We start from the raw sequence: 72,089 nt of genomic DNA, 5'->3' as shown, positions 1-72,089 counted from the left end.
ACTCATCCTCTGAGCAACTAGTCTATCTCCTCATCTTTGATGGTCCTAGTGGCCTCCCTATCATCCCAAGCTTCTGATGTGGTCTGCTCATGTGTGCCATAAAATTCTTCCTTCTTGTCCATGTCCTTCCACTGCTCCTCCTATTCTGCTTGTTTGAATTCTTGTGCTTTTCCTAGCCTTGAAATACATGGAGGCCTACCTTTTTCTCTTTTCTTTTGGCTTAATTGGTGTGCTCAGGGTAGTGAGACCAGCTGTTGCCTCTCTTTCCAGAGTCTCAGGGGACCCTTTTCTTTGTTTTGCCTCTGCTTCCTCTTTTTCTCCTCCTTCTGTCTCTTTTTCTTTCTCTGTTTGCTCTGTTTCTTCCTATTCTGTCTCTTCATCCTTTTTCTCTTCTATTTTATTTTCTTCCTTCTCCTTTTCTTGTCCTACTGAGTCATCAGTTGCTTCATCTTCTCCCTTGTTCTACTCTTCTTCCTCACTGTCAGAAGGACTGATATCATAGGTGAGGGCTTTTATGTCACCTTCTGATATCATGTTTCTGAAGACTTCCCAATTAGGGAGTGTGAATGTATGGAGGGCTTCTTGGTCTTTAAGATACAATGCATAGGATCTAGCTGGTTGTCTACATTGCAAGGCTTCTATTGCTCAGCTAGCCATGCAGGCCATTTGGGCTTCTTTTTCCTGTAACTGTTGTTTTAAAATCTGCACTTCATCTGCTGCCTGAGACTCTTTTTCTTGTAGCAGTTTCATTAGCATTTCGACATCAGCTTGTGGTTCTCCCTCTTGTTATTTTTTCTTTGTTGCTTCATTGTCTGTTAGGGGACCTTCTTGCTATTGCTGCCCTCCCAATATGGACAACCTATCTCCCTTATGAATTTCCTATTGCTGTAACTGCTTTTTCAACAGTTCATTTTCTTCCTGTAGCTGGGCTCTTTTACTGCTCTATATGTGCCTTACCATGGCCAAATCTCCTCTTAATTCCTTTAGCTTGTCCTCCATGTGCCCTATGTCTTCAACTCCTTTAGATTTAGCAATTTGCATCCATGTGTGGGTTCTGACCCTTTCTTTTTCTAATTCAAAGAATAGAGGCACAGCGAATTTCTGTGGGATGATCTTCCCACCCTCTAGCAGATTATAATAGGGACCTAATTTTCTCGACTCCCTGCCTTAAACTTAATGCTGGAGTCTATGAATCCTTTTGTCATGATGTTTAGTGACTGCTGGAAATTCTCAGGTGAGGAGGAAGTCAACAAACTTTCAAGACCAAAAATAGAGGAACAACTGGGGTTTGTCTTTCTGGAACTAGAGAGGGAACTTTTTCGTGTTTTTTCACAACAGCAATTTGCAGTTTCCCTCCCTTCAAACTGTTTCCAACCTGAATTTGCTTCTCAGTTTTTGAGAAAAATCAATACTTTTGACAGAACAGAGAATATATAACACAGTGTTTTTTCTTCAGAGAGTGGACAGTCTTGCAAATTTGGTTTTATCACAGGTTGGTTTCTATGATTACATCCTTTTTTGAGAAGAATGTGAGGAAGAGAAAGGCAGAATTTGAATGCAAAGAAGAAAATGAAGAACTGTGTAGAACTCAGGGAAAATATGCAGGCGGATTTTTAAGCTTCACTCTCCTTTTTTTCAACCCAATGTTGTGTTTTTAATCCACCCCCTTATATAAATAAGTCATATGTAGAAAGGTTTCCTGAGCCTACCTCATTTCCAACTCGAATTTTGACAAAAATCTTGGGTTTTCCTTCTGCAAAGTTGTTCTCTGCCCTTCCTGTAGAAATCTTCCGGCTCCTGTAGACTGTGTTTGCCATTCCTGTAGAACCCATAAGTATGAGAGTTTTGAAAAATGGCAGAGAACGACTGGTTTGCTACTATGGAGGTGGTATAGAGCTTGCTGCAACTACGGGGACGATGATAAAATGGAAACAAAGGTGGTGAGAATATTTCAAAGAGGAGTTCTTACGGCTATTTATGGACACTTCCAGTGATGGAGAGTGAGTTGGCCAAGTGTACGTTGGCTCCATATAGACCGTTGGTCCCTACTGTAGTGATATTATGAAACTATATGTTTTCTACCCGTAATCACTTTCCATCATTGGCGCTTGAGCTCAAAACAGCTGCCACTACCTAACTGTTAGATTTTTCCATGAGTTGACTAGACATACGTGCAATGTGATCTCCGGATGAGTGCGATTGAACTAGCTAACGGTGTCCAGTTAACTAGCCACCTTTTTGACTTAATCCAACCATTTCATTCATTTATGAAGTTTCAAACCATACAGATGCAAATAGAGGAACTGGTTTAGACACTTACCTGTAAGTCGAAATGTGCGTGCTGCTTGGTTATTTTGCTGTTGCATGCCTATATCCCTTCTGCTATATGCTTTTTGTTGTCTGATATGTGGCTATTTTTCTTGTGCATGTATCCTCTGGCTAGATCTAAGCTGCAGGAGTCTGCTTCAACCTTCAGATTTGCACCCTTATTCTACTGATGCTAGACTTTTGTAGGACACTAATTTGTTTTGTCCATAGCCCCCAAAAGGTAGACTGGATTGACCTGAAACTTTCTGAGCATGTTTCTATCATCATTATGCACCTCCCATAGCAAAATTGTGGTCAATGGATGCACGGATTTTTAGAAAAACTAAAAATCGCTGAAGGTGACAGAGGTCAATTCCTTGGAAACTGTGCACTGGTATTGGTTGAAATTGCTTGGGTAGGTTACTATCACCCATATGCATCTCCCCATGAAATAGGTTTTTAAATGGATGCACGGTTTTCAAGTTAGGGAAAAAAACAAATTTTTTCTCTATGTATTTTTGTATCAGAGCATTCTGCAGTTTTTGCACAATAAGAAAAAATGATCTTGGGTTGTAATGCAGACTTGGAATTGATGGGAGAGAGGTTTAAATATTGCAGGGGGGTTTATAAAACCTTTATGAAGCTTTCTTGTTCCACAAACTTCTTTTGAAGTCCATTTCTAGCTCTTTGTAATTTCTAGAGGATCCTCCTGTAGAAAACATGGTTTTCAGAAAAGAAGCACAGTGAGGTGGAAATGATGTCAAGAATGATGGAGAAGGGTGAGGGAAGGTAGGATAGGTGTTGTTATTGGTGTCAGAGCTTTATTTGCACCTACTGCTGCTTCCTAAAGTTCTCTTGCAAACCTGCAATACAACTGGAAATTCATTTTTCTTTTTCTTTTTCTCTTTTTTTTTAAAACAACTAGGGCGCCTCATGGAGGTTTTCACCCTAATTGTCTACCCTGGGTGCCTCAAAGGAAGGTTTTCACCCAGGGATCTTATTCCTTTTTTCTTTTCTCTTTTTTCTAACCCATTGACTGCCCCATGGAGGTTTTCAATCAATGAGCCAATCTGAGGCGCCTCCAAGGAGTTTTTCACCTTAGACTTTTATTTTTTTCTCTTATTTTTCATTTTTTTTCCTTTTTCTTTTTTTTTTCTACCCTACCCTACTTGAAGAAAAAAATCATTTTCAAGTATAAGAATACTTCCAATGGAGCAATGTGCACATCGAGATGAGACACAAAATGATGTGGAGGCTTGAAATGCATGCTTCGACAGGTACCCAGATTTCAGAGACCAAATTATTTGACTTTGAAGGGATCAAGCATAGTTGAGGAAGAGAATACTACTGCAACTTAGTGACCGTCTGGAACCATATCTCAATATAAATGTGGTTTCCTTGGTCCTTTTTCTGATTTGGATCATTCTTCATGTCTTCCTCTATCATGACCTTCACATCTTCCTCTTTTTGTTGATTTTTATCTTGAATACATGGAGGATTTGATGGTAACCATGAGGGAGCTCTCTCGATCTATAATTCTGATGTCTTCTCTTCATCAAGTGCAGCCCATGGTTCTTTGATTTTATCTTTTGCATGTTCTTTTGCTGGATGTGGTCCTTCAATGCTTTCAATATAATCTCTTTTTTGCAATACTCTTCCTAAGCTATGGTGAATATCATTGAGCTCAAGAGGAGTTTTTTGGAAGTGTTGTACCTTAGCTTTGCAATTGGGTTGAGCTACTCCTATGTGCGGGTTTGGAAATGGTGGTTCCCCACTATATACTTGCTGGGTCTGTCTGTTATTCAGGTTCGGGTTCGGTTGAGCAGGTATTTGGGGTTGAATTAGTGGAGCAGGAGGTAATGGTTGTGGTTGAGCAAGTGGTGGAGGCAAAGGAGCGGGAGGAGAGTTGTACTGGGGCCTTCACCCCTGATGAGGTGCATTCCACTAAGGATGTGGTTGAGCATAAGAGTGAAATGAATGAGCAACTGGAGGAGCATGGTATTGAGGTGGATACGACCAAGGAGAGGGTGTGGACCAGGAAGGATGAGCAAGGGGACCCCAAGAAGGCATGGAAGCGACTTGATAGGGGTTGTAATAGGTCTGGGATGTCCCTTGCATTCCCTGTTGGTAAGGTCTGGGTCCATGTGGCCTCCTTTGGTTCATGAAATAGAGTGGTTCAGTGGTGCCTTTGGCCCTCTGATATGCAGCTTTAATTCCGGGCAAGGAAGGGCACTGATTCATAGGATGGTCTTCTTCACAGACAAAACACACTTCTATGGAGTGCAATGGACATTCGTTCCTAGGATGCTTTCTAGTGCACCTGGGACAAAAGATGGCCAAAGCCCTCTCTACTTCCTCTCGATATCTTTTGATATGCATGGCAAGCATCTGCCTCATCTCGCTCTTGAAATCTTCCCACATGTTTCCAATTTCACCTTCAATGGATGAGTTAGAAGAAAAGGTACTACTCCCAACATTTATGTTTTCAGCCATTGGCTTCAAAGGAATGTTTTCTTCTTCTTCTCCCCTATAGGTTCTTCAAATATGTCTTGTTGTCCACCTAAGGGTTCTTCTTAATCACAGCCATCGAAGAAGAGAGAAGGTTGGTTGTGTGATGTGGTGGGAGTGTTGGGTAGGAATTTTCCCGAATTGTTTCTGTTCCTACGAGACATGAAAGGAAATTTCTTTTTTGGGTGATTTTTTGTTTCTTTTTTCTGCTTGTACCTACAAAAACTGAAATGGATTGAACAACAAATTGCAACTAACTAAAATTAATCTTTCTGAAATGAAAATGCAGAATTGAAATGAAAGCAGGAAAGGACTAATCTATTTTGCTAAAATGAAATTGCAGAATTGAAATGAAAGCAGGAAAGGACTAATCTATTTTGCTGAAATGAAATTGCAAAATTGAAATGAAAGTAGGAAATAGCTAATCTACGCTTGCTGAAATGAAATTGCAGAATTGAAATGAAAGCAGGAAATGTCTAATCTACACTTGCTGAAATGAAATTGTGGAATTGAAATGAAAGTAGGAAATGTCTAATCTACTTTTGCTTAAATGAATTTGTGAAATTGAAATGAAAGCAGGAAATGGTCTAATCTACTTTTGCAGAATTGAAATTGTAGAATTGAAATGAAACAACTACTCTACTCTTGCTGAAATAAACTACTTTAGCAGAAGGTTGCAGTAGAAAATAGAAGAAAAGCAGTAATCACAAAATACTCTGACGCTTCCCCGACAACGACGCCAAAAATATGGTGAGCTCCAGTATTGCAGCAATGATGTTGCAACTCCTGGGACTCCCTACTTTACTTTTATCAACCCGGTAGTTCGTAACAAACTTGGAAGCGACGGTGCTATATGCACAAGTACTAGCTCTTATTGCAGGCTGTCACTTGATCAGCTGGCACAAGTTCGCTAGGAGCTCAAGACAACTTCTATGAGTTCTCAGAAGAATATTTTAACTATGATGGAAGGAAGCTAACTCAAAAGAGGCTAGTCTACTTGCAGAAAGAAGATGAAAGCTGAAAGGAAATGCAAACCCTAGCAAACCCTAGTTTCACCCACTAACCCTACTTGTGCAAGAAAAGAGATGGAAACTACTGAAATGGATGCCATTGACTATTGAAAAGGTGAAATGAATGTATTCAAGCTACTTCTGAAGAAAAATATGGAAAAATCATCTTTTTGTACTTTTGAGCAATTTTACGCAGAATTATTATGCTTGTGTTTAACTATTTGTGACTGTGCAGAGGGTTATTGGCAAAAGGAAATGGAGTGGGAATTTGTAGGAGGTTTGGAAGGTGTGGAGAGAACCTAAGGAGTCCCTAGTACCCTTCTAGATATTTCCACCGTGATCAGACTTCGAAAAATCGCTCGCATTAACTTTTACAGGAGGCTGCATGGGATCTATAAGAAGTTCTACAGGAAGAGGCCGAAAGTGGTTTTTAGAGGGTTGAAGGTGGAAAAATGGTGGGAAAGTGGAAATGAAATATGAGTAGAGGTGTTAAGGGGTCTAGGACCTTGTAAATGAAGCTCAGGAGTGAAGAAGATTTTTGGATTTGTTCAAAGGTCGATGAAGCAATTTTGCACAAGAATGTAGAAATTAGGACAGTTTGGGAAAGTATGGCGGATGACTGAATGAAATATTGAGAGAGAGACTGGATCAGGTTGTATTATGGAGGGAGGATAGGCTGGAGTGTCTTACAGGTGTTCTACACACATATTTTCAAAACTGGCCCAAGCAAAAACTAAGAAAACAGAGTTTTACCTATTTTGACCTAATTCTGGCCTAAAAACCAAAAAAGTGTTGTACAGAACTTTATGAATAGGGAGTTATGCAATAAATCTATGGAAATTGAGCAAGAATAGATCTAAGCATGAAAACACAACTGATATCAACTTTTCCAACTCGAAATCTAACACTAGCAATTGCATTGGAAGGCAAAAACAGTGTTTTTGTGGCAGCAAGAGTGCCTTGGTCTCAATTCATGGTCCCAAGAAGGGAGAAAGGAGATCAAGACCTGCTTGGTAGCCCATTTTGTGGATCTTTTATGTTATCAAACTATCAACTCAACCTGAAGCAAGAATAACTATCTTAAACATCAAAAACAACCTAAGTAACAAAGCAAGATTTAACCTAAATAACAAAAATTATTCTATGAATGCAATAAAAACACATAGAAGTACACAAAGGAGGTATTGGGCACTTGGGTTGGGCCCAACCCCAAGAGCTACAGCCCCCTAGGAAAGATCAGTGCTGGTTCAAAGCTGGATTCATCTTCATTGATCAAAAAAATAATAGTTACATCACAAAACTGTCTGCAAAAAGAGCTCGAAAATGAGCTGAGTACAAGGCTGCACTAAAGTGAAAAAATAGACTATCAAATGGCTAAAATCTAACTAAAATCTGACTAACAAAAATGAGGCCCTAAGCCTTCTTATTTATACAAATGGGGACCTCCAACAGTCCTCCTAAAATCAAGGAACTTGGCTTCCTGGAACTGAAGATAATAGCAGTCCTACTTGACTTTCTTGGCTGCCCCTTGGCTTTGTGCTCCAAGTTTTTGATGGAGAATTTGAGGTAAGGGCTTATAAATGAAGGGGACACCCTCCTACAAATCCTCTCCCTTGTTCTTCCACGAATTTGGCTGCCAAATGCTCATTAAACCTTTGATTTTGTCTCAAAATTGACCAAAAATCTGCATAAAGCACACATTAGACTTTTTGGCATAATGACTAACCCAATTCACTCTATTAGCATAAATATGATCAAAAACATGCAATAAACTAATTAGAATGGTGGATTAAGTCAAATTAAGAGGTAAAATGAGCCCATATAATTACCCATTTTTGGGGCTCATCACACGACAGAAGACTACTCCATATACACCTCAGCAAAATGGAGTTGCAGAAAGAATGAATAAGATGTTGATGGAAAGGGCAAGAAGCATGCTTAGTGGTGCCGGGTTAGGATAGGAATTCTGGGCAGAGACGGTGGATACTGCATGTTACATGGTCAGCACGTCATTTTCATCAGCATTGGAGGATAAGACTCCACAAGAGGTATGGACTAGTAAGAAACCCTCTCTTTCACGTCTGAGGGTATTTGGATGTGATGCATATGTACATGTTCCAATGGAGAAACGAACCAAGTTGGATAGTAAATCTAAAAAGTGCATCTTTGTTAGGTATAAGGATGGTTTAAAGGGTTATAATCTTTGGAATCCAGTCACAAGGAAGGTTGTGTACAACCGAGATGTGGTGTTCAGAGAGGTAAAAGATGTTATTAAACATGAATTCCAACCAAAGGAACCTGAGAAGATAGAGTTTGAGTTTAAGGAGGAAGAATCAGACTCTACAATAGAGGAGGAATCAGAAGATGAAGAGCCACAAACTCTGGGTGTGAGAAGATCAGTTCGAGAAAGAAGGCAGCCAGAAAGGTATAGTACATCTGCTTTCTGTTCAAATTTTGCTTTATCTATCACTGACGATAATCCAAGAACTGTGAAGGAAGCAGTAGATTCAGAGGATGGAAAAGTCTGGAAAGAGGCCATGGTTGATGAAATGGCATCTTTGCACAAAAATGAGGCTTGGGATCTGGTGGAGTTGTCGGCTGGAAGGAAACCCATTGGCAGCAAATGGGTTTTCAAGAAGAAAACAAATGCAGAAGGAAAGGTGGAGAAATACAAAGCTCGATTGGTAGCAAAAGGTTATTCCCAAGTGCCGAGAATTGATTTTGGTGATATTTTTTCTCTTGTTGCCAAGGTAACTTCTATTAGATTACTTTTATTTGTTGTTGCTGCTTTTGATTTCGAGGTAAAACAGATGGATGTGAAGACACAATTTCTTCACGAGGATCTAGAAGAGGAGATCTACATGAAGCAACCTGAAGGCTTTACAGTGAAGGGTAAGAAAGAACTAGTATGCAAGTTAAAGAAGTCTCTGTATGGGTTAAAACAGTCACCAAGGATGTGGTATCAAAAAATTGATACATTTATACGGGGACTTGGCTTCACAAGAAGCAAAGTAGATCACTGTGTGTATTTTAAATTAATTGGTGATCGTGTTATTTATTTGGTCTTGTATGTGAATGATATGTTGTTGGTTGGAAATGACAAAGAAATTATCCAGGATTTTAAGACCCAATTGTCCTCCAAATTCGACATGAAAGGTCTTGGTGTTGCAAACTATATTTTGGGCATGGAAATTAAAAGAGATCAAGCAAAGAGGAAGCTTTGGTTAAACTAGAGGAAGTATGTCGAGACAATACTGCAGAGGTTTAATATGTAGGATAGTAAACCGATGAAGGTTCCTATTCCTGTAGGTGTGAGGTTATTTGCTGAACAGTGTCCCAAGACACAAGAAGAGGAAGAGGACATGTCCCATGTTCCATATGAAAGTGCAGTCATTAGCCTGATGTATGCAATGGTCTGTACTAGACCAAACATTGCACATGCAGTGGGAGTATTGAGCAAGTTTATGTCAAAACTAGGAAAGGAACACTGGATAGCAGTGAAGCAGGTTTTCAAGTATTTGTGTGGCACTAGTGATTATGGTTTGTGCTACCAAGTAAGACCAGGATTGGACAGAATGTTGGATATTCATGGCTTTGTTGATGTAGAGTGAGCTGGAGATCTGGATCAGAGAAGATATACAAGTGGGTATGTGTTTAACCTATTTGGAGGTGCAGTCAGTTGGATGAGTAAGAAACAATCTGTAGTGTCACTATCAACTACAGAGGCAGAATACATGGCAGCCACTGATGCAAGCAAGGAAGCAATTTGGTTGCAGAGATTGTGTTCAAGTATGGGGTTAGTACAGGGAGCTATAAGGATAGACTGTGACAGCCAAAGTGCAATTTACTTGGCAAAGAACCCCACATATCATTCAAAGACAAAGCACATTGATGTTCAGTATCACTTTGTGAGGGATATGATAGAAGACAAAAAGGTGTTGCTGGTAAAGATGGACACTTTGAAGAATACTACAGATGCATTGACAAAATCTGTGAGCTCTGAGAAGTTCACTTGGTGTAGAGAAACAATGGGCGTTGCAGGGCTCGATAAATGACTAAGTTCTCTTGTGGCCCCCTGTGGAAAGAAAACAACAAGTGGGAGAATGTTGGTTGTGTTATATTCTTTCCACGACTAGCCCATGTAGTTTACCGGGGGTTAGAAGGGGGGAGGTCACAGGGGGTTTGAGGGGTACCCGTAACCCTATGTTAGGTTGGGCGGACCCACCTATGGTTTTGTGCATGATTTTCGCACATGGTATTGGATGAGATGTTTTTCGGTCCATGGTATTGGATGCTTCGGCATGTATAAATATGTATTATAACATTAAAAGGAACATAATGAAAAATCAAGCTAGTAGTCCCTGTTTTGGGATCCAGGGGAAAATATTTGTGTATATGTGTTTTATGTGTTATTCTCTCGTATTGTTTATTTTCTGTGTTTTAGAATTCGTATTCAGGTAATTTCTCTACGGGGTTAAAACCTACAGTATGATGAGCTCAAAACCTATGAGACTCAAATAATCCAACATGTTATTCCAAAAAAGGAAGGGGACAATCCTTTCAGCAGAAGTTGCAAAAAGTAAACCTGATGCTTGAGCCCCTAATTTAGAAGGCGTTAAGTTGTTGGATGCTCAGATCATTTATAAAGTGTGGCATTTGACATGGGTCTCTAATTTGGTCCTAGTAAGGAAGAATTCCAGGGAAATTTTCCTATATGTAGATTTTCCAAATCTTATTTGCGCCTCGAACAAAGATAATTATCTAGTGTTGTCAATGGAGTAGATATTATAGATAACATCGGGGTTAAAAAGGTTCTCTCTGCTTCATGTATTTTCTAGTTACAACTAGGTTCTAGTCTCAGAACCTGACAAACTAAATACAACATTCTGAATGAAGTGGGGCATGTTCGCTTTCAAAAGAATTCCATTTGGGTTGGTTAATGTTGGTGCAACCTTCCAACATGCGATGTACATTGTGTTCTGCGATTTGATTGGTCAAATTATGGTGATGTATCTTCATGATGTCATAGTGTTTTTGAAAAATATATCCGACCACTTGCGCCATCTAAAGCAAATTTTTGAGTGATGTCGAAATTACGAGATATCTCTTAATCTGAAAAAAAGCATTTTTGCAGTGTCAAAGGGAAATCTCTTGGGCCACATCATAGAAAAAGGTGGGATTAAAGTGGACCCTGAAAGGGTCAAGTTTATCACACAGATTCCCTTCCCAGTGAACAAGAAGGCCATGCAGTCCTTCCTAGGGAAGATAAATTTTCTCTGCAAGTTCATCTCTAATTACACTCAAATAGTGAAACCCATTAAGGATATGGTGAAGAAGGATGCAGTATATAAGTGGGATAAAAGGGAAATGGATGCATTTTCCCGTATTAAGAAAGAAATCGCAGAAGCTCCTACCCTGTACAACCCAAATTTCAACAAGGATTTCCTGCTCTGCACCTTTACTTCTTATACTTATATTTTCTCCATGCTTATGCAGAAAGATGATGAGAATAATCGGCAGCCTATATCCTTTATGAGTGCTAGCTTACAAGGACCCAAACTTAAATAACCTTCCATTGATAAATAGGCTTATGCAGTCTACAAAGCGATGAAGCACTTTTGGCCCTATTTTTTGAAGAATAATTGTATTATCTTTATTCTACACCCAACAGTCAAATTGTTGCTTATCCAATAAGAGTTGGGTGAGAGAAGAGCGAATTGGATGATTGATTTATAGGTGTATGATCTTGAATTCAAACCAATTCACACTATCAAGCGTCATGATCTATGTTGGCTAGCAGCATAATTAGTGAATACACCAGAAGATTATTCATCTGGATGGAATAAAGAGATTGAGATGTACAACGTGGAGCAAGCTTCCCCCACTAACATCCCAAGCTCTTAGTACGGAGATGTGTGATAGTATCTTGAGCACGGTACTCTCCCCTCTGATTTGTCCGCGTGAAAAAAGAGGGTGGTCATATTAAAACTTTTACCCTACCTGTTAGTACATGAGGTGATTTTTAGAAAGCACCATAACAGAGTTATGCTCAAATGTTTAGAAGCACCAGATTTGGAAAATGTGTTGTGTGACCTTCATGATGGACCAGTCGGAGGGCACTTCACAGGTGACACTACAAAGCATAAAGTCATGCGGTCCAGTTTTTATTGTCCCACATTATTCAAAGATGCCCACACTTACGCCCACAAGTGTTTGGTATGTTAGAAATGTGTCAGCCAAGAAAAGAAGTCAGTGTCCCCTTTACATCCTATCGTTGTGGAAGAACCATTTCAACAATGGGTTTTGGATGTTATCGGTGATATTTTTCCGCACTCATCGAAGCAGCACCACTATATTCTTACTGCCACATATTACTTCACACAGTGGACAGAAGCAGTGCCACTCAAGAAAGTGAATGATCAGGAAGTCATCAAATTCCTTAAAGAGAATATCATTACTAGGTTTAGCATCCTGACTTCACTTTTTTTTTACAATGCAACATATTTCTTATCACTCATATTATATGATTTTACACTGGAAAATGGTATTATATTGAAACATTCATCTAATTATTATCCACATGGAAACAGTCTTATCAAGTCAACCAATAATAACCTCATATGTATCATAAAAAATATTGTCTTCTTTGAAAAAATGAGCTGACACTCTGCTTTAATGAATTCCCTATGGTTTGACCGATTCATGCCTAAACCTTCTCTGAATACCTCTCCTTACTTCCTAATGTACAGAAAAGAATTTTTCCTACCTCTGAACATTTATTTTCCTACCCTTCAACTTTCACAAGAAACTCAGGGTAAGCCATGCCTATTGGTTCATAGTAGGATAAACACCCTCCTCGAGCTAGAGGAAAAAAGAAAGAAATGTAAAGAGAATTTTTCTCTCCACCAGAGTCATATCAAGAGATGGTTTGACAAGAAGTCTACAAGGAAAAATGAATTCAGTGTGGGTGACCTAGTCTTGAAGTGGGACAAATCCCATGAAAACAAAAGTAAACATATTAAGTTCCAATACCTGTGGATTAGTGTTATGCTCTTGACCTGTGAGAAGATTCCAGAATACCAAATATGTACAGAAATACAACCCAAAACACAGAACAAAATGAGAAAAACAACAAGTATTTTATTATTCAGAGATGAAAAAAATGTTCACTTGCCTCTTCGAGGGGGCAATCTCCAGTAGAGCAAAGCTCGATTACAAAATAAGACATGACGCTCCTCAATGGGGAGTCTCTATCATTTATATAGGATTCATACATACAATACCATGGGTTAGTACCATGGTTCTCTCAATACCACCTATCTAATACCATGGCCCATTCGCAACTAACTGTGGTCCCTTTCTTAAATGTCGGTCAACCACTTACAATTATTAATACGGGATTTATTAACTCTTTAACTAACTATAACTATGACTCAACCCTATTACATAAATAAAGGGGTTAGGGTTGGACCCTAACGTGACCTCCCTCATAAAAAGCAGCCTTGTCCTCAGGGCTAAAGTTGCAGAAACTGCTGAAGAATATTGGTTGGTTCCCAGGTCGCATCTTCTGGAGAGGTGTCTTTCCACTTGACAAGGACTTCCTTTATCGTGCGGCCATGTAGATGTTGTTCCTGCATATCGAGGACCTATTCAGGTTGGAGCCAGAGTGAACCTTTGTCATCCAATTCAGGTAGACTGGCTTGAATTCTGAAATTCTTCCCCACCACTTTCTTGAGGCATGATACTTGGAAGGCTAGATGGATTTTTGAAGTTGGTGGAAAGGCTAGCTTGTAGGCTATTGCTCCAATGCGTTGAAGTATTTGATAAGGTCCGTAGAATTTTGGAGCTAATTTTTGACAGCCCTTGTCTTTGAGTGATGTTTTCTTATATGGTTGCAGCCTCAGGAATACCTAATCCCCTTCTTGAAATGTGTGCTCTGAATGACGTTGGTTTGCCTGTTGCTTCATGTGATTCTAAGCTTGATGGATATTATCTTTGAGACAGGCTACCATGGTTGCACGGTTCTGTAGGAGTTGATCCACTGCTTGCACCTTAGAGAATCCAAGGATATAAGAAGTAGGTGAAGGTGGGAGTTGACCATACACTACTTCATATGGAGTCATCTTGGTGGTTGCATGATAGTTAGTGTTATACCACCATTCAGCTAGAGGTAGCCATTGTACCCAGTGATGTTGCTTTTTTGAAGTGAAGCACCTTAGGTATGTCTCCAAAGATTTTTTCCTAGGTGAGGTTGTAGATGAGAATGTCATCAAAGAAAATGAGGACAAATTTTCAGAGATATGGTTTCAGTAGGTGATTCATGAGTCTTTGAAAAGTGGATGGGGCATTACAGAGACCAAATGGCATGACCAAGAGTTCATAATGGGCTTCATGAGTTCGAAAAGCAGCCTTGGGAGTGTCTACTTCTTTCATGCGTATTTGGTGATAGCCAGAGCAAAGATCTAGCTTAGTCAAGAATTGAGCACCATGTAGTTCATCCAGAAAATCATCAACAACAGGGATAAGGAATTTGTCTTTGATCGTGAGCTTGTTGAGGGCCATGAAGTCTGGACACATGCGCCATTCCCCATATTTCTTGAACACCATGACCACTGGTGATGAATAAGAGTTGATGCTAGGATGAATGACACTGGCTTCAAGGAGTTCCTTGATTATTTTTTCAATTTCATTCTTTTGGGCAAAAGGATATTGATATGGTTGCACATTCGGTGGTTGTGCCCGTGGGACCAAAGTGATGCTATGATCATGTTCCCCTCTAGAGGGTGGAATCTCTTTAGGTTTGTCAAAGACCTGCTGGTGTCGCTTCAAGACCTGTTGCATGTTAGGATGAATATGAAGAGTAGTGGTCTCGATGGGCTGGATGGAATTAAATCGAGCGATAACTCCATGATGGCCCTTTTTCAACAACTTTCCATGCGATGTGAGTTGATGATAGAAGAATCACTTGCCTAGAGTCCACGGAGGGTATGCATGTGGTCATTCTGCTTAAAGCTCATATATAACTCCTGGAAATACATGGTGATTGGGCCTAGTGTGCAAAGCCATTCAGCCCCCAAGACAATGTCACAACCACCCATGTTAATTGCAAACATGTGGGTCTTGAGGTGGTAATCTCCCATATGAAGTTTGATAGCTTCACAACGGCCTTCACATTTCATTGTCCCCCCATCAGCAATCTGGTCCTAGAAACTAGAGACTGCCCTGACAAAATAATGAACAGCTTCAATGACTCGCTGATGGATAAATTTATGAGTGTTGCCACTATCAATCAATACTGCTATAGGGCGATGTTTAATAAAGCCTCTAATTTTGAGAGTTTGAGGCATAGAAATGCCCTCCAAAGCATGTAGCAAGATAACTGGTTCCTCTGGCGTAGTTGGGAGTTCATTGTCTTGTTGGGTTTCCTCAACTTTGTCCTCTGGTCCCTCAAGGGGTGGGGCTTCCTCAGATGAGTTGTGATCAGTAACATCAATTTGAAAGAATTTGGGTTCCTTGCATTTATGCTCTGGGGAGTATTTGTCATCGCAGTAGTAGCACAATCATTTTTTTCTTCTTTCAACCATTTCTGTTGGAGACACCTTCTGAACCTTAAGTGTTTGGGTAGGGCCCTACCCCTGGGTGGGGCATTCCTTGGCTATGAAATTTGGACGACGAGACTGGGCAGTGAAAGCACATTCCACTTCGATAGCCTTGTTGCAAGCGTTTATCCATGTAGGTGGGTGGTGCATCCGTACATGTGCTTGGATGGCTTCTTTGAGACCACTTATAAAACATTCCAAGTAGAATTCATCTCCCAGACCTTCTGTGTGGATGGCCAATGTCTCAAAGGTTTCAATGTATTATTTTATTGTGCCTATCTATCGGAGCTTAGTAAGATGACTCAAAAAATTAGTCTCTAACGAAGCGGTCACAAAGAGGTGAACATTTTTTTTTATTTTTTTTAACTCTGAATGGACTTTTACTCCTCACTTATCAATGTTGCAGTGGCCAATTTCCAGAAAACTTAATCCTGCCCAATGTCCTGTGAGAATCTCCCCAGGGTATAGGAGCCACAAGCCTCACTACACAAATGGTCAGACCTGCCTGCGAAATCCCCAACTGTTGAATGTGAGTTGGACCGCAGCGGCGACAGAACCCCAACTGCTAGATATGAATGGTACTATGGTGGTAGAACCTCAAGTAGTGGATCTGATTGTTGTGGCAGCAATAGAACCCCAACTACTAGATCTGATTTGGCAAATAAGATAATGGGAAATCTTCATAGAGCCAAGGGAACTATGGTCTTAAGGAGTGTAAGGGGCTACAGATCGCAATATACATAAGGGTCCAACAATAGTACTCGGCCCAATCTTTCAAGGCACTAAATAAGGAGGATCAGCGATACCCTTAGCCATATTACCCAACTACCATATCGTACGCACAAGTAATCTCCCCAAGTGTTGTTCTCAGTGTACTATAGCAGCAAGACGGTTGACGGTTTATCTAAGGCAAGGTTTTAGGTGAGCCTAGGGGGCTTTCAATATACCCAGAGGGTACGTGGAAGACAGTATGTGCGCAGGTTCTGTCTAATGCGCTACTACTCAAAGGGGTACCTAGAGGGGTTACAATGAAGTCCAACAAGCGTGGCCACCTCTTGTATTTCCTATGTGCATGCCTCCCCAAATCCATAGGTTTATGCGCTCAATGACAGATCCCATGGTTTAAAGAAGTCAGAACACGTCTCTAGCAAAAAAAATATTCTGCCAAAAATGGAGATACCACTAGCCCTGGAAAGCGCTCTGATACCACTTGTTATGCTCTTTCCCTGCGAGAAGATTCCAGAATACCAAATATGTGTAGAAATACAACCCAGAACATAGAAAAAAATGAGAAAAACAACAAGTATTTTATTATTCAGAGATGAAAGAAATGTTCACTTGCCTCTTTGAGGGGGCAACCTCTAGCAGAGCAGAGCTCGATTACAAAATAAGATGCGACACTCCTCAATGGGGAGTCTCTATCCTTTATATAGGATTCATACATAAAATACCATGGGTGAGTGCCATTGTTCTCTCAATACCACCTATCTAATACCATGGCCCATTTGCAACTAATTGTGGTCCCTTTCTTAAATGTGGGTCAACCACTTACAATTATTAATACGGGCTTTATTGACTCTTTAACTAACTATAACTATGACTCAACCCTATTACATAAATAAAGGGCTTAGGGTTGGACCCTAACAACCAGACCATATAGTGTGCACAAGAAGCTTGGCCAACACACATATCATCTCCAATATTTAGACGGGAATATTGACTCTCTTCCTATTAATTTCTAATATTTAAAATAGTATTTTCAATGATGGTTTAGGGTTGTGCCCTACCCTATGTAAATAGTATGCTCTTTTGTTGTTATTTTTGTTTGTTTGGTCTTGTGTTGTTGTTTCTTTTCGTTCATGTAAATAAGTCTCGTGTGTAAATGTTATCTTTGGCTTCATTGCATGTGGTTGAATCTAAAGAGTCTTGTGACACTACAACATTTGGCTAACCTTCAATCCTTCTTCTTTGTTTTGGTTACATCTTTTAGTCAATGATGTTATGATAGAAAATACGACTCTTTCAAAAGGATATCTTGGTGTTGAACCATGATATTCATGTCCATTCTATAAACTTTATGCCTGCATTCAGTTCTTTATGTTTCAGTGTTTTCCATGCTTATCCAATCAGGTAGAGAAGGACAAGGGGAAAATATAAAAAAGCAAACCAAAATCAGAGGTCTTGTATATGCTTCTCTGAAGGAGCAACCTCTTCTACTCTCAATAATTTGAGATCCCTCTTCCATCCATGAAATGAATAAGTTCTTACACACATTCCTATATAAAATACATAAATAAAGGGTGAAAGAAGAGAAAGGCTTCCTGTGCAATGACGTGAAGCAAGCAACTCCGTCGGGGTATTGTCCAGGCTCGCTGGCAGTGGAGAAATGTTTGTGTTCTTGTAGTGACTCCGTCGGGGTACTATTTAGGCCTACTGACAGCAGAGAAACACCAAAGATGAAAACTAACTCTGAAAATCTAAAGCTCGTGAACTAAACTACCCTTCCTTGATTTGAAACATTGTGATATTGTTGGTCTCATGTTTGTGTTTGACCGAGAAATGACAAAGGGGAATAATTTTGTGCACAAAGAAAGTGGGGAAGAAAAAATGGTATGAAAAATGACTCAGTACTCCCTGAATAACTAAACCCTGCACCAAAAAGCATCAACCCACGTAGAGAAGCTATAATTCTACGAATGTGTCCCTACAAAACACCATCCAAAATTTTGGCCTACATCCAAATTTTGGAGCCTACTTCGACTTCACATTTTTTCTTCGCAAACATTAAGAGTCATTGTATGTGCTTTCTTTAAGTGTTTTGGTTCCATTTGTGAGAAAATAAAAATGTCGTATTTTAGCATGTTAAGTGTTGCACAGTGTACACAAGCTAGTTTTGGTGTGTTTATGGAGTAATTCATGTGTAAATGATTTTTCTTATCATGAAAACATCTATAGCACCCATTTCCAAAGTTTCAACCATTTTTGCACATGTTTCATCACGGTCATCGCAAAGTGTATCTTTGGTGTCGCACTTGGTGTCAATCTTCACAAAGTTGTCGCATTGAGGAAATTGTGTTATTCATGTGTTCTAAGTGTTCCTTGTTGATTCATTAAGTAATATAAGTGTGAGATCACACTCAGAGTCTTGTTTTTTTCATCTTCATTGCATTGATCCAACACTTAGTCAAAATTGGGAAAACTACCCGATCAGGCCACTCAGCCTCTTTCAACTAACCGAAACTGTGCATTGCACAGTCCCAGCCATCAAGTAGTAGCCTTGTCTCTTGGCACTGCGGAATGCATAGTTTCTGCCTCCCAAAACTACTCACTACGCAATATTAGTGCTCAACCCAAACCCTGACCTCTAAAAATATGTAATCTTTCCCTCCAGTTAGGCCTAAACTTCACATTGTGAAGTCTCAGTCATCAAGCCTCAACCTTTATCTCCTAAACTACACAATTGTGTAATCACCCACCCTCCATTTCCTTCCATCACTGCATAGTGGGAGAACTCAGTGCTCAAGCCCTCAACCTGGCTCCTTGAATCCCTCAATTTCACAATCCTCAATCCTAGTCCAACTTGAATTGCACATTGTACAGCCTCAAGGCTCAGTATTGACCCTTGATTGCCTGGGTTGCATAGTTGCAGAGTCTCTGAGCCTCTCCATAAACCTGCCACCCAGTTCCAACTCTGTAATTCCCTACTTGATCCTATAATGCTAATTTATATTAGTGTTTAATTAACCTAAAAATATTGACTTATAATTATTAAGTAATATTGATATATGCCTACACTTGTGAATCTATAATTTTATTTTATTGATATTATTTTTTATTATTTTTTATTGTTCCATTTCCAAGGTGTCTTCTCAAATCTACTTTTGGATAAGATATGGCATGTATTTCTAAATTAAATATCCATATTCCTATTCCTAATGTGTCTTCTCAAATATATTTTTGGATAAGATATGGTATGGAAATTCACGGATAAAAAAAAAAGATGAGGGGGTAGTCATGACATTAATGATAGGTTGTTGAGATGGATGGAAGGAAGGGACATAAAAGGGAAGTAGGATGAGAGGAGGGGGGGATCCTCAATCTTTGTTTTGGCATTGGAGGATTTTATTTTTTGGAGGAATGTGGAGAAAGAGAATGGAGAGAAAAATGAGAGAACTAAAACATGCATCTATTGGAGAGTGTTTGTTTTAACTTGCACACACTACAATTAGTTGGACTTGGGCTCAGAGGGCTAGGGAATCTGTGAAAGTTCCTTGGACTAGGAAATCATTCTTAGTTGGTTGGGAGGTAAATTCAGTCGAGTAGCCAAAGGAGCATCCCAATAGAGTGAGGAGCATCCCTACCAAGCCACTGGAATAGGTGTTCTTCCATTTTTTTATGTAAATTATTGCAAATGAAATTTCTTACATGTTTAATATCTTGTTGATTAAATTTTACTTGTATGTTTTTATCAAGTAAATGTAGAGTTATAAACATGGTATAGTTTTTGCTTATTGTAATTCAATTATATGATCAAATTGGTTTAGTTAGAAGACCTCGATTAGGTCCTCACATATGGTATTAGAGATTTGATTTAAAATCTAGACCCTGAGACCCACCAAAACTGCCATGTAAAATTTCTACCATAAAATATATATAAGGAGTATCATTTTCTTCTCAAAATTTTGACTGTATTATTTTATAAACAGTACAAAATTTGATAACCCTGCATTTGATGCTACTTTAACCATATTGTTGCACTTGGAATACATAGTAACTAGGGAATTACCAGAAATACATTAGGTGATTTCAATCTGGTCTAATAATGAGGGCATGGGCATGGGCATGGAAGGATTTTCCTTCTAGGAGTGCATTTTCCTTAATCCACACATGTAAGAAAGAAACATATGTGAAAGTGTCCAAATCATCATCAAAATTAGCGCTCAAGCCTTCTGTAAGATAGCCTTGTTTACATATATTTATTGTAACCCCACTGGATTTATAGTGACCATTGAGTACGGGGTATAAGGATTTAGCGTTTACAACAAGAGCAAAAATTGTAAGTCGAATTTTAACAAAAGCTGCAGTCTTATCATTCTCATTTCTTAGCACTGGATAAATGGTCATTGATATGTTATTACAATTAGATTTGAACAACAGCAAGAACTGTCACTAAGACTATACCTCGTATGTTGAAATAAAGTAAGCACAATCCATGGAACAATTGTTGGCTCATAATATGGGTTTTGAATCCCAACATGATTATAATTCTACCTTTTTGTCCTTAGAAGGTGGAAGTTGTGAAGCAAGAGCTCTCCAATACTCATCCGGAAGTATTTTTTTCATGTCTAAAATAAAGAAGCTTTCATTTAGTGAATTGCATATGGATCCCTGTCTGAACAAAATTAATTCAATTTTTGTTTCACGGGAGACGAACTTTCAGAGTTCTAAGAGTGAATTTTTGTTTCTCTCTACATTTTTCAGGTGAAGAAACAATCAATTTTTGTTTCATGGGAGACGAACTTTCAAAGTTATAAGAGTAATTTTTTTTTCTCTCTACATTTTTCAGGTGAAGAAAAAAAATGTGTAATGGGGGAATCTACATGTGGAGGAAACTTTTTCGTGTGAAAAAAAATGAAAATGGTGAAATTCAAACAATTAGATCCTACCCCACCAATACCAATGACAGCGACACTTTCTCCAGCACGCAAGTTAGTCTCTTGTCTCATTGCACCATATGCGGTAAAGGCAGCACATCCAAGAACAATGAACTCTTTATATGGCAATGGCATCGGGAGAATAGCTAATGTCGTGGCTAGAAAAAAACAGTACTCTACAAGTCCTCCGATGTTATACATGTAAACAAACTTGCCATTGTTGCGAAGAAATAAACAAGTTTCACCATCGTAGAGAGTTCCTTTAGCTCGGTTGTAAAAAAACAAAAAATGTTTTAAATAAAGTTAATTTTGTATTTATTTTAGAAGAGAAAATTGCAAACCTTGCATTTATTGATTCAAGGTTCATGTTTCTTAATCACAATTTAAGGTATGAGTTTCCATTTACATCTAATATTAGTAGCCATTTTGAATCTTCAAACCACCATTGAACTAGGTACCTACATGCTTAAAGGGATAATTTAAGTTAAAACCATTGTAATATAGATTAATGTATACATTATGTAAAATTAGGTGTATTGACAACATACTTGATGTTTTCATTTTAATAGTTAGATATTATCCAAATTTAAAATTAGTGATATTTAATTTCAATGATTCTACATTACATGGAACTTAAAAACAATAATTTTATGGTTGAATATATTGTATATAAATCCACGATAAGATAGAGCATTTATTTATTAGTGAAATGTATAACATTTAAATGTTCATGAAACATTGAGAAACTTTTAAGTGGTGGAAGTTTGAGATGGTATTGTAGTGTTTTAAGATAATAAAAAAATCAATGTCTTGCACGTAAATAGGTTAGCTTATCCTAGTAAGATACTAGTGATTTGATCTGATAATGAGATCTAAGAAAAATGATAAGGCATTACAGACTTATGTGCATGGATTTGTCTATGTTATTTTATGCAATGGATCGATAAGATTGTGAAATACACAGACAATGAGGCAGTAAACAAAAACATAATAGACAACACATAACACAACAAAATTTAATAAGGAGTTCACCCAATATTCTTGGGCTACATCTCCTAGTCCAGACTTCAGTGGTGGCCTCTCTATTATGTCTTCAAGAAGAGTTTTTACAACAGTATGAGCTCAATTTGAGACTCAATACACAACATATATAACAGTAAGAGTTTGCTTGAAGCTCTCAAGCCTTCTCTGAGTACACAGACTCTCTTAATCACTCTCTGTCTCTATATTAGCTCTGTCTTGGCACTGCCTGCTTTGTCTTCTATTTGCTATGGCTTTAAAGCGAAAGCTACGATGCATGTTCATTTCAGCTTCTTGGCTTTCAATCTCCCCATCCTCTGTCCGCTCAGACCCCTTTCTAAGTGTTAGCAATCATTGTTAAATTCTTCTAAGGATGGTGGCCACCTGTACTATAACGGAATGGTTATCAGGCCTCTGAAATCCTTTGGAATGTCCAAAAACGATTGTTTTCTGTTTTACACAAAGAAACGCTGCAACACTGTGAAATTCCTCCAAAACACTGCTTATTTCGGACTTCAAAAGTCTTTAAATCTAGTCTATTCCTCTATCGGGTCCATCCTCATCACTATCGCAAGTCGCTTCAGCCTTGCTCCTGTGTATTTTTAAAAATACATTAAAATCGTGAAAATAATGTAAAAATGGTTTTCCCTCGGACTTGAAACAATATATATTTCCCTTCACGAACCCTTTTAGGTCAGGTTCTTATCACATCAGCGTTGTTTCTTTGTATTTCATTAAATAACGAAATATGTGAAAATACATTAAAAATGCCTTTTGGCGGATCTCAAAATCTATGCAATAATGTTTATATAGCCATCGGATCTGGTTCATCGGATCGCATATATGTATGTGTATAGGCCCCGCTCCATAAAATTTCTCCAATTGCGATATCGCGATGCGATTAATCACAATCGCATATCGCTCATGCCCCGGGCCATTGTAAGCAATCTGTTGTGGTTGTCGATTGCGATGTTGCGATCCAACGCGGGTCGTCAATCTGTGTGCTTGATCAACGGTCCTTGTTGACTTCGTTGATCGTCATCAATACACATATATGTTAACCACCAATATCCATTGTCTGCCTATGCCGATTGTGATGGCCGATCAGATCTGGACCATTGATTGGCCAGATCTGACGGCTACTTTGCATTTATTGTTCACGCCTCCATTACTCTGTTTTTTCATGGTTTTCTCTTGTTTTTGCCTCCCAATAGTGTTTTTCCGCCATTCCGAAAGGTTTTCTCATGCGATTTTTTTTGCTCTTTTAAATGATTTTAAGAGTTTTCAAGACTTAGAGAGTGTTCTTGGATCCATTTGGATCACGCCTTCCCACTGAAAAGGCTTTTAGAACACCAAAAGTTGGCTTTCAAGCATCGCTCAAGTGAGGATATAGCTGCCTCACTTGCCCAATCTCTATCCATTTTTCACTATTGGGTTTTAAACCTCTAAGCTCGATTCTAAGGTACTCAACATCCCCTTTGTGTGTGGTTCTTACCTTCTTGTCCAAAACTATATATTCTTATAGCTCTTTGAGATATTTAGGCAACAGATCATCAATAGAAGGAAATTGACTTTGCTCTTTGAGATCTTCAATTAATGAAGGTTCAAATAGTCTTAAATTTTCTGCATTTACCACTGAATAGATGTGCATGTAAGCTAGCAAATCAAGACGAAAAGAATTCTCACCAATTTTCTCAAGTATCTTGAAAGGCCCATACCTTATTGGCTTCAGCTTTTGTCCTTCACCTTGCATTTTGTCCTTGCTGATATATAGCCAGACTTGATCACCAACTTGGAAGTTGTGCTCCACCCGATGTTTATCATGAATTGCCTTGTACTTGGCTTGGCTCTTTTCAAGCTGTTCCTGCACCACCTGGTGAATTTCTTGGATCTGTTCAATGAGCCTAGTTGCTTTATCCACATTACTGTGTCCTACAACTGCTATGTCTTTTTCAAAGACAAAATCCAAGGGAGACCTTGGTATAAAACCAAAACAGGTCTCAAAAGGAGATCTTTGTGTAGAAGAATGTTTAGCACGGTTGTAAGCATGTTGCACATAGCATAAATGTTCATCCCAAAGCTTGGGATGCTTACTGCAATAACCCCTGAGCAACTGGATCTCTGTCCTGTTGACTACCTCTGTTTGGCCATCTATTCATGGATGAAAGGTTTTGCTTTTCTTCAGTCTGGTGTCCATTAATTCCCATAGACTTTACCAAAACTTCCCAACAAATCAGGAGTCTCGATCAGATGCTATGGAAGTGGGTAATCCAAAATGCACCCAGACATGCTAAAAGAACAACTTCGTTGTTTGTTCAGTTGTAATCTACTTATTACAGGGTATTAAAATACACATTTTGTTGAACCTGTCCACAATAACATATAAATAGTCATGGCATTTTCTAGATTTCGGCAATCCCCCAACAAAGTCCATGGAAACACTTTCCCAAGGACAAGAAGGAACTGGAAGTGGAGTGTACAAGCCTAGTTTTCTATTGTTGTTGGGCTTTCTTTTAGCACACATGGTACACCCTCTTACATATCTAGAAACAGTTTCATGCATTTTTGGCCAATAGGAGTATCTTTGCAGCTGTGCAACTGTTTTACTTACACCAAAATGACCTGATATTAGAGAAGTATGTGCCTCCCTAATTATGTTAACTCTTTCAGTTTATGGAATGCATAGATTTCCCAAATGATACAAGAGTTGGTCCTTAACATAGTAATCCAATTCTTCTACCTTTTTGCCAATACATAAAGCTGCATATACATCTTTAAAGTCTATATCTTGAGCATATTGTTCAATGTAGATTTCATTCATTACTGAGTTATGCTTAAGTATGGTAGATGCATTTGTAATTGGTCAGGACAACATATCTGCAACTTTATTGTGTATTCCCTTTTTATATCTGATGACTAAATGAAACTGCTATAGGAAACCCATCCACCTATAGTGTCTTGATTGCTGCAAATTAGTTTATGAGTGCAAGTATTGAAGTGGCTGATGATCAGTATGTATAATTGTTTCTTTGCCCATTAAGTAATGTTTCCACTTCTTCACACTCTGGACTATTGCATACAATTCCTTATCATATGTAGGATAATTAACTACTGTAGAATTAAAAGTCTCAGAATGGTAGCATATGCGTTTACCATGTTACAACAACACTGCTCCCATGGCATAGTCACTGACATCTGTTTCGATCTCAAATGGTTGTTGAAGATTTGGCAATGCTAGTACTAGTGTTGTAATAATTTTTTCTTTCAAGGTGTCGAAGGCTTTCTATTATTTGCCTCCCCACTGAAACACCTTGTTCAATCCTGTCAAAGCATGCAAGGGAGCTGCAATTAAGGAAAAGTTAGCAATAAAATTTCTCCAATATTGTGTTGCTCCTAAGAAGGTTCTAACTTCTGTAGCAGACTTGGGTTTAGGCCAGTTTACAATGACTGCAACCTTAGAGGGATCTATCTTCAATTCACCACCCCCTATAATATGACCCAAATAATTCAAAGATCTTTTGCCAAATTCATATTTTTATAATTTAACATAGAGATTTTCTTTTTTCAAAACATCTAGAGTTTGTTTTACATGCTTCAAATGTTCTTCCCATGTTTTACTGAATACAATAACGTCATCTAGATATATAATTACAAAATCATCAATAACAGTCCTGAGTACATCATTCATAACTCACATGAAAGTGGTAGGAGCATTAGTTAAGCCAAAAGGCATAACTATCCATTCATACAACCCTTGCTTTGTTTTGAAAGCAGTTTTCCATGTATCTTGCTCTGCTACTCTGGCCTGATGGTAACCACTACACAAGTCCAACTTGCAAAAGTAGACAGCTTCTTTCAATTGATCCAATAGATCATTAATGCGAGGAAGGGGATAATGATTCTTCATTGTTATTTTATTCAATGCTTGGTAATCAATGCACATCCTCCGTGAACCATCTTTCTTCCTCACCAACATGATTGGAGATCCGCATGATGATGTGCTTGTTCTTATGAACCCTATTTCGAGCAGCTCCTATACCTGCTTCTTGATTTCTGCATTCTCTAAAGTGGATAACCTGTACATTCTGATGTTAGGCTATGGAGCATCTTGTTGCAAATGAAATTCATGTACAATTTCCCTTTTGGATTGTAGACCTTTTTTTGGTCGGATAAATCAATCTTGCGGACAAGGCCGATCTCCCTAGTATCAAAAGATATCTAGCAACAAGCAGAACAAGCAAATCTACCTTTCTCTAAACATATTGTGATTCGTTAATAAAAACTATGGAGGTGTTTAGACCCTACCTTAAGTCCGATGCTAGTTTGTAGCAGCCATCCTTCAACCGTCCGAAAGAGTTTCGTTTTGAGAACCTACAATCACAAAAAAGCACACATCAAATAACACCTACATAGCTAATATCATAAATCATGTTCATTATGGTGATCAAGGAATCCAAAAAATAAACCATCAAACACAACTTATTGATAAAAATAAACTTATTTGTATTAACTTTGAAATAGAAGAACTTTACAACCTTTGGTGCCTTGATGTTGTACAAGCTCTTCCCAGGGTCCGAAACAGGAATCTCCTTTACTTTGACAAGCCTCACACTCTTCCAAATGAGATCAAAGAGGTATGTAATCTCTCCTCACAAAAGCTCAATTAGGAAGACTAAGTTCCAGCAGCATTTCACCTCAAAAATATTCAGCTTTCAACCTCCCCAGTAACCAACCCAATGCTTCATTTTATAGTGCAAAGGAAGTGTTAGAAAATTATATATTACGGAGCAATGGAACACAGAAAATATTGCAGAAATATAAACACAGAAAACGCACAAAACAAGAGAGACACAGATATACGTGGTTCACCCAGTTTGGGCTACGTCCACCTCGAACAGCTAGTCCTTCCTTTCTATTATCTAGCAAAATGAAGAGACACAACCTACAGCAAATCCGTTGTAATATCCTCTGTTTTCTCTCACAGTCTCACCTCTCTGTTTCTCGCTCACACTGAATACACATCTATCACACAGCCTCAAATACAATACCCTCATACAAAGATAGGGGTTGCCTTCTAGGGAAAAAAACCCTAAACAAACATAAGTTCTACCGTCAGATCATCCGCCTAATGAACAACCCAGATTGACTAGAAATTACTATACTTTTACAAGGAAATTTTACATTTATTTTTTTTGGCTTCGAGGGTGCTGCCCCCGAGCCCCCGCCGGGGGACCGCTAGCCCCCGAACCCCCCAACCGGGGGGGATGGGCCCCCCCCGCATGGAGGGGTGTACAAAACTTCCTGGGGTATACATCCGGCTGAAACAAAGACCTCTGAACAATCATGCTCCACACACAACAATCTCCCACTTGGAGAATGATTGTAGCAACTCCACCGCTACTTCATTTGCTGGACAATGACTCCTCTTTGGACCTGGTTGTTTCTCATCTTCATCGTCATCCTTGAAGACCAATTGAAACTGAGCATGTTCTCAGTTTCTCCCTGGTTACAACTTTTGTTAGCATATCTGCAGGATTCTGGCTAGTGTGTATCTTTTCCAGCTTCAACTCTCCATCTTCCAACACTGATCGTATGAAATGATACTTGAGCTGTATGCGTTTAGTCCTGGAATGAAATGCTGAGTTCTTTGCAAGATGAATGGCACTTTGGCTATCACTGTATAACGTGCCCATATCATGCTCCTTACCCAATTCACCCATAAACCTTTGTAACCAAATCATTTCTTTACTAGCCTCTGTAGCAGCAACATACTCTGCTTCTATTGTTGAAAGTGCAACAACACTTTGGATTTTTGAAACCCAACTGACAGTTGTTCCTCCAACAGTAAATACATATCCTGTAGTGCTCCTCCTGTTATCTCTGTCACCTGCCATATCTGCATTAACATATCCTTGTAGGCAGATGTTTGAACCACCAAAGCATAATGCTTGATTTGTGGTACCTTTCAAATATCTGAGAATCCATGTCACTGCCATCCAATGTTCCTTTCCTGGATTGTTCATGTACCTGCTTACAACTCCCACTGCATGTGCAATATCAGGCCTTGTGCAGACCATTGCATACATTAAGCTTCCAACTGCTGATGCATATGGAACTTTAGACATATAATCCATGTCTTCTTGGGTCTTTGGGCACATTTCCTTGCTAAGTTTGAAATGGCTAGCAAAAGGTGTACTAACTGGTTTTGCATTGTGCATGTTAAATCTTTTCAACACCTTTTGTATGTACTCATTCTGAGACAATGTTAATTTATGATTTTTCCTGTCTCTAGTTATTCTCATACCAAGGATTTGTTTTGCAGCTCCCAAATCCTTCATTGCAAATGAATTTGCCAATTTTCTTTTGAGCACATTTATTTCCTGCATGTTAGATCCTGCAACAAGCATGTCATCTACATACAATAACAATATAATATAGCTGCCATCATTTTGCTTTTTCAAATAAACACAATGATCAGAGTGACATTTAGTATAACCTTGTTCAAACATAAACTTGTCAAATTTTAGATACCACTGCCTTGGAGCTTGTTTTAAGCCATACAAGCTCTTCTTCAACCTGCACACTAGTTTCTCCTTCCCTTTCACCTCATATCCTTGTGGCTGCTGCATATATATCTCTTCCTCCAAATCCCCATGGAGAAAGGTTGTCTTTACATCTAACTGCTCAAGATGCAAATCTTCAGCTGCTACAAGACTTAAAATAGTTCTGATTGAAGTCACTTTAACAACAGGAGAAAATATTTCATCAAAATCAATACCTTTCTTCTGTGCAAACCCCTTCACCACAAGTCTAGCTTTATACCTCTGTTTTCCTCCATCTTCTTCCTTCAGCCTGTAAACCCATTTATTCTGCAATGTTGTTTTACCTGTAGGCAACCTGACTAAGTCCCAAGTCTGGTTATGTGCTAAGGAGTCCATCTCTTCTTTCATGGCTTGCTTCCACTTCTTCCTGGTTTCTACCTGCACTGCTTCTTCATAACATTCGGGTTCACCAGAATCAGTCAATAATAAATAATATAATGAAGGAGAGTATCGTTCAGGGGGTCCACTTATCCTGGTAGATCTTCTAATACCACTTTCAGGTGTTTGGGGTGCCTGTTGCTGTTGTGGTGGTTGCTATTGTTGATTATTATTATTTTCAGGCACCTTCACCTTTTCAGTGATGTCATCAAGAACTGTGTATTCCTTGTTTTCGCTTTCTTTCTTCTTTTCCTGCAACTGATTCTTATACAAGACCTTTTCATTGAATATTACATCTTTGCTCCTAATGATTTTGTGATTTTCATAATCATATAAGCAAAAACCAAAATCATTAACACCATATCCAATAAAGGTACATTTCTTTGACTTTGTCTCAAGCTTTGTTCTATTTTCTTTATCAATATGGACAAAGGCCTCACAACCAAAAGGCTTTAAAAAAGAGTATTTTACCTTTTTACCCGTCCATGCTTCCTCCGGAACACCACCATCCAAGGAACTTGAAGGCCCTCTGTTTATTAGATAAACAGCAGTATCTACAGCATCTGCCCAAAACTGTAAAGGCAATCCTGCATGCAATCTCATGCACCTTGCATGCTCCATGATTGTTCTGTTCATCCTTTCTGACACACCATTTTCTTGTGGTGTTCTTGGAACTGTCTTCTCTCTGCGAATTCCATGCTCTGAATAGTACCTATCAAACTCTTTGTTGCAATATTCACCTCCATTGTCTGATCTAAGACACTTCAATTTCTTTCCTGTGTCAATCTCAACCAAAGCTTTCCATTTCTTGAAAGTATCAACTACATCAGATTTATTCTTAATACAATAAATCAAAGTTTTTCTAGTTGCATCATCAATAAAGGTAACATAATAACGAGAGCCACCAAGATATGATACCTGAGCAGGTCCCCATACGTATGTATGCACAAGCTCTAATTTTTCATTCTTCTTTTCTTTCCCAACTCTGAGAAATCTAACTCTCTTCTGTTTTCCATAAATGCAGTTCTCACAGAAGTCCAAATCAACATCCTTCAAACCCGGCAACAAATTCCTTGAGTGAAGAATCTTCATCCCCTTTTCACTCATGTGTCCGAGCCTATGATGCCATAATGCTGCATCTGCTCCTTTGGAAGTTAAAGCATTAACAGAGTTAGAAATACCATTGCATAAATATAATGTACCAACCTTTTCGCCTTTTGCTATTACCAAGGCTCCTTTCGTGACCTTTCAAGCTTTATCTGTGAAATTTGTCACACAACCTTCACCGCCTAACTACCCTGTTGAAATCAGATTTTTCTTTAGATCTGGAACATGCCTTACCTCCTTTAATAGTCATTGGTTTCCATTTTGCTGTTTTACAAGAACCTTACCCATTCCAACGATTTTACAGGTTTTATCATCACCTAGACGAACTTGTCCAAAATCTCCTTGAACATAGTCATGAAAGTATTTCTTATCAGGTGTGGCATGGAATGAAGCCCCTGAATCTACCACCCGGGAATCAGTAATATTTTCGAAAGAAAGAATCAAAGCATCTTGTAACACCTCACCTGTCACATTTGCTTCATGATTGTTTTCTTGCTATGCATCTCCTTCTTTTCCCTTCCGAGATCTACAGTCTTTCTTTAGGTGTCCTTTCTTTCCACATTTCCAGCACACTATCCCCGATCTAGATTTGGATCTACCTTTCCTTGATTTACTGCGATATCCTGAGCTCTTTCCTCTTTCCATTTTTCTTCCTCTAGACTCTGCACTCAAAGCATTTCCCGATGTCTCATCGGAGCTTTTCTGTCGCATTTCCTCGCTAAGGATAGCACCGACAACATCATCAAGCTTTAAAGTACTAGATCCAGAAACGGAGTTACTAATGGCCATTAAAAAACCATTCCAACTTTCTGGTAATGAGCACAAGAATAATAGAGCTCTAACTTCATCATCAAAGTTTACCCCTACAGAACTTAATTGACTTGTAACTGTATTAAAATCATTTAAATGATTTGCAACAGATCCACCTTCCGACATATTCATATTAAATAACCGTTTCATAAGAAATACCTTGTTTGAGGCCGAGGGTTTTTCATATAGTTTAAACAACGTCTTCATCAAACCCTCTGTCGTGGTTTCCTTCGAAATTTTGAAGGCGACTGATGCAGCAAGGCACAACCGTATTGTTCTGAGTGCCTTTCTATCGAGAAGGTTCCATTCTTCGTCTTTCATACCCGTCAGCATCTTTGTTTTTCTGCCCAATGGTAGGTATAGATCTTTCTGATACAGATAATCTTCCATCTGCATCTTCCACAGCGAGAAGTTTTGGCCGTTAAATTTCTCGACCCTAAACTTACCATCTTCCGCCATTCCTCCCACTCAAACCAGGAACCCTTCTTTCCTGCAAGTTTATCAGCCAAATAGACCTTTGGCTCTGATACCAGTTGTTAGAAAATTATATATTACGGAGCAATGGAACACAGAAAATATTGCAGAAATATAAACACAGAAAATGCACAAAACAAGAGAGACATAGATATACGTGGTTCACCCAGTTTGGGCTACGTCCACCCCGAATAGCTAGTCCTTCCTTTCTATTATCCAGCAAAATGAAGAGACACAACCTACAGCAAATCCGCTGTAATATCCTCTGTTTTCTCTCACAGTCTCACCTCTCTGTTTCTCGCTCACACTGAATACACATCTATCACACAGCCTCAAATACAATACCCTCATACAAAGAGAGGGGTTGCATTCTAGGGCAAAAAACCCTAAACAAACATAAGTTCTACCTTCAGATCATCCGCCTAATGAACGGCCCAGATTGACTAGAAATTACTATACTTTTACAAGAAAATTTTACATTTTTTTTTTGGCTTCGGGGGCGCTGCCCCCGAGCCCCCGCCGGGGGACCGCTAGCCCCCAGACCCCCCAGCCAGGGGGGATGGGCCCCCCCGGACCCCCGCGGGGGGACAAGTCCCCCCCGCGTGGAGGGGTGTACAAAACTTCCTGGGGTATACATCCGGTTGAAACAAAGACCTCTGAACAATCATGCTCCACACACAACAGGAAGGAGGTTACAGGTCCACCTATGAAGAGATAGAGTCCTCCTTCAGAGGGATAAGCTCCTCACATCAAGGGGTTAGCTCCTTAGGGTATGGGATGCATGAACCTTAAAGGAGCAAACTTGCCATCTCAAGATGCCTTCCAGAAGCTTCTAGAAATGACTCAAAGTGAGTTTTTAAGAATATACTTGTGCCTTTTTTACTTTTACAGGGGTTCGCACCCATAACACAGAGATAGAGAGGTCATGTGCGCAAGGGACATGACCATTAGGTGCGAGACCGCAAGTAATGCTAAGAGAAAGTGCAGAACCAAAGTTTTAGAGACTTTTGAGGGCTTTCTCTTATTTTCAAGGCTTGATATGAAGAACTGAGGCTTAAGAATTGCAAAGGAGGAAAGTATGAGTGGTGATGGACTCACACAGATTGTAGAATGTCAAGGTGACAGTTTTTGTGCAACAGATTGCCCCCTAAAGTGCGAAATTTGTAATAGATGAAGATAGAATTTGTCATCTAAGAAGAGTGAAGTACTTTATCATTTCAAGGATCATCCTGTGGACACCCCAGTCAGAACCTGTAAAAACATTCAATGCAAAATATATATATGTGAACATATCATCGCTGAGGTAGGAATTCCCATACTCAGTTCAAAACTTACTAGAAAATTAACTAAACTGCTATGATATAGGAATGATTTTGTAATACATCACGAGTATAGACATATGTAGACACAGTATGGGTGCAGCCATCTGTTTATGAATAGTCCACTGTATAATGAATAAAAAAATCCCTCGCAGCCTGGATGGTAGAAACTAGATCCAGGGTCTTGATTTATGCTTCCCGAACTAGTACGATTCTATCCATGCGAATAAATGTGTCGAAGTAGAACATGGTAGAAACCACTTGATTACCATTCAATGATGTGAATTGTTAACAAGTGTGAGAGAAACCACCATTGATGTCAATGGATCTCAAAGTACTCAGTACAATCCATGAAATGCGAATAAATGAGTTGATGTCGAACATGTCATAGAATCCTTTGATCGAAGGTCAATGATGCAACCTGTCGTTGAAGGCAAGAAACCTACCATTAGGGCATGCAGATTCCAAGGTACTGACGATTTCTAGATCATCTTTCTAGATAATAAGTTGAAGTCGATAGAAAGCGATCTGTTGTAGGCAAGCCCACAACACGAAATCATAGATCAAGTTTTGAAGAAATATATTTGGCAAGTACTAACTTAGGGATGGTCAAAATGGATTACAGATATTTTTCAAATGAATGGTTTATTTGAACTGACCTCTTGAACACATAACAACACTGCAGATGGTTTGGTGACAATTGACCTAAAGCTAATACCCAGAAACCGACTGAAGACTTTCAATATGGTTTGATTAACTATTAGGGAAAGGATTTCCCAACCCAAGTAAACAAAAAGTGTCGTGTTCAAGAGTGGTTGACTATTTTCTAAAACACAAAGTATGACAAACAGGTTCATTTTTCTCTCTTTTCCCCCACCATTTCTGGCAAGTACCTCTTTACAAGCTTGAGGAGGATAACATTTGCTTGGTTATAAGCTCATCCTTCGGATGAGTCCAACTCAGTTTAAAATTCGAACCCTAAGAAGGAGTGGTTCGTTCCTGTTTAAAATTGAACAGGTCCTCAACTGTTAAATTTTAACGAGTCCAGTATAAGAAAAACTCGGTGTTTTTCAATTTTAGGGAGTCAGAAGAAAAACTTAAGGAAACTCCATGGGTATCATTTTTCATAAATTTGTGTCCTTCAAGCCCGAAAAAGTATAAAATAATACTTGAGAGAACCGCTTGACCATTACGATCAAGGAGTACTTTTCATAATTAGTGGCTCCGATCTAAAAAAGTAAAAAAGCAATCGGAGACACGTAATTTTATAACCAATATCGAACTTGAAACGAAAAAAGTTCGGCGATCTTTTCATGTTTATACGGTCAGAAAAAAGCTATAAGTGGATCGCCTTTTTAATTCTGTTTAACAAGTTAAAAAGGGAAAAACTCGGCAATCTTTTCATATTTTACGAGTCAGAAAAGAGCTTAAAGAGGACTCCAATGTTTCGCTTTTTCGTAAATTTTGGAAGAGTCTGAAAAAGTGAAAAAGTATGCTCTTTGTTGAAAATGATCAATTATCCCTGAACATCCAATATTTTGCACAAAAACTCAAAACATTACTCATACCTGTTTAAAATAAATAAAAATGCATCAAAAAGTTACCTTTTTAAAGTGAAAAATAAATAAATTAAAAATTCATTTATTCAAAAAAACTTATAAAAAGGGCTTTTGTAGATTCATTTTTACTGTTTGATTTCAGAGTGAGAAGTGAGAGCTTTTGGGTAAGAAACTTCCTGTGAAGATTGCGGAAAATCCGTCCGTTGGAATCGAAAACCGTCAGCTCCAGGTAATCCACATCATCCCTATCTTGCATTTCAACCGTCTACATTTCGTTTTTAGGCTTTAAAATTGATTTTTTAAGGAGAATTTGCTTTCGAAAAACACTCGCGGGGGTCTTTTCTATAAAGGAAAAAATCGTGGGTCCGCAGCTATTGCTCACGACGATTGCGGATCTACACACTGTCTCTAACCAGTGGGTGCGGACCCCACGAAATAGGTTTTAAAATTTCAAATTTCTCCATTTCCACCCAAAAATTTTTGAACTAAATTGTTCTAATATGTCTTTTTTGCAATGTAGGACATTCAAAATGCTTATTTGGTGGGAACGCGAGCATGAGGATGTGGACCTTGCCGCAATAAATCATCAACCCACATTGGATGCATTGAGGGCATGCGAACTATTTAAATTTTGGGCCATACTCGGCATTAGGGCCCAAGTAGACTTCTTGCAATGGCTAGATATGTGGAATGTTGAAAAGTGTGCAACAAGAAATGCTTGTTGAGATTGCAACAAGATGATGGAGCTTAGTGGAAAGGAGTCGCCTTCACTAAGTGGGCCCGCAGGATATTTTTGCCACAAGTTCTATTTTTGGATCCCAGCAGGAATGATCACAGTAGGAGTGACCACAGCATGGATGATCACAGCAGGAGTGACCACAGCAGGAGTGATCACAGTGAGAGTGATCACAGCAGGAGTGATCAAAGTCTATTTTTAGACTGGTTGTCAAAAATAGAAAAGTCAAATATTATTGTCTCATAATAATATTTGGACTATAAACTTGATCTTATTCTCTTGGAGCACTTCAATTTGAGCTACAGATGTGGCACATGTAGCTGTCAGAAGGAAGTACGCTTTCTTTGTGGGTCAATTGAGTTTTTGCATGCATGACTTTAGTTAGAACTCAAGTGAGTTGATCTTAGTGGACTGGAGGTGCAGTTAATGGAGTTGTGTTCAGTTTAACTTTGTTAAACTAGTTGTATTTAGTCTAACTGATCAATAGACTAGAGATGAGTTGGGTGAATTAATTATTAATTAATTCACAAGTTATTAACTCATAATGCAACTATAGAATACATCAGTTAACTCAGTTGCATGTCAGTGCATGTTTAGTTCAGCAGGGACAGGTGTTAGAGGATCAGATTGCTATCAGTTATGACTATAGTTGTGCATGAGGATTTGCACAATCAAAGGGATTGAGTATGCCAATGAATTGGCCAATACCAAGTATTGTAGCCTCTGCTCACATCTTTCCCAGTGTGAGTGACTCTTTGGAGGTTAAATATGAGTTTGGTAAACCATTCTCATTCATTCTTGAGCAGGTATTGAGCTGTGGAGGCAGGCAAGCAGTGGAATAGATTTGGAGATCAGATCTGAGTTGTATTGTGTGTAACAGGTGGAGCTGGTACTGGATTGCTTGTGATAAGCATTGTACTTTGTATTGTTACATGATTCAATCAATATAATATACAGATAGTTGGGGTTTTTAGCAAGATGCTTTCCCCGGGATTCATACTGTGTTAATGAGTTTGATTGATGCTTCTATGTGCGCCTGTGAATGTTTCTGCTTTTGTAAATTGATGATTAACGTAGAGAAGATTATGTATTATACATGTTCTGCTTATAATTGTATGATCAGGATAATCTCTGTGAATATGTGTTAAATTATTCAAAATTTCTACATGGTATCAGAGCTGCTTGATTTGTAGAAAAGATGTTTATAGGATATCAAGCGAGGATTGATCATTAGATCTATTATTCAGAAAGTTTTTACATTTTATTTCTTCAGGCAGAGTCTGTAATCGGGCCAGGTAGCCTTTGGATTCATCCTTCCTTTGGAAGGTGAGATATCTGATGAATGCCCAGACACTCAATCTCTGTACAAGAAATACTTTGTTCTCACAAATTCTAGATCGGAAGCGGTTGAGTTTTGAGCTAGTGGAATTCGAATTTAATTCCAAAGTAAGAGCGAAACTCAGAAACATTTAGTGTGATAATGGAGACATTATGCCCCAGTATCTCACAAAGTTCACCCAATTCCAGGATGAACTAGGAACTGTGGGAGTGACTATCGGATGAGGATGGTGAGTCTAGCACTCCTTGACCTTCCTAAGAGTTGGCATAGCTACCAGGACTCGGTGAATGGAAGGGAGAAACTGCCAAATTTGGAACGACTATGGTCAGATTTGATGCAGGAGGAGATTAGATAGAGCACCAGAGGTAGTTCTTCATCTATGCATGATGAGGAGAACTGTGCCTTAGCAAGTAAGGCGAAGAAGGGGAAGGGGAAGGTTTCTCTTTCCGAATCCAGTTCTTCCAATGATGGGAAGAAGGTTGACAAGTCGAAGGTGAGATGCTTTCGTTTTCATGAGGAGGGTTCACGGGTCAAGAACCTGTATGCTCTTGAGGTTCAAGATGCATGCGAAGCCTTGAGCAGTGAGGCAATTGATGGAGACTTGGTGGTTGAGAGGGAGCGTATATTACCTCTCAACATGCAGAGCCAGAAGAAGTCTCAGACGATTGTGGAGGATCCACGATTGCTGCAGCAACTTCAGGAGGTTTTGGAGGAGCCACAACAGGGGAAGATGAGAGGAGATCGAGTAGAGACATCTACTCATCTAGAGACCTCCAGTAGGGGGAAACTTCGAGCCAGGTGGGGTGAGGGATCACATGCAGCCATACCTCCAGGTAGGAGGTAGGGTGATATAGAGTGATTGTTCCAAGGAGGAGGGGCAGGATCCTTGAGGTACCCAACCTCTTGGATGAGACCTTGCTATGGGAGCCCTAGATGTGTAGTAGTAGGAACTAACTGATTGGGTAGAGACAGATGCGGATGGAGCGGCAGAGAGAGTGACAGTGCAGGGAATCTCAGGACAGCGCATAACTAGCAAGCTGCAGCAATGCGAGAGGCACAAGTGTTTTGCACAGTGCTAAGTGGCACAGAGAGGTGTGCAATGGTGCGAGATGCATGGAGATGTTGCAGTAGCGCAGATGTCAGAGAGGGAACACTTGTCAGTAGCAGGTAGAGCTTCAGCATCAAAGGGTGTTTCTAGCCCAACAGGGAGGTCATTTGGGAGGTGCAGTGCAGATGCAATGCTGGGAGATAGAACCAGTAGCAGCACGGATGCAGTCAACGATCAAAGTGACAGAGGCTAGAGTAGTCAAATACTGAAGAGCACAGAGATGCAGAGTTTTCAGTCGACAGAGGCAATAGCAGTCAGAGACTTTGATGACAAAGCAAGTGGACTGGCCAGATGTGTTGCATGCAGAACATTCCAGAGTTACAGGATTAGGTTTGAGAGGAAGCCTTTCTTGTTGAGAGGGAGTTTTGAAAAGTGTGCAACAAGAAATGCTTGTTGAGATTGCAATAAGATGATGGAGCTTAGTGGAAAGGAGTCGCCTTCACTTAGTGGGCCCGCAGGATATTTTTGGCGCAAGTTCTATTTTTGGATCCCAGCAGGGATGATCACAGTAGGAGTGACCACAGTAGGGATGATCACAGCAGGAGTGATCACAGTGAGAGTGATTATAGTAGGAGTGATCAAAGCAGGAGTGATCAAAGTCTATTTTTAGAATGGCTGTCAAAAATAGAAAAGTCAAATATTATTATCTCATAATAATATTTGGACTATAAACTTGATCTTATTCTCTTGGAGCACTTCAGTTTGAGCTACAGATGTGGCACATGCAGCTGTCAGAAGGAAGTACGCTTTCTTTGTGGATCAATTGAGTTGTTGCATGCATGACTTCAGTTAGAACTCAAGTGAGTTGAGTTTAGTGGACTGGAGGTGGAGTTAATGGAGTTGTGTTCAGTTTAACTTTGTTAAACTAGTTGTATTTAGTCTAACTGATCAATAGACTAGAGATGAGTTGGGTGAATTAGTTATTAATTAATTCACAAGTTATTAACTCATAATGCAACTATATAATACATCAGTTAACTCAGTTGCATGTCAGTGCATGTTCAGTTCAGCAGGGATAGGTGTTAGAGGATCAGATTGCTATCAGTTGTGACTATAGTTGTGCATGAGGATTTGCACAATCAAAGGGATTGAGTATGCCAATGAATTGGCCAATACCAAGTATTGTAGCCTCTTCTAACGTCTTTCCCAGTGTGAGTGACTCTTTGGAGGTTAAATACGAGTTTGGTAAACCAGTATCATTCATTCTTGAGCAGGTATTTAGCTGTGGAGGCAGGCAAGCAGTGGAATAGATTTGGGGATCAGATCTGAGCTGTATTGTGTGTAACAGGTGGAGATGGTACTGGATTTCTTGTGATAAGCATTGTACTTTGTATTGTTACATGATTCAATCAATATAATATACAGATAGTTGGGGTTTTTAGCGAGATGCTTTCCCCGGGATACATAGTGTGTTAATGAGTTTGATTGATGCTTGTATGTGTGCCTGTGAATGTTTCTGCTTCTGTAAATTGATGATCAACGTAGAGGAGATTATGTATTACACATGTTCCGCTTATAATTGTATGATCAAGATAATCTCTGTGAATATGTGTTAAATTATTCAAAATTTCTACATGGAACATACAAGACCAGCGTTTCATGATTGGTGGCCACCGGCTCGAAATTGAGCTAGAGGACATATATTTTTTGACTGGTTTCCCCAAGAGAGGTGAACAATTATCTCTTTTCAGGACTAGGCCAGGTGGCCAGTCTGTTGCTAGTCTCTGATTGGAGTTTTGCAATGATCAAATAGAGGACAAACGAATCGATATTAAAACTATCACCCATCCTAAACTTAAGGTTATTGCTTTCATTGTCACCAAACTATGCAGGAGTGCAGCATTGCATGTAGCTACTAGATCCCAGATGCGAATGGCAGTAGACTGTTATCAAGGTACCATCTTCAACTGGTGCGAGGCTGTGTTGGCGAATGTAAAAGGCCAACTAACTAGAGCAAAGAACAGACAACTAAAAAACTTTGGATATGGTTTCCTGGTCATGAGCTTTGGTCTAGAGAGGGTCCCTATGTTGGTCCCACAGTAGCTTTCTGTTGAGGCTGGTCTTCCTCGAGAGCCTAGGATAATGCATTGGGTTGCAGTGATGGCCTGTCATCCTGAGGAGGGTTCAGAGGTTGTTTGATTTCTACCTGAATATTTTCGTTGGTTGAGGAACCAACTTTTTGTGATTCAGGATTTTCCATATGCTAGAATGGATTATCGTGGTGACCCAGACATGACTCTTCCACCAGGAGAGTAGTGGGATGATTCAGGTAAAATGATTCTCAACATTCTCTAAGGTTTCTAATTTTTTTTGTTTTTTAAATCGTCCAAAATTGATAACAAAAAGTTGTAAATGTATATGTGGGTCCACGATGACCAGCCACTCTCCAACCATATGAGAGGAGACACCCAGCTGCAGCAGTACCGGCCCCACAGGACCAATCTACAAAGACCCTGACCGAATTGGAGAATCATCTAGAGTGTTTGACAGCAGATATTCCAGAGACTGGCATAGATGATATTCCACTTAGGTTACAACGATACGTGATTGGGGTCCCAGGACCTTTTAGGACGTTCCTTTGTAGGGTGGGTCGAGTAGTGGTTTCTTATCGTGATCATCACCAGAGATAGGATGATCGCTTTTGTAGACTCATACGACATTTTATGTCTTTTTGTACTAACATTTTTGTCGATCATATGGTGTTTTTCAACCTATGATCGAAGACGATGTATATTTGACACACTTCTATGCTATGATGTATCACTATTACTGGCTATCTTGTACAACATGTTATGGAATGTTTTTAAATTTACTATTTTGATTATTGCAAATGTCTATTTAACATACGAGAAGAAACTGCATCTGCTAATGTATTTAAATATCTTGGAATATGCTGATATTCAATGTAGTCAAATTCATGTTCCAAGAGACGAACTCTCAAGAATAATCTTAATAACACTGGATTTCTAATGGCATAAACCCTGTTAAACTGTAATACAACGAGTTCAAAATCTAACCTAACAATCAAACTCTGAATCCCAAATGAGATGGATTCAGATAATAACTCAATCACTACACTATACTCTGTAATGTTATTTGTTGTTTGACCGAGGCTTACCCCATGCATAGATACTAACTCATCAGAGAGTGAATAGATAACCTAAGCTACAGAAGAAATGTTCCATGTATTACGACAAGCACCATCAACAAAACCAATGTATGTTTGAAGAGATGTCAACATCTGCAATATCAAGAGTAAAATCAAGATAAGCAGGAATAACGATAAAAGCACTCTTTAAACTAGGCACACATTTCTAATCTAAAACACACCAGCTAGAAAGAAACTAATCTAACAAAAATCTCCACACCAAGATTTAAGCATAATATCTCTTCCGATAAAGCCTATTTCTGGGTTTACCCAAAGAGACACTGTCAAAATCTACCAATTCATAGGCCCCTTTTTCCAGCTTTCGCTTAACAATATAAGGACCATGCCACATAGGTACAAATTTTCTAGCCCCTAGCTTATCGTTTGCTTGATCGTATAGTAAGACTAGGTCTCCTTCCGAAAAATTACGAGGTGTAACATTTCGGTCATACTGAGCTTTTATTCGTTTCGCATGAGTTTCGATTACTAATGCAGCATCATGTCGATTCTCATCTAGCTGAGCTAAGTACAACAAATGTTTTTCCTCTTCGGAAGTGGCTGGGAGTAATTCTATGGCTATTTGCAATGACGGAATTTCGCATTCAATGGGTAACACTGCTTCCAAACCGTAAACCAATTGAAAATGAGTGAAACCAGTTGATGTTTTTACTGAGGTTTGATATGCCCAAAGTGCTGAAAATAACATGTTATGCCAATTCGACCTATGAATACCAATGATTCGTTGGATCATAATGACTAGAGATTTATTGATAGCTTCAACCAGACCATTAGCTTGTGGGTAATATGGAATAGAACTATCGTCACGCAAGCCAAGTTGATCTGTCAGTTCATTCATCATGATGTTTCGAAAATGAATTCCATGATTGGTAATAATAGCTTGAGAAACACCGAATCTAGCAATTATATGATTGAAAATGAAAATTGCAACAGTTTTGCCATCTGCTGAAAATGTAGGCATCACCTCAGCCCACTTAGTAAAATAATCTACCGCAAGGATGATATACGCATGCCCCCCGGCCAAGTGAGGGTTTCATGTAATTAATTCAATACCCCACTTTGCGAAAGTACCGATAGCAATTATAGGGTGGAGAGGAGCAGGTGGAGTGTTATATACCTAGGGGGGATAATATGGGGTACCAAGGGAGGTACCCAAGGTAATAATGTAATAATGGGATGGGCCATAGTAATAAATAAGGTGGTTAACCCATGTCAGGTAAGGGACCACAAGTAGTTAATAATAATGTAATGGGCCCATGGTATTAGTTGATGGTATGAGGGAACCATGGTAATGATGCATGGTATTGTATATATGAGGCTTATATAGAGGCTAGAGACTCCACATGGAGAGATATAGAATGAAGAGAAGTATTCTTGTATGAACAGGCATATGGTTTGTGGAGTGCTCTCCTTCCTTAAGGAGTGAATGTATGGTGTTGCCCTACCATAAGGGTTTTGATAATAAAGAAGAATTTCTATCTATTTTGATCTTGTTATTCTTGGGTTATTTCTATTCTCATATATCTTTTGGATTAGATCTACAACAATTGGTACCCCCCTTATTATTACATTATTACCTTGGGTACCTCCCTTGGTACGCCATATTATCCCCCCTAGGTATATAAAATTCCACCCCCCTAAGCATGTTTCGTCCCCGAAACATGGGAAGAACACAAATAATAAGATCTACTCAAAAGAGTGAATGTATGGTGTTGCCCTACCTTAAGGGTTTGATCAATAAAGAAGCATTCCTATCTATTTCTCTCTTATTTTTTCTGGGTTTATTTGTATTTTCATATTAGATCTATAATATTTCCAGATTAGATCTATAACAAGTGGTATCAGAGCACTTTCTTGGGCACAAAAGTGGAATTTTTTTTTATTTTTTGTAGGGATTTTTGGGTGGCGAGTTGCAGATCAGATCTATACGTTTTGGTGCAAGATATGCAAAATATATTTGCAGATCTTTATTCTTTGTGAAAAAATATCCGATTTCAAAAAAGAACCGGTTGAATCGGAGTCCAATTGAAGGAGATATCGCTGATCTAAAAATCAGTGGGGTTGCAGACAATTTTCAGGGCAGCGAGTTTGCGGCACAGATCTAGACATCCTGGTACAAGATCTGAAAAATCTAATTGCAGATCTAGATTCTATGTGAAAAAATACCCGATTTCAAAAAAAAAATTGGTCGAATCGGAGTCCGGATGAAGGAGATATCACTAATTTAAAAATTAGTGGGGTTGCAGACAATTTTTCGGGGCAGTGAATTTGCGGCGAAGATCTGGATGTCTTGGCACAAGTTCTATAAAATCTAATTACAAATCTGGATTCTTGGGGAAAAAATACCCAACTTCAAAAAAAAAATCAGTGGAATCGGAATTCGGATGAGGGAGATATCGCTGATTTAAAATCAACTCTTTTTTGCAGAAATTTTGGTGACGGCAGGAGAGTAGTAGCACAGATCTGAAATTCCAAGTGCCTGGATCAAGATTTCTACCATACGGGCAGATGCAGAATGATTGTTCCATTTCTAAAAACAGGTTATAATAGAGATTCTGAGCAATATTGACGAAACTGTGACAATTTCAAATTTTCGCCAAAGTAAGTGAATTTTTTTCAAACCCTCTTCATGGAATATTTTGCTGGAAAAGATGATAGCCCTACTATTGAAGAATTCATACAAAGCCTAAAGAAAATATATACAGAGGAGACATGGAGGTTTATGGTACCACTTTTTTTGACATAAGAGGCCGCCATATGGTGGAACTCACTGGGCTATATAGCCTTGACCAAAATCTCGAATGAAGAAATGGAAAAACTCCTTATGGACAAATGGTCTCAGACTAGAAAACAAGATAAGGGGAAACATGTGGGGTTAATTCCTACTGGTATATCCTTATTGCAGATTCATGGATTGCTTCAGAAAGAGAAGATCATTGTTTCTATCAATCCTAGTTGTAAACATAATTTTATCAGTGTTAATTTGGCAAAAAAATTGCAAGTCCCAGCAAAACAAATTGAACATACACAGGTTGATAATGAGGATGTTCAAGTGTATAAGGATTTTAAGATTTCTATGGATAAGTATGTGTTGCATGGTGATTTTTATACTTCAAAGATGGATAATATGGATGTTGTTTTGGGATATCCTTGGATGGAATCCGTGGGTACTATTAATATTAGTGTGCAGAAGAAATTCCTGAAGCTCTGGTATAAAAAGAAGAAAATTACAGTGCATGATATTTCCATTAAGACCCAAGCAGAGACTATGGAGGCTGAAGCAGAAGATGTTCAAGGGACTGACATATCAGATGATGAGCCTTTGATGATCGACAATCAAACACAAACAGAGGCTACAGAAGAAAAGGTTACAGGTGATGATACATCAGAGGAGGGCTCAGTGGTTGAAGTCATATTGAAAAAGAAGACACCACAACAGGCACCACAGCAGGGTGAAGTCAAGAAAAAGCCATCATGGGTTAAAACTTCAACATATCATCACCCACATCACCCCACAAGACAACCATCAAGATGGAAACCAAGTAGTCACATGACGGATAGAAAGGAGAGACGATCCACCTACTACACATCAACACAGAAGAGCTGCCATGGTCAACTTCCATCTCAAGCAAGCGAGGCACCAGCGAGATCGAGGGTTCACCTTTCTCTTGGATGGCTAGCTGCACGTGCATGGTATCAGTGGACTACTCTTTTGAGTAGATCTTATTATTTGTGTTCTTCCCATGTTTCGGGGACGAAACATGCTTAGGGGGGTGGAATGTTATATACCTAGGAGGGATAATATGGGGTACCCAAGGTAATAATGTAATAATGGGATGGGCCATAGTAATAAATAAGGTGGTTAACCCATGTCATGTAAGGGACCACAAGTAATTAATAATAATGTAATGGGCCCATGGTATTAGTTGATGGTATGAGGGAACCATGGTAATGACCCATGGTATTGTATGTATGAGGCCTATATAGAGGCTAGAGACTCCACATGGAGGATATGAAGAGAAGTATTATTGTATGAACAGGCATATGGCTTGTGGAGTGTTCTCCTTCCTTAAGGAGTGAATGTATGGTGTTGCCCTACCTTAAGGGTTTGATATCAATAAAGAATTATTTCATATTATGTCTGGGTTTATTTGTATTCTCTTATATTATCATATTAGATCTATAATATTCTTGGGTTAGATCTATAACATGGAGCACGCATCTTATGATCAAAAATTTGACAATTGTGGCATTTTCGGACTGCATAGATGGAATCTTTGAATAAGGATGGCCAAAAATAACCGGCGCGCAATATCTTTTGGGATGTGGCATACCCAGACATATGACTGCCACATGCTCCAGAGTTACAGTCATTCAGAACCTTTTCAGCTTCTTCATGAGTTAGACAACGTCAGAAAACAGAATCTGCCCCACGATGATAGAGTGTATCTCCAATAATATTGTATTGTTGGGATTGGAAACGTATTTTCCATCGCTGAGATCATGAGATTTCAGGCCGAAAAGATTGGGTTTGAAGATAAACAATAATATCTCCATACCATGGATCAAGGGTACTAATAAGAAACAAGGATTCATCTGCAATGGGTTCTTCTGCCACAGTTTCAGTATCAGTACATGGGAAATCACACATCAGTTCCACAAAAACCAAAGATTTCTTAGCCTTAGATTTTTTAAATTCCAAGTCAAGTTCCTACAGGATAACTATCCATTTGGAATACTTGCCCCCTAGCAATTGTTTGGTCAAGATATAGATCATAGGGTTATAGTCAGAAATCACTGTGGTTTTGTGTAATAAGATGTAGTGACAAAATCTTTGGACAGCTTGAACAGCTTCCAAGGCCAATTTCTCCACATGCGAATATTTAAGCTCAGTTGGATTCAAAGTTCGACTAAGATAGTAAATCACATGTTCACTGTGGAATTCATCTTCCTGAACTAAAACCATCCCAATGGTGGAATGAGAAGCGACAAGGTACAAAAAGTAATCCTGGTTGTAGTTGGGAGGATGCAATAACGATGCATGGGTCAACGCGTGTTTAAGTGTGTCAAAAGATTTGTCAGCTATCTCATCCCAAAAGAATGAAGTATACTATTTCAACAACCTAGTAAAACCTTTCGTTATCTCGGCATAGTTAGGAATGAAACGACGTAAAAATTTTGCTTTCCCTTCCAAACTTTGGAGTTTGCAAAGATTCGAAGGAGGAGGTAATTTGACAATAGCTTCAACCTTCGATGGATCGACACGAATGCCAACTTTTGAAACGAAAAATCCAAGTAAACGACCCGTTTCTATATAGAAAACAAATTTTTGTGGATTCAACCTAATTCGATAATGCCTACATCTCATAAAGGTTGCTCGTAAATGAGTGAGATGATCAGCTCTACGTAATGAATGAGTAGGTAAATCATCGAGACAAGGCTGCACAATGTGCTTGATGTCATGAAATGCGTAAGACATAGCTCTTTGAAAAGTTTCTCCAGCATTCTTCAATCCAAAAGGTAATTTGCAATAAGAAAATGTCCCCCATGGACAAATGAAAGCCATTTTTGGTTGATTAGCAGGGAGTATGTTGATTTGATTATAACCGGAAAAACCATCCATAAAGGAGAACATTTCACTACTGGCACAATCATCAATAACTTGATCGATATAGGGGGTTGGATAATGGTCTTTAGGACAAGCTCAATTAATATCCCTATAATTGATACATATTCTTATCGTTCCTTGTTTTTTGTTAACAGGAACAATATTCGATACCCAATCCGTTAAAGGAATTGGATAAATGAAACCTGCACGAAGTAATTTCTCAACTTCAGCTTTAATAGCAGCAGCTTTTCACGGGTGTATCTGACGTAAACGTTGCCGGACAAGTTTAGCATCCGGGTAAGTTTTAATTTCATGGACAACAATTGATGGATCGATTCCTGGCATTTCTTCATATGACCAGGCAAACACGTCGCGGAATTCTTGAAATACAACTTATAAGTTTGGATTTCATCGTCCATACAGGAAGCACCTCTATGGATGTTTTCAATAATTCTGGGTTTAATTGAAATATCAATAGGAACCGTTCGAGAGATATTTCCCAAATTTAACTCAGAATCAGGATGTTGCAATGGATTTTGTGGTTCTTTGACATAGTCAGCAATAAAAATAGATGAAAAATCATTTTCAAAATGATCAAGATCAGGTAAAAATGAAGAACGATGATGAAGATCTTCCCATGGTAAATCATCAACAAACAAAAGTTCACGAATCTACTCATCAGTATGAATAGGATCAGAAATTGTTGTTGAAGCTGAGGTTGAAATTGAAAGTGATTCCCCATGGACCACATTCATTGGATCAGTTTCGGTTGAACAAGAGTCATAAAATGACTATACAGCCTGATATGCAATTTCAAAGGGACTCAAAGGCATCGTGTTACCAAATGAATCCACCTCAGAATCAGAAGGTATGATCCAAGGATCATCAAAATCAATAGTGTTCGATGAAATCATATGAATAGTTGCAATAGAAGGTGATACGTTAGGAGGAGGGAAAGAAAAAGTTCCTAGTAAACCAGAATCTTTAATCAAACCTACCCCAACATCCTTGTAAGGGATAGTTGTTTTACCGACATGTTGAATACTATCTGAAGAGGCTAGGTCGGATGAAAAATAAGTCAGCTGGTCTATCGTAATGATCTTTCCATTATGAGGAAACTTGATAAGCCGAAAGACCGATGAAACAATAGCAGTCATAGCGTAAGACCAACTATGACCCAAGATAAGGTTGTAATATAGAGGGGCATCAACCACTTCCACATCTAGATTTACAGTTTTTCCTTCAACCCCTATAGGTAAATCCTGTAAAATGCCAAAAGGATGGAACCCTCGGCCATCAAAAGCCTTTAGAATCGTCGGGGACTAATTGAGTGTCAGAGAACCAAGCGATTTGCAACATTGGATCGACATAATACACGTAGAAGCTCCCTCATCAATCACAGTCCAAAAGCAAGGTCTGTTTTTTACTAACACTGGAATCTGGAAAGCCATTTGATGAGGTATGCGAGGTGTACTATTCTCTAATCGAATATTATTAGGCTCGAATCCTGAATATCAACAACTCCTATAGCCGACAATAGTAATTTACGTTGTGCTAGGCATGATTGCAGCACCTCCAAAGCTGACATTGCTGAAGGGGAAATAGCTAAGTCTTCAACAACGTTATAATTCTGAGTAGCTCTCGCATGTGGATTGAAAGCTGACTTTTGAAGTATACCTTTTGCAGGCAATTTTATTACTAAGTCATGGTTAGGTTTCTCGATCTGTAGTGGATCAGAACCAGAAGGAGTTGAAGTTGATGGGTTTGAATTAGAAGATTCTGCTTCCTTACCACCAACAGGATTTTCACTACCATAATCTTGCGATCGCATCGCTATCCTGACGTGAGACATCATCATAATGGGTTCTTCTGAGGCATTGGAGGAAGAACCGATCATCTTACTATCTTGTCTAGGAAAAGGATCCTTCAAGACAGCAGGCATTTGAGAACCTTTGATGATTTTTGAAACCTCAGCTCAATGTGGGCAGTCTCTTGTAAAATGCTCCTCGTCACAAATGAGACAAGGATAGCGAGGTTTATGTTTCTCGTCAGTAGATTCATTTTTATCTGATTTCTCTTTTGAGTTTTGTTTATTTTTCTTCTTCCCCTTCTTTTTACCACCGGATTTTGATTTGGCCGTAGATGATTCTACGACATGAATATCGGCAGGAATTTCAGTGGAAGAGTCTCCTGTCGGGGAATCTGGTAAAGTTATAATAGGAGAAGAATTATTTGAAGATTTCTTCTTGCTTTTGGTACTAACTGAACCAATCATACCATCAGCGGCATGAGACCCTGAAGGAGCTGCAGTTATTTGATTGTGTTTCAGAAGGTCGGGGATTTTTCATGTAAAGTACCCGACTGTGTATAAACGAGGTCAAGGTACTAAGCCTAAGAAATTACTTGCTCTTCAGTAACAACTCCTTCCTTAGCTACATCTTCAGTGATTTTAGGTAATAATTATTTAACGAACCATTCTGCTAAAATTTGATCCGGAATAAAAACTTTCACTAAACGTCATCTACATCGCCATTCATGAATATGATCAGAAATATATGTGGATGTGGATTGTTTTAATGAAGTTAATAATTCTGTGCCATTGTCGTATCTGACAGGCAACTAGAAATAAGTTAAGAAAGAAGTAGCTAAGTGGCTATAATTATAAAAAGAGGCTCGTGGTAACTCAATGTACCATTTGGCAGCAAGACCAATTAGAGTTCGTTGAAAAAGACATAAGCGAATTGAACCATCAATAATGGAATCAGATGCACACCAGAGGTAATAAGTCATCACATGATTTGACGGATCTTCTACTGACTTACCCTCGAAATTCGGGATATCACTGGGCAACTTATTAGGCATCGGCAGCCAATACGGAAGATATTAAATTGGATCGTTCGTAAGGCACGACAAATCAGGTAAGTCCAAAGTTGCAATAAAAGGTAACTGATGGTTAGGGTCATGAAAACCTTGGGTAACAAGACCAGCCCCAGGAAGAGGATATCCAGGATAACCTGGAATTGGATTTGCATTAGGAATATTATATCCTCCTGGAAAGCCAGGATTAACCGGACCAAACTGGGGTTGTTGAGGTCGCTGATAAGTATATCCAGGGTACGGTTGATACTAATAAACTGGGTTTCGTACAGTAGGACTGAATTGATACTATCCCTGGTACGGTTGATGAGTGAATTGCAGTTGACTTGTGACAACCGTACTTGAACCAGCTTGTCCTGCAGGCATCTAGATCGAAGTCTGAACTGTGGGTCCTGACTCTGGTAAAGAGGCCTGAGGAGTTTGCACTGCTGTAGGAACAATAGAAACCGGAGCTACCGATACTCCAGAACCAAGTGTGGTCAGTTGAATAGAAGTTGCAGTAGTTGCAGCAGCAGTTTGAGGCGGAGTTCGAGGCGAACTAGGCCCAGGCTGCTGAACTAAAACCGGTGCAGAAGTTTGAACAGTAGGCTGGATAGGTTTCTGGGTTGGACCAAAAACCAAAGGTTGTCTAGGTTGACTTGATAACTGCACATTCGGTTGCATAGTCTATTGAGTTTGAAATGGATCCCATGCCATATTCATTCTGGGGTATGGACCCATAAAAGGTTGAGCATATTGAGGACCATAACCGGGTTGAGTGTAGGGCTGATAATTGAGAGGTACATTTCCAGCTCCTTGTACAAATGGTTGACCAGAAGGTGGTTGCAAACCTTGAGTTGCATACTGACCTTGAGGTTGATAACCTTGAGGCACGTACTGAAATTGGGGTTGACTTTGAGGTATATATTGATACTGGGGTTGACCTTGAGGTATATACTAAGTATGGGGTTGACCTTGAGGTATGTACTATCCTAACGGTATGTATTGTCCTTGAGGTTGCCCCCCAGGTGGTAACTGACTACCTTGAGGTTGCCCCCCAGGCGGTAATTGACTACCTTGAGGTTGCCCCCCAGGCGGTAACTGACTACCTTGAGGTTGCCCTCCAGGCGGTAATTGACTACCTTGGGGTTGCCCCCCAGGCGATAACTGACTACCTTGAGGTTGCGGATTTGGAATAGTACCAAACATCATAAGAATTTCTTCTACGCTCAACGCTTGAGTTTCGTTATTACCAGTTGATATCTCATGTTCAATTGGTTGAGGAGATGCTCCTGAAAAAGTACTAGTGAGTGACTGATACCCCAAAGGAACAGAAGGACCACCATATAAAAATGTTTCTGGTGTTTGGGAAAACATGGATGACCGTTTCGACATATTCAAAGGAGGATAATAACCTCTGGGCGTAGGATGAAAAGGAATTTGAGGTGGTGAAAAAATAAGACTCGGGTTTTCTAAAAAGTTTGTCAATGATATGTACCAAGCGTCACTCCTAAAAGGACTGTAGAAAATTGATTCACTCTCCCTAAGTTCTAAAGTTGGTTGATTTTCAGGGAGAATTATATGTTCGTCCAGACTAACAAGTTCTTCAACAGAAATGAGTCCAGAAGGAATCTTTTTGGTAATGATACTTCCTACCCTTGGTGAACCAGGACCACTAGAAGTTGAAGAAGCAAATCTTGAAGATGGAGTAGCAGCAGGTTCGGTTTCAGGTTCAGAAATTTCAGGTTCTTCAGCTAATTCACTGGTAGGAGAAATACTACCAGTAACTTCAGAAAATGAAATTGGTTCAGAAATATACTCTATTGCTTGAACTTGATAATCCGGATGAACAATTAAAGATGACTCTCCGGCTTCTGGTGACCTAACTCTACTGTCACTAGGTGATACAAGAGCTCATAGCCCTTCAAGCTGGCTTGGTATATACTCGGGAGGTTGCCCCTGAAGTCTACGGGATTGTCTCGGTAATTCAGTCATGATTAAATATTTAATTACTCACACACAAAAAAAGAAAATTTCAATAAAACCACCTAAAGTCTCTAAAGAACCAAACAATTGAATCACATGCCTAAAAAAATCTAAGAGTTCAAACCACACACAAACAGTAACTTTCCGTACCAAAAACACTAGTTGGTGATGAAATCCAACGTTGTAAAATTCAATACAGAAAGGGCGGTTGGAACAGTTACCCCGACAACCTGCCTAATGAAATAGACTGGCACAAGTTTCTTCACAAAACCATCTCGAGTGAAGAGAACCCCCCAAAGAGTCTAAGTGAGTCTAGTCGACGTCTTCTCCAGGTATAGTGAGACCTGTCCTTCATCGTCACCTTAGGAAATAATCTTAAGTTTATGGACACTAAGGTTACCAACAACAACAAATACAACTGGGGGAACAGTCTACGATCCGATCTACGTGCAAGGGCAGAGTAACAAAGCTCAATCCCCTTGAAGGCTCCTCGACATGATCAATTCGAGGTTTACCAACAAGTGACCCTAGGCTCCTCGACAATGGTTAATCCGAGGTTTACCATTTATAATACACGCAAATATTCTATCTTTCCCAATGAGACAGACTTGATTGTCTCAAAGGTTCGGACATGATCTCGTGATTGACTCCTTTAACAGAAGCTTCCCAGATTATATATATTACAATTGGATTTATTTCCTACCGCAAGATATAGCTGCTTGTTTGTTTTAACTATCTTGGAGAGTTAATTACTCCCTACTCCAAGATACTAGCCTAAGCTATATTGGTGATAAGAGCCCTAGAAATAAAAATATTGCTAGATCAATTTTAATTAAGTGTTACTTTTATGGGTTGTTTCTTAATTCAATAGGTATGGAAATGAAACTTTGATGGTGTGAAGACTCGACTCCAAAAACACTAAAAATGCACCTAAAATGATAAACAATTCGTTTTTCCTTCAATGAATTTCTAGCTAAAAGAAAGAGTTTGAAAATGCAATTCTTTGAAAAACAAATCTTTCTTTCAACATGTAAATGAAAAGAAAATCTTTTTGTCTTTTTCAATAAGAACTCAAAATGAGACTACTAATTATGCTCACAATAAATCCCTTTCTTTTTCAACACTCAAAAACTACAAAAAACGATTCTTTCAAAAGAGATTCTACAATTTCTAGAAAACACTCAAAACTACAAAAACTAATCTTGAGATCTAAAACCTTCTAAAAACCTAATCAAAATAAAAGCTTCAAATCTTTTGAGGATGTTTTACTTAGTTATTCAGTAAACTAAGGATTAATTCATTCATAATAACAAATCAATCAAAAGACACCCAGCTATGCTTTCTTTTATGAAAATGAAATTCAAAACTTATAACCAAGTTTGTTCAAAGATTTGCAAATAGAAAAATAAATATATTTCTCACCAAAGGCAGATTTCACAAACCAGTCAGACTCATCAAGAAGACAAAAAGACACCAGGGTAATCTAAGGTTTCTTATGCTTCTAATCTTTGATTCACTACATAGACCAAGTGAAAACCAATCCAGGCATGCAAAACTTCTAGAAAATCATCTAAAACAAAAATACCAATGGAACTTACTCACAAGAGATTTTTGACAGAACACATGCAGATTTGGGTAGACACTAAAAGCCATAAATAAAACCTAAACTTAACCGGAAGAAAACATTTTAGGTTTTTCAAAAAATTTCATAGGGTCTGCAGGCTTCCAGAAGAACCAAATGTGGTACCGCTCTGTGTACTAAAGGAAAAGTGTGGAGATACCTGCACTGTCTGTAAAAAGAAAGTGTGGTCCTCTGAAAACTTCAAAAAAACAAAAAATAATCTAGATCCTAAAAACTACCCAATCCCACACACATCAAGCAAAAACCAGAAACAAGAACAAGTTTCTCAAGTCAAAGAAAAAGGAAAACCAAAAACCAAATTCAGTTCCCTAGCGGAGTCGCCAATTTTTTGGCTGGATAAATCGATCTTGCGGACAAGGCCGATCTCCCTATTATCAAAACATATCTAGCAACAAGCAGGACAAGCAAATCCACCTTTCTCCAAACATATTGTGATTCATTAATAAAAACTATGGAGGTGTTTAGACCCTATCCTAAGTCCAACGCTAGTTTGTAGCAACCATCCTTCAACCGTCCAAAAGAGTTTCCTTTTGAGAACTTGCAATCACAAAAAAGCACACATCAAATAACACCTACATAACTAATATCATAAATCATGTTCATTATGGTGATCAAGGAATCCATAAAATAAACCATCAAACACAACTTATTGAGAAAAATAAACTTATTTATATTAACTTTGAAATAGAAGAAATTTACAACCTTTGGTGCCTTGATTTTGTACAAGCTCTTCCCAGGGTCCGAAACAAGAATCTCCTTTACTTTGACAAGCCTCACACTCTTCCAAATGAGATCAAAGAGGTATGTAATCTCTCCTCACAAAAGCTCAATTAGGAAGACTAAGTTCCAGTAGCATTTCACCTCAAAAATATTCAGCTTTCAACCTCCCCTGTAACTAGCCCAATGCTTCATTTTATAGTGCAAAGGAAGGAAGTTGTAGGTCCACCTATGAAGGGATAGAGTCCTCCTTCAAAGGGATAAGCTCCTCACATTAAGGGGTTAGCTCCTTAGGGTATGGGATGCATGAACCTTAAAGGAGCGAACTTTCCACCTCAAGATTCCTTCCAGAAGCTTCTAGAAATGATTCAAAGTGAGTTTTTAAGAATATACTTGCGCCTTTTTTTACTTTTACAGGGGTCCGCATCCATAACACAAAGACAGAGTGGTTAGGTTTGCAGGGGGCATGACCATTAGGTGCGGGACTGCAGGTAATGCTAAGAGAAAGTGTCGAACCAGAGTTTTAGAGACTTTTGAGGGTTTTCTCTTATTTTCAAGGCTTGATATGAAGAACTAAGGCTTAAGAATTACAAACGAAGAAAGTATGAGTGTGATGGACTCATACAGATTGCAAAATGTTAAGGTGACAATTTTTGTGCAACACCTTGTTGTTGGGAAAAGTATTCATTCAGAATGCCCCTATCCCACTCTAAGGTGTGATAGTGCCTTAGCAACAAACAAGGAAAACTATTTTCGTATTCTTCTTTATGAAATGTAAATGAAGAAGAAGGATGTAACTAACCTGTGTCTTTTGCTAGTTTGTCGATCCAATCGCTCTCCTCTTTTGTTTGCTTCCCGCTGCCTACTCCCTTACTGGTCCAGCTTCACCAAGTTCCTGCAAGATCACAGAAGAGGAAAACTACACAAAAGACATAGATTTACATTCATAACTAGTTTAGGATCAGATTTAAACTAAACATGCAAATATAACAAAGCATCATTGATATACAGCATGTAGGAGAAACTCAAATAGTTTTATTGATATAATAAGAAAGTCCAAGAGGAGATACAACCAAGTGAGTCCCGATCCAGCATCTACCTCCTAGCAAAGGAATCACTTCCTCTCCTCAAACAAAGCATAAATCACCCAATGCACTAATCTCAATCTCAAACCAACAGCAATTCTCTACAAAGTACAAAATTCCAGCCTCTGGATCTCTGGGATGAGGGATCCATATATAGATGTAAGCAGAGAGGATGAGTCAGCTTATGTTTTGACTCATGGCTTCTCTCTGTCAATTCTTGCTTCCACTTGGAAGCTGAGAGCCTCTTACTCATCACTGGTCGAATTCATTGAGGCAAGTGTCATTGAGGAAGATTCTGGAAGCTTCCAGTGTCTGTACACCTCGTGGAATGACACTGCCATTTGGAATTTCTCACTCAGCGCACCCTGGTAGTGCATTTAGGTGCGTTGCAATGCACCTAGCTAGTGTACTGGGGTGCATTGCAACGCAGGCAGCTAGTAGAGCATCTGAATTGATCTTGATTTGACTAGTTCTGAGTGGTTTTTGGTGGAGAACTTCTGGGAGAAGCTGTCATTGGTTGACCTTGTTCTTTTAGGGGCAGGAACAACACTTTTAGGGACTTTGGATCCCTTAGATTATGGACATTTCATGCTCAATTCTGTAAGGCACAAAAATGTCTATAACAGTTGCCCCCTAAAGTATGAGGCCGTTTATCGAGTGAAATGCTTTATTAGGAGGATCCGAAGTTCTTTCAATGCTGGGAGGAGACCTATAATAAGATACAATACAATACATTATTTTTCATACTGTTTTCATGATCTAGCTGAGGCAGGCATTCCCATGCTCAGCTTTATAAATTCATTTTTCTGTACATAGGACAGACAATCGTCTGATGGTAGACTGATGATTCTGATGAAATCATCATCCTTTTGGTAGGATGATTATCTGTGCTGCAATGTTGTACATGTCAATGTCTTTATTTTTCCTGAATATATATCGCAGCCCAGATGGATGAAACTAGATCCGGGGTCTTCAATCTCGTCCGATCTTCACTCTAAGTATAAGTCGATCCATGTGAGAAATGCTTTGAAGTCGAACATGGAAAGACATCGCTTGATTACCAGTCAATGATGTAAACTGTTAACAAGCGTGAGAGGAATCACCGATAATGATAATGACCCTCAAGGTATTGCAGTACAATTCACGTGGTGTGAATAAAGGACTTGGCATCGAACACCACGCGAAATCTTTCGGTCGAAGGTCATTGATGTATACCCGTCGCCGGAAGTGAGAAACTTGCCATTGAGGCATGCAAGCTTCAAAGTACTGAAAGGGTGTTCCTAGATCAACTTCTTGGATAATGAGCTGATGTCGACAAGAAGCGATCCGTCAAAGGAGGGCCTTGATGTATCCCACATCAATGACACGGAACGGAGCAAATGATTTTGATGGAGGTGAAAACGATCTGATGATATACGGTTCAGGGTGGCGGTCATGAAAGAATGAAGTACAATGTATGGTAGTGGATGGGACACAGGTGACTTCTCTGGATGACTTCTCTTGAACATATCGGCGACACTTATGTGATGGATTGGTAGCATTTACCCCAAAGGTGGATGGTATGGCGAAACCATGGTGATGTGACCGGTGAATGAAACAACCCAACCCGACTCAGGCATGGAGTGGAAGTGTCATGTTCAAGAGCGACTTGCTACCAATAAAGGTTCTTTGAGTTTCTTCCCAATTTTTCCCCAGTCATTGCTGACCAGTACCTCTTTATTTTTGTCAAGCTTGAGGAGGATAACATATGCTTGTTCTATAATTTGCCCTTCGGGCAAACCCATCGCTATGTTTTAACGAGCCTAGCGATAGTGAAACTCGTTCTCGTCTAAAGACAAGCTTGTCGCTATTAATCTTTTTAACGAGTCTAACGATAAAGATAACTCGGTCCTTTTCATTTTTAGAGAGTCTGAAAAGCTACGTAAAGATAACTCCGGAAGTCCTTTTTCGTCATCTAATCCCTTAAGTCCGAAAAAGTATAAAACAATACAGAAGGGATGAATTTTCGATAGTTTTAACGAGCCGAACAAAACAAGCGCTCGATCTTTTTGTGCAATAATCCCTCAGGTCCAAAAAGATTAAAATCTAGAGGAGGGATAGCACTTCCGGTCGCTTTAACGAGCTGGAAGGCCAAAACTCGGCAATATTTTCATATTTTTACGAGTCAGATGAAAAGAGCTTAAAGAAGACTCGTCTTTTGAGGAACGAGTGATAAGACGGGTAGCAGCTGATTCCAAGTAAGGGTTGGAATTTTCCAATCACGGCAGTGTCACAAGGATGGCTAGTGAAATCACTCTTCGCAACTGTTCCTCAAAATGGGTAAACAATCAAATGGAGGTGAATGATCGGCCAATGGAAAAGTGGAGGTGACGGTGCAAACACGACCAAGGATTTAATGGCTGATAATGTTACATTCACGGTGGTTATTTACCAGAGGATAGTTCATTTTTTAACGAGCTTAAACGCGGGTTGAAACACTTGCTCGATCTTATGTTTATTTTTTAACGAGCATGAACTATGTGTTAAAACTTCTCGATTTTATGTTTATTTTTTAACGAGCATGAACTATGCGCTAAAACTGCTCGATTAATCCAATCATATGATAAGAATGTCTCATTTAAGATGCCATTTTTTATGGAGCTTGCGCCTTATAAAGCTTTGCTCCGGAATCCTTTCTTTATGCAAGTTCGGAAATGACTAATCCTACGAATTTAAAGGGTTAGAGGTCCTAAAAATTTAAAAAATAAATAGCCACCCCTTGCTTGCACTCCAAAAGGTTTGCATGCCCCAAGGTATAAAATAGAGTTTCAAGGTTACCCCTCAATTTGCAGGAAAAACATTTGTTTAACTGGGAGAGGCCTACCTCTTTCAGGTTACCAAAGATTGTCTCATTTGCGCAGCAAACAAAGCACTTCTTCGGTGATGTCTACCGAGATAAACAAAGGTGAGTGACAACGAGCGCCAAACACATAACTTTGACAAAAGAATCTTATTCTAGAACAACCCCTCTTCCAATCACGGACGGGGTATGGACTAGTCATATTCTCCCGCGGAAACCTACCCTATACCTGAAGTTTTCCTGCCGAAGCAGACCAAGACGCATGCCCCCTGGGTTCCAGTCATATCCCTCCGAATTACTTGCGCTCATCGGGAGGACGGACCATGGGTTGAGACATTTCTTGCATGAAGAGACCATTTAGGGATGGTATATGACTATTTGCGATGCGTGATCCGGGAAATGAAAGCTGGTCCACGAGCTTGACCACTCTTCCTTCCTGCGGAAAACACATTACTCTAAAGAGTGAGGAGACGATGGCTCCCATGCAATATATATAGTCTCGTCCAAGGAGTAGGTTATAATCCAAGGGTCCTTGAACGACCATCACGTTCATTTGAATGGTCTTCCCTTTCAATGTGATAGGCACATTGGGGAGGATCCCTAAAGGTCGACTGGTTCCTTTATCGAAACCTGTCAGATTTCTCATCTCAGGCAAAAGGGATGGCGAACCAAGCACTTTCCAAGCAATAGAGGAAAGGATACTCACAGATGCCCCCTCATCAATGATGGTGCCAGCCATGACCATTCTGTATATTTGAACGATAATTCGGAATGGTATGCTTGCTAGCAACCAGGGTCTACCTAGTTGGTTCCAGTCGAAGGATACAACTAGGTTGCTTGGTGGTGGGACCAAATAGACGGTCGGGTATCGCTCTGACGAACTTCCTTCCTGCGATAAAGGAATGGGTGGGTTACCCCCATGTTCGTCGGAGTCTGTGTTGATGAAAAGAATCTGGATGGTGTCATCCTTATCCTCTTCAGTGACTGTATCATTCGAAGATAATTCCTCTGAAGGCAAAACCGGGTCGACTGCCGCCTCGACCTTTTGACTTTCGTCTGGTATGGATTCAGTTGGTTTATCCTCAATGATAGACGCTTCAGCTGACCACTTGAGCGGGCCAGCTAGATTCTCAACTAACGAAGGACTCGGCAAGAGTTTTTTATATCCAGGAGGAAGTCGTAACGGTGAAATCGGACGATCTTCCAAGACTCTTTTAGCCTCGTCTAAGAAGGGACAACGGTGGAGGGCATGGTCGCCTTCGCACAATCTACAGGGAGGTCTAGCTCTCCCTTTTTGTCCTAGAACTTCACTTTCGCTAGTTGACAGTGTACTTTCAACATGGCCATCAGAGGTTGACGACACCGGATTGTGCAAACAAGGAGACCAGTCCCTTAGTATCCGAGGGATGCAAGGACAATCTCTGTGAAAGTGGTCTCCTCTGCAAATGACACATGGCGATTTAGGCTTGGTCAGTGCTGTGTGTGGATTTTCATTAGACGACACTTGTTTTCCTTTATTTGCCTTTGGCTCCTTCTTCTTTTTCTCTTTCTTCTTCTTTTCCTTCTTCTCCTTAGGAACTTGGTTTTTAGCTTTACCAGACCCATCAAGCGAAGAGGACGGAAGAGAGGAAGAATTAGAGGAAGTAGAAGGTTGATGGGAAATTCTGGACTCGTCTAATTGTTGATTCGACTGTTCAGGAATAGTGGTGTTCTGAATGACATTGGTTGAGAAGAGCCAGACCGACAAGCCAATTGTCAGTCCTGGAAGCGATAATGTGGCCATATGGGGCGCACCAACATCTCCCCAAGAGGAGAAAGGACTAGGATTTCCACCAAGGGGAATTCCTTGGTTGGTAGGCTCCATTTTCTCAACCTAAAGATCAATGCAGGAAAAAGGGTATGAATATTCCGTTTAAAATAAATTTTAACGACGCTTGGACACAACTTGCTTTTTCAATTTTAAAGAGTCGAGAAAAAGCAAAAGATGACTCTAGTCTCCTTCGATTTTTAATGAGCCTGAAGTGACAAGTGCTCAGATGGACCTTTTCCGTTAAGGAGTCTAAAAAGGAATGAAAGGGACTGCTCTGGAGTTCTAGGTAGAGGGTGTGCCAAAAATTTTCGCAAAACCGTAAAATACTTTTTAAGGTACGGGCGGTCAATCTTCCCAAATGCTGTGTTCAGTGCATTGCGATCAGTAGGGCGGCCGACACGGCTTCCTATGGATAAGGGTTTTATGCCTATAGGGGTCTCCCAATATATACTCGACGGTACGTGGGAGCACAATCCGTACTGGCACTTATTGTCTCTCAGGAGGAATCACCCAACCATCAGTGAGGCAACAGTTACCGGGTTTTACGACGCCGGAACACGTCTCTAGCCTAGACCTCTATGTTGTGCGTTAAGTTACAAAGTGTTGTTAAGTTCATTCAATTTATTTTAGGTTGATCTTTTTTAGAAGTTTTCCTTTTTGGATCACCACGAGATGTATACAATTCCTAAATACAGTCTAAAGATGATAAGCAAGCTTTTATCTCTTTTCAACAATGAAAATCCTAGCTACAAGGGGAAAAGAAAGACACAATCTTTTCTCAAAGAGCATAGAGCACACTGTAAATGCACTTTTCCTAAATCAATCCATACAAACTGTCAAAATGCAAATGCACTTGTGCATGTATTTGTTTTCACTTTCTTAATAGCGATGGCTAAAAAGAAAGTTGTTGTACAAATTTGAATTCGATTTCAAGTGAAAAACACAAACAAGCTTCTTTTTGAAATCAAAAAGACTATTACGACACTTTATGATTTTGAAGTAAACACTTGTTTCGACACTAGAAATTCATAAATTCAAACCAAAAGACAAAAGTAAAAGCGTAATCAACTGTCAACAGCAAACAAACTTACTCCTAAATGAAAACGACACTTACGACAGGTCTAGATCTAAGGGCGACAGTATGACTAGTTTACTTTTGTAATGGGAAACTGCAAATGATGTAACAAATACACAAAAACAAATATAGTTTCTTTTATACAACTGAGGCGGAATTAAGGCAAAGAAAAGGGGTTTTCAGATAGGTACACTCACTGATAACAGGCTGCAAAAATCAGAGACAAAACTGAGCAAAAAGAAGCAAAGAACCACAACTGCACAGGGAAAAGGCTGATCAGCACACCTGTTGCACAGAGAAACTGAATTGCAGCACAGGTAGCCCTCTCGGGACCTATGTTGAAATGCAGAGTCTCTTCACAGAGCCTGCGCTGAAACAGAAACGAGAATTGTCTCTGGGTTCTGGGTCACGGTTTGCAGTTTGATCTACGGTTTTTGGCCAGATAAAAGCTATCAATAAGGTACAATTAGAGGGATGATTTAAAGGAGGAATAAGAGCTATCACAAAGGGCTGTTAGAGCATTTGTGGATCAGCTGTTCAGATCATAAACAGGCCCAGCGAATGGACTAGAGTAGCAGATCTCTACTTTGCATTTGTAAATGGCAAATGCAGTTCGATTCGCCACTCCTAAGTTTATGAGAAGAACGACAATAGAAACACAAATAAACTAACTAGATACGATCCCCAGCGGAGTCGCCAATTTGTTGTTGGGAAAAGTATCCATTCAGAATGCCCCTATCCCACTCTAAGGTGTGATAGTGCCTTAGCAACAAACAAGGAAAACTATTTTCGTATTCTTCTTTATGAAATGTAAACGAAGAGGAAGGATATAACTAACCTGTGTCTTTCGCTAGTTTGTCGATCCAATCGCTCTCCTCTTTTGCTTGCTTCCTGCTGCCTGCTCCCTTACTGGTCCAGCTTCACCAAGTTCCTGCAAGATCACAGAAGAGGAAAACTACACAAAAGACATAGATTTACATTCATAACTAGTTTAGGATCAGATTTAAACTAAACATACAAATATAACAAAGCATCATTGATATACAGCATGTAGGAGAAACTCAAATAGTTTTATTGATATAATAAGAAAGTCCAAGAGGAGATACAACCAAGTGAGTCCCGATCCAACATCTACCTCCGAGCAAAGGAATCCCTTCCTCTCCTCCAACAAAGCATAAATCACCCAATGCACTAATCTCAATCTCAAACCAACAGCAATTCTCTACAAAGTACAAAATTCCAGCCTCTGGATCTCTGGGATGAGGGATCCATATATAGATGTAAGTAGAGAGGATGAGTCAGCTTATGTTTTGACTTGTGGCTTCTCTCTGTCAGTTCTTGCTTCCACTTGGAGGCTGAGAGCCTCTTTCTCATCACTGGTCGAATTCATTGAGGCAAGTGTCATTGAGGAAGATTTTGGAAGCTTCCAGTGTCTGTACACCTCGCGGAATGACACTGCCATTTGGCATTTCTCACTCAGAGCACCCTGGTAGTGCATTTAGGTGCGTTGCAACGCACCTAGCTAGTGTACTGGGGTGCATTGCAACGTAGGCAGCTAGTAGAGCATCTGAATTGATCCTGATTTGACTAGTTCTGAGTGGTTTTTGGTGGAGAACTTCTGGGAGAAGCTGTCATTGGTTGACCTTGTTCCTTTAGGGGCAGGAACAACACTTTTAGGGACTTTGGATCCCTTAGATTATGGACATTTCATGCTCAATGCTGTAAGGCACAAAAATGTCTATAACACACCTTTAGTTTCTTGAAATAGGATATCATATTCTAAAACAACTTTTTCTAAATCAGCTTGTTGTTTAGCATTATAGCCTCAAATACATTGGTTTTATCAGGTTTCTTTTCCTTTACAACCATAAATAAAAATTGCTTGCATGAATTTACAATTCTTTTCATCTGCCCTAAGTTTATGAGAGTATAATTATTCTTGAGTTTATGAGCTCTTACAATATATTCGATTCCATCTTTAACGAGTTGATACTTATTTTCAGCTGTATAGAAAATGGCTTTTCTATCATACAAGTAAGGACTTCCTAAAACAATTCCACATATATCCAAGGGAACGATATCTAACTCAACCTCATCTACAAATGTTGACCCAAAATAAAACCCAAGTTTACATTGTCCAGTCACTTGTAGCTTTGCTTTATCAAATACCCATCCTAATGGATATGGCTTCTTGTGAGGTGTGGTTGGTAGTCCCAATTTCTTTACAATTGCTTCAGAAATCAAGTTTACTTGTGAGCCACTATCAAATAAAGTATCGATCTTTTGATTCTTGGAAATAACTCTAATATGAAAAATATCATGTCTTTTCCTCTCATTTTCTTCACTATCACTAGTTTGTGCAGAATTACTAGTGGATGCTTTAGAATTTTTACCTTTTATAACTGTGGCTGTGATTGTTGTTTCATCACCTGATTCTGACCCCAAATATTTATGTATAGCAGTAGCAGTCTTCTTCTTCTTTCCATTGAACTTCTTGGGTTTCAGCTCCAGATGCAAAGACTAACAATGTTCATCATCATTTCCATCCTTGTTGTAATGAGTGCATGAAGGTTTGGCCTTTTGTACAACATTTTCCTTCCTCTCTTTCCATTTCTGCTTCCTCTTTTCCTTGTTCTTGCTTGCAGTGGGTTTTGATGATCCCGCAATCTCCGGGTTCACATTATTGCCTCTAGCCTCTAGATGGGTAGCCTGAATAGATACCTCATCTATGCTAGTAGGGTTAAACATGAGAATGGTGTGCCTCAAATAACTATGCAGACCACCTATATACTTCAGCAAATTTTCAGGTGAGTCTAAAGAAATTCCTAGAATCAAAGCTCTTTTTCTAAATTCTTGGGTGTAGCTTTGTACACTTTTCCCCTTTAGCTGGTGAAGAGTTTGCCAACTCATCATGGCTTGCTGCATATAAGCTAGTGGATAGAACTGTTTTTTAATTGCAGAAACAAATTCACTCCAGACAGAAAGAATTTTACCATGCTTCTTCAAGTTAGCTTGTGTCCTACCTTCCCACCATTCCAAGGCAGTTCCTCCAAGGTGTAGGTTGGCCAGCTAAATTTTACTCCTATCTAAATCAATGCTCTACACCTTGCAATACACATCAATCTGTCTAATCCAGTTATCTAGCTTCTTTGCATTTAATTCTCCATCATATATTAGCAAATAAAATTTAACATCTAATTTAAGCAAAGATGTTTTCTTCTTTTTATTTTTATGGCTATCAGGACGTGTGGATAGGGGAGCCTCTTTTCCTTTCCCTTTGCCTTCACAATGGCCATCTAGAAGAGATTCTTCTGTTCCTTTGTCTTGTTTGGAGGTTGAAGAATCTTCACTTTGACCTTTCTTGAATTCTCGATACATTTCTTCTACCATGGCTCTCATGGTCATGAAACTGTCCATGAACTGAGAGTCTGATTCCAAGGGATTTTCTTCTACCATTTTCCTCCTAGGATAGACTCTACCAATTTCTGGGTTAGCTTCAACCAGTTCTCCTTCTCCTAATTTGAGCTTTGACCTAGTTATCATTCACCAATCCAGCACAAGCTTGTCTAACCTTAGCAACCTAAATATCTTATAACACTTGATCTGATAATGAGATCTAAGACAAATAATAAGGCATTACAGACTTATGTGCATGGATTTGTCTATGTTATTTTACGCAATGGATCGATAAGATTTCAAAATACACGGACAATGAGGCAGTAAACAAAAACATAATAGACAACACATAACACAGCAAAATTTAATGAGGAGTTCACCCAATACTCCTAGGCTACATCTCCTGGTCCAACCTTCGATGGTGGCCTCTCTATTATATCTTCAAGCAGAGTTTTTACAACAGTATGAGCTCAATCTGAGACTCAATACACAACAAATATAACAATAAGAGTTTTCTTGAACCTCTCAAGCCTTCTCTAAGTACACAGACTCTCTTAATCACTCTCTATCTCTGTATTAGCTCTGTCTCGGTACTGCCTGCTCTGTCTTCTGTTTGTTATGGCTTTAAAGCCAAAATTGTATTGCATGTTCGTTTCAGCTTCTCGACTTTCAGTCTCCCTGTCCTCTGTCCACTCAGACCCCTTTCTAAGTGTTAGCAATCATTGCTAAATGCTTCTAAGGATGGTGGCCACCTGTACTGTAACAGAATGGTTATCGGGCCTCTGAAATCCTTTGGAATGCCCAAAAACGATTGTTTTCTCTTTTACACAGGGAAACGCTGCAAAACTGTGAAATTCCACCAAAATACTGCTTATTGCAAACTTCAAAAGTCCTTAAATCTGGTCTATTCCTCTATCGGGTCTGTCCTCATTGCTATCGCAAGTCTCTTCGGCCTTGCTCCTATGTATTTTTAAAAATACGTTGAAATCATGAAATAACGTAAAAATGGTTTTCCCTCGGACTTGAAACAATATATATTTCCCTTCTCGAACCCTTTCGGGTCTGATTCTTATCTCATCGGCATTATTTCTTGGTATTTCATTAAATAACAAGATATGTGAAAATACATTAAAAATGCCTTTCGACGGATCTCAAAATCTATGCAATAATGTTTATATAGTCGTCAGATCCGGTTCATTGGATCGCATATATGTATGTGTATAAGCCCCGCTCCACAACATTTCTCCGATTGCGATATTTCAAAGTGATTAATCACAATCGCATGTTGCTCATGCCCTGGGCCATTGTAAGTGCTCTGTTGTGGTTGCTAATTGCGATGTTGCGATGCAACATGGGCCGTCAATCTGTGCGCTTGATCAACGGTCCTCATTGACTCCATCGATTGCCATCGCTACACATATATGTTAAGCACTGATATCCACTGTCTACCTGTGCCAATTGTGATGGCCGATCAGATCTGGACTGTTGATCGGCCAAATCTAATGGCTACTGTGCATTTATTGTTCACGCCTCCAATACTCTGTTTTTCATAGTTTTCTCTTGTTTTTGCCTCCCGATAGTGTTTTTCCGCCATTCCGAAAGGTTTTCTCATGCAATTTTTTTTGGTCTTTTAAATGATTTTAAGAGTTTTCAAGACTTAGAGAGTGTTCTTGGATCCATTTGAATCACATAAATAGGTTAGCTTATCCTAGTAAGATACTAGTGATTGGGGTCTATAATGATCAAGTGATGAGAAACTTTTCAATTTCATTCATACAAAGGTTATTGTGTGTTTTATGGAATGATGATAAATAAATGACAATCCATTAAAAATTATGAAAATTGGAAATGAGAATTTAATCTTGATAGGAATGAAATATAGTAGATACTTTCTCCATAATGATGTGCTTGTAGTCCATTGGATGAATATGGGTGGATAAAGGTTTATTAATGATCATATTTTCCATTCATTTAGGGAAAATATTCTATGTATGATATAAGGTGTATATAAAATTAGGAGTTGATGTGAAAGATATTTAACCTCTTTGGAAGTTTTTATATAATACATTCATGTATTCAATAGTTAAATGAAAATAAATAGACTTGCTTCTTTGTTCCTTACTTAAACTAGGATCTGCTAGTTGGGAGGATGCATAAACTATAGGTTGCAATGACCCCTCCCTTTTTTACCGTGCATTATGCCTATTTTCTCTAGATAGCTAGTCATGTTGAGGCTTTATTTGTATTTTGTGTTGTTTCATTTATGAATGCTATGCAATATTGATGAATTTCAGTTGGACATATGAACTTATTGATAAAACACTTGATGGATTATGTTTTTTTATTAAAGTATTTGATGTATGAATTATCTCATATATGAATTTCCTGATTGTGGTTTATTTAGATATGATTTATCTAATGAGTGATTTATCGAAGTTGCGATTTATCTGATGTAGGATCTACTTCCAGCATGCTGATACTAAATGAAAAAAATTGGGTATGTGGCTACCAAACTTAATAAAATGATGATTATGATCACTTGTTTATATATATATATATATATATATATATATATATATATATATATATATATATATATATATATATATATATATATTTGTTATGTATATTCCTGGATGAGAACTAACCTGCAGATTGGAAAGGATTATGTAATAGCCAAGATCAATGTTATTGAATGGGGGATGTTGAGACATCCAATGAGGAATTTATGATTTACATCATTCTATTACATTTCATATATACTTGATAATGCATTAATATGCCATGGGTAAAGTACAAATGGAAGGTGACATGACTGCTTGACTGAATTATTTGATGATAAGTATCCAACTAGAGTTGTAGTGTGGTCCATATTAGGGTATTGACCCTAGTTTTGAGAAGGGGTGGAGGAATTTTCCAATGTGTAACATCCAAGCCTTGAATCATGGGAGGGAAGTGATGGACATCCTCCCCTAGATGTGATGATGATTTCCAGTTGCCTACTGGGGAAGTTAGGTCGATATACTCGACGCTTCCGCCATATTAGTTTTATCAGGGGTTATATCGGTATAGTCAATGCCATAGTATATTGAAGCATAGGATGGATAGGATGGGAGCGTAAGTAGGTTAGGGAGGATAGGAGGCTATAGTTTAGTTGGCGACTCTTGATGGGAAGTGGTATCATTGCTTGACTTACTTAATTTGACTACTATATCTCTCTCTATTTCTGAAGGAGGGCTGTATGTAATTCCCTACTTGATCCTATCATGCTAATTGTGATTAGTGTTTAATTAAGCTAAAAATATTGACTTATAATTATTAAGTGATATTGGTATATACCTACACTTTTAACTCTGTAATTTTATTTTACTAACATAAATTTTTATTATTTTTTATTATTCAATTTCCAAGGTGTCTTCTCAAATCTACTTTTGGATCAGATATATTCTTCTACAATTTATTCCTAAATCAAATATCTATATTTCTATTCCCAAGGTGTCTTCTCAAATCTAATTTTGGATAAGATATGGTCTTCTCCAATTTATTTCTAAATTAAATATCCATATTTCTATTCCCAAGGTGTCTTCTCAAATCTACATTTGGATAAGATATGATAAGGAAAATTAATGATAATAAAATAAAAGGATGAGGGGGTATTCATGACATTAATGATTAGTCATGACATTAAGGATGAGGGGGTAGTCATGACATTAATGATGGGAGTAAGAGACATAAAAGGGAAGGAGGATGAGAGGAGAGGGGGGGATCCTTGGTCCTTGTTTTTGTATTGGAGGATTTTGTTTTGGGGAGGAATGTGGAGAAAGAGAAGGGAGAGAATGGAGAGAAAAATGAGAGAACTCAAACATGGATCTATTGGAGAGTGTTGGTTTTAACGTGGACACACTACAACTCATTGGACTTGGGCTTGGAGGGCTAGGGAACATGTGGAGGTTCTCTTGGATAGGAAATCATTCCTAGTTGGTTGGGAGGAAAATTTCGTCGAGTAGCCAGAGGAGCATATGAACATAGTCAGGATCATCCCAACCAAACCACTGGAACAGGTATTATTCCATTTGTTGTTTTATTTATGTAAATTGTTGCAAATGAAATTTTTTACATGTTTAATATGTTGTTGATTAAATTTTACTTGTATGTTTTTATCAAGTAAATGTAGATTTATAAACATGTTATATTTTCTGCTTATTGTAATTAAATTATATGATAAATTTGGTTTAGTTAGAATACCTAGGTTAGGTCCTCACAAGCTTAGTCAATGGATCATCATGCAACATCTAAGGCTACTGGTTTATTAGACTGATGTCATCTTGTCATGAGTGAATTTCAGATGCAGGTACTCTATCATGCTATTGCAAGATGATGAAGAAGGATATGGAGAAGCAGACCATGATAGAAGACACCTCAATAGATGAAGATACAAGTTAATCAATCAGGAGGAAGAAAAGGAACACGAGTTTGTGAAAATAGTTAAATATATAATAACACTGAAGACTCCTCATCTCTAAGCCATATGGAGGTGGAAGAAGAAATCATCTTCAAGAAGACACAAAGAAAGCAGCAACAAATAATGGATTGACATTTCCATGTCATCATGTAGTCCAAGTAATGTGTCATGTCATGTCAAGTCATGAGCCATCATGTGCCACATCACTTTTTATATTGTTATAAATTCTTATTTGAAAACATATTGTAAAGTGGAAGTCCCAAGGACATGTACAGAATTTAAAGAGTCGTGTAAGAGTTGAAAAGTCATGGGGAAGTCAAACATTCATGAGGGTAGTCCAAGTGTCACAAGGGAGATGAAGTATCACCCCATTGGTTATATATACACCTTCATTGTACAAGCAAAGGACTTTTCACACTGGATTCTTCCATAAGGCATCAAAGAAATAAGTTAGTACCTTTAGGGAGCAAGTAGTGACTCCAAAGCTCCACTATTGGAGTTAGTGGTGTTCATTATATTCATATGTCTTGCGACTTTTACTCAATATTTGAAGCCTTATGGCCAGCACATTCTTCATGCATGGATTATGACTATTTGTAAGATTGTTCTGTCAATGTTTATGATTCATGTTTTTGTTAGAAAATTATATTTTACAGAGCAATGGAACACATAACATATATTGCATAAATATAAACACAGAAAACACATAAAACAAGAGAGACACAGATATATGTGGTTCACCCAAATTGGGCTACGTCCATGAAGAAACATCCATTCCTTCCTTTTATATTATCTAGCAAATTGAAGAGATACAACCCACCGAAGATTCGTTGTAATTCCGTCTTCACTCTCACACAATTTCCTCTCTCTTTCTCTCTCAAAAATCACATCTACATAGACGCAATACAATTCCCTCATATATAGCAATGGATTTCCTTCTAGGGAAAAAAAACCCTAAATTAAACATAATTTCTACCATCAGATTTCTGCCTAATGAATGGCCCATATTGACTATGAAATTACAACATTTTACAAGGAAATTTTACATCTATTTTTAGCTTTGGGGGCACAGCCCCCGATCCCCTGCCAGGGCAGGGGGGGCTCCAAATAATCATTGTCGCCCCCCCGGACCCCCCTGGTGGCACACATAAATGGGCGACGTTGTTGCCACATTACAAAATGGGGTCCAATGTGGCAATAACTCTGAATAAAGAAGATAATCAAGCTCCACACCCAACAATCTCCCACTTGGAGACTGATTATAGAAACTTCACTGTTACTTCATTTGCTGGATAATGACTCCACTTTGGACCTGGCTATTTCTCATCTTCATCATCATGCTTGAAGACTAATTGAAACTTAGTAGAATCTCAATTTGTCCTTGGTTACAAATTTCGTTGACATATCTGCAGGATTTTGGCTAGTGTGTATCTTTTCCAGCTTCAATTGTCCATCTTCCAACACTGATCATATGAAATGGTACTTGAGATGTAGACGTTTAGTCTTCAAATGAAATGCAAAGTTCTTTGCAATATTTATGGCACTATAGTTGTCACTGTATAACCTACCCAACTCCTGCTTCTTACCCAATTCATCTAGAAACCTTTGTAACCAAAGCATTTCTTTACTAGCCTTTGTAGCGGCAACATACTCTGCTTCCGTCGTTGAGAGTGCAACAACACTTTGTAGTTTTGAAACCCAACTGACAGTTGTTCCACCTACAGTAAACACATACCCTATGGTGCTCCTTCTGTTATCTCTATCGCCTGCCATATTTGCATCAACATATCCTTGTAGAGATATGTTTGAACCACCAAAGCATAATTCCTTATTTGTGGTACCTCTCAAATACCTGAGAATCCACTTTACCACCATCCAATGTTCTTTTCCTGGATTTTTCATTTACCTACTTACAACTCGCACTTCATGTGCAATATCAGGCCTTGTGCAGACCATTGCATACATTATGCTTCCAATTGCTGATGCATATGGAACTTTAGACATATAAGCCATTTCTTCCTAAGTCTTGGGACACACCTTCGTACTTATTTTGAAATAGCTAACCAAAGGTATACTAACTGGTTTTACATTCTGCATATTAAATCTTTTCAACCCCTTTTCTATGTACTTACTCTAAGACAATGTTAATTTTTTATTCTTCATGTCTCTAGTTATTCTCGTACCAAGGATTTGTTTTGCATCACCCAAATCCTTCATTGCAAATGAGTTTGCCAATTTTCTTTTGAGCACATTTATTTCCTGCATGTTAGACTTGCAATAAGCATGTCATCTACATACAATAACAATATAATATAGCTGCCATCATTTTACATTTCTAGATAAACACAATGATCAGAGTGACATCTAGTATAACCTTGTTTAGACATAAACCGTTCAAATTTTAGATACCACTATCTTGGAGCCTGTTTTAAGCCATACAAGCTCTTCTTCAACCTGCACACTAGTTTCTCCTTCCCTTTTACCTCATATCCTTGTGGTTGTTGCATATATATCGCTTCCTCTAAATCCCCATGGAGAAAGGTTGTCTTTACATCTTACTGCTCAAGATGAAAATCTTCAGTTGCTACTAGACTTAAAATAGTTCTGATTGAAGTCATTTTAACAACAAGAGAAAATATCTCATCAAATTCTATACCCTTTTTCTATGCAAACCCCTTCAACACAAGTCTAGCTTTATACCTTTTTCTACCTCCATCTTCTTCCTTCAACCTGCAAACCCATTTATTCTGTAATGTTGCTTTACCTACATGCAACTTGACTAAGTCCCAAGTCTGGTTATGTGATAAGCAGTCCATCCCTTCTTTCATGGCTTTCTCCCACTTCTTCATGGTTTCTACCTGCACTGCTTCTTCATAACATTCTGGTTCACCAGAATCAATCAACAATACATAATATAATGAAGGAGAGTATCGTTCAGGGGTCTACTTATCCTAGTATATCTTTTAGGTGTTTGAGGTGCTTCTTGTTGTTGTTGTTTTGGCTGTTGATCAATATGATTTTCAAGAACCTTCACTTTTTCTGTGATCTCGTCAAGCACTGTGTATTCTCTATTTTCTTTTTCCTGTTTCTTTTCCTACATCTGATCCTTATACAAAAATTTTTCATTGAATATGACATCTCTACTCCTAATGATTTTGTGTCTTTCATAATCATAAAATCGATAACCAAAATCATTAACACCATATCCAATAAAGGTACATTTCTTTGATTTTGCCTCTAGCTTTGTTCTATTTTCTTTATTAGTGTGGACAAAGGCTTCACAACCAAAAGTATTTAAAAATGAGTCGTTTACCTTTTTACTTGTCCATGCCTACTCTGGAATACCACCATTCAAGGAAATTGAAAGCCCTCTGTTTATTAGATGAACAGCAGTATCTACAGCATCTACCCAAAATTGTAAAGGCAATCCTGCATGCAATCTCATGCACCTTGCACACTCCATGATTGTCCTGTTCATCCTTTCTGACACACCATTTTCTTGTGGTGTTCCTGGGACTATCTTCTATCTGCGAATTCCATTCTCTGAACATTACCTGTCAAACTCTTTAATGAAATAATCACCTCCATTGTCTGATCTAAGACACTTCAACCTTTTTCCTGTCTCGTTTTCAACCAAAGATTTCCATTTCTTGAAAGTATCAAATACATCAAATTTATTTCGAATACAATAAATCCAAGTTATTCTAGTTGCATCATCAATAAAATTAACATAATAACAACATCCATCTAGCGATGATACCTAAGTAGGTGCCCATACATCTGTATGCACAAGCTCTAATTTTTCTCTCTTCTTTTCTTTCCCAGCTCTGAGGAATCTGACTCTCTTTTGTTTTCCATAAACACAATTCTCACAGAATTCAAATCAACATGATTCAAACCTGGCAACAAATTTCTTG

Source organism: Pinus tabuliformis, chromosome 3_2 (genome assembly GCF_031772625.1).
Source record: "Pinus tabuliformis cultivar Carrire ecotype Pingquan chromosome 3_2, CPIR1, whole genome shotgun sequence".
In the NCBI taxonomy this organism is placed as follows: Eukaryota; Viridiplantae; Streptophyta; class Pinopsida; order Pinales; family Pinaceae; genus Pinus; species Pinus tabuliformis.
The sequence above is the reverse complement of the archived record's forward strand: the minus strand, read 5'-3'. Positions refer to the sequence as shown.